Source organism: Ovis aries, chromosome 5, assembly GCF_016772045.2.
Source record: "Ovis aries strain OAR_USU_Benz2616 breed Rambouillet chromosome 5, ARS-UI_Ramb_v3.0, whole genome shotgun sequence".
In the NCBI taxonomy this organism is placed as follows: domain Eukaryota; kingdom Metazoa; phylum Chordata; class Mammalia; order Artiodactyla; family Bovidae; genus Ovis; species Ovis aries.
In genome coordinates this window covers 59,940,486-60,012,574 of record NC_056058.1, presented here as the reverse complement: position 1 = coordinate 60,012,574, position 72,089 = coordinate 59,940,486, and the positions used below count along the sequence as shown (strand labels likewise).

The window sequence follows — 72,089 nt, the reverse complement described above, 5'->3', positions numbered from 1 at the left end:
TTATCTCACAGTTCTGGAGGCTGTAAGTCAAATTCAGCTTATCAGCAGGGTTGGTTCCTTCTGAGGGCTTGAGGGAAGGATCTGTTCTAAGTCTCTCTGTTTGGCTTATAGATAACTTATCTTTTCCTCAATTGTCTTCATTCTATGTGTGTGTGACTCTGTTCAAACTTCTCCTTTTTATATGGATATCAGTTTTATTGGGTTAGGGTCCATCCTAATGACCTTGTATAACAAATTATATTTGCAATGGCCCTGTTTCCAAATAAGGTCACTTACGAATTTCTAGGGTATACAGTTCAGTTTCTAGCATATGAATTCAACATTATTCTTTTCCTGTTAACTTTCCAGTTGTTTCAGTACTATTCATTGGCTAATACATCTTCCTTTCAGCTCTTTTAATGCTGCTTTGGAGAAGGCAATGGCACCCCACTCCAGTACTCTTGCCTGGAAAATCCCATGGATGGAGGAGCCTGGTAGGCTGCAGTCCATGGGGTCGCCAAGAGTCAGACACGACTGAGCGACTTCACTTTCACTTTTCACTTTCATACATTGGAGAAGGAAATGGCAGCCCACTCCAGTGTTCTTGCTTGGAGAATCCCAGGGACGGGGGAGCCTGGTGGGCTGCCGTCTATGGAGTCGCACAGAGTCGGACACAACTGAAGTGACTTAGCAGTAGCAATGCTGCTTTATCATTTACTAAATTACCATTTGTATTAGGTAGGCATTTTATGGTTAACCTCTTTTGTTTTCCTGTCCTGTCTGGCTCTTGTTAGAGGCAGGATTTGACATTGATTCTCCCAAATACTCTGATACAAAACAAAGTGTAGGTATAGTTTTGGATGCTATAGTAGAAATTATAAGACTGATGACTTTAGATTGAACAGGAATATTGCTGTTACAGGGATTAGTATCTTTCAAGGATGTGGCTGTCGATTTCACCCAGGAGGAGTGGCAGCAACTAGACCCTGCTCAGAAGACCCTGTACAGGGATGTGATGCTGGAGAATTATAGCCACCTGGTCTCAATGGGTGAGAGTGACTTCCCTATATAACTCAGAGTTGACCTGTCAAGTACCTTTCCTTACCAGTCACTATAGTTAGGTGGTTCCTGATGTGTATATAATGACTTTGATGATCTTAATACCTTCCCCAATGGAGGTCATTGCTTTCTGAAGGTTAAATGAACTACTGTGTAGACCTCCTTAAACTGCATCTTCTCTTTTGCCTTCTGTGCAGTCTATCCCAGTTCTCTGATTTCTATTTAATAGGGCATCCAGTTTCCAAACCAGATGTCATTTCCAAGTTGGAGCAAGGAGAAGATCCATGGATCATTAAGACAGACATACCAAATTGGATCTGTCCATATGAAGGTCAGGCAGATGGGCGACTAGGTAAGTGAAATATCAGTTTGCTTGTTTTGTTTTTATTTTGGTTGATCGATGCCTGAGGCTTATGTTTCTCTCCTTAGTGAATTTTCTTACTCTTCGTTCCTGTGCTGAAAATTTAGTAGGCATTCAACAAATAATTAATCAATTAAATAGTTGTGAACCTTTATAGGTGATAGCTATTTCTTATTGATTCTATATGTATATCTTTTGTATTAAATGTATATTGTTTTATATATTTAATGCATTTTATGAAAAGGCTTAATAGGCAATAGAAGGAAAATTTCTTCTAAAAACACAGGTTGCATTACAAAATTAAATGTCAAATACTGCGTTTTAAAAGTTCAGAGAAAATTAGAGTCTAAAGAAATGCAACAGAATTTGAAAAGGTATTTTTCAGAGCATGCAGCTGTAGCTGCTTTGAAAGATAAATTGAGTATTGATGATGATGAGAAAGGGAGGTGAAGGCAAAATGTTGGTGGAGGTGGGCAAGAAGAATATATGAACAAAACCTAGAAGATAGGGAAATACGGCTTTTCTGGGAGAACTTTGCTAGTTTTATTTGATAATATATAGAAGGAACAGTGGAATTCAAACTTGGGTTCTTGGCGTGACTCTGATACTAAATCCACAGCATGATCTTGGGTTTTTCTCTTGTTTATATTAGTTGTTAACTAGGAAAGTAGAATGAGAGGAGATAAAATATTTTGTGTACAGAAGAGACCTTGTTTCTTCAGCTAGAGGTGGCAGGATAATACTAGCCAAGTATATAGCAGATGGTTTATAAAATAAATGAATTTGAATGGTGAAAAGCATTTACATTCTGAAAGCAGGAGAAATGGGAAGATTCTAAAACAGTAATCCAAGATTAGAGTGATAATAACTCAGATAGTTTTCTGTCTCCTTCAGGTCTAGTTTTTTCATGAATATTTCTCTTTAACATCTTTGTCTATTCATTCCCCTGATCATAGTGTATGTTTTACTGTCTTCTGAAAAGGCATCTCATCCCTGTTTGGGTTCATCACCTTTATTAGATCAATCATTTTTTATATTCCTCTGTTTTCTGTTAATTATTCTTTATGACGTTTTAATTTTCCTTTCTTTTAGACAGGAAGAGTAACCTTGACAACCCCCAATCATGTATTTTGGGGTCTGTTTCCTTCCATAATAAGATATTGAAAGGAGTCATAAAGGATGGTTCATTATACTCCACTTTAAAAGTCTGTCAAAGTGATGGTCAGTTACAGAGATGTCAGAAAAACAGTCTTTCCAGACAAGTAACAGTCATCAACAACAAAACAATGACTGTAGAGTCAGACTACAAATATGATACACTGAGGAAAATACTTCAAGAGTGCATAGAGTCAGATGCTTCAAGACAAAGACCCTATAACTATGATGCCTTTAAAAAGAACTTGAAATCTAATATTGACCTACCTAGTTGTAACAAGAACAATTCAAGAACAAACCTTGATGAGAGTTTTGGATGTGGAAAATCAATCATCCACAGTGTGGCCAATTCTGACCTTGAGAAGCTTCACAATGGAGTAATTCCCTGTAATGATAATGAGCATGGAAACATTTTCAGCAAGAAACAATCCATTATTCATTATCAGAAAGTTGAAACCAAGGAGAAAACCTGTGTGTGTATTACATGTGGAAAAGCCTTTGCTAAGAAGTCACAGCTCATTGTACATCAACGAATTCATACTGGGAAAAAACCATATGATTGTGGTGCATGTGGGAAAGCCTTCAGTGAGAAGTTTCACCTCATTGTACATCAGAGAACTCATACTGGGGAGAAACCTTATGAATGTTCTGAATGTGGAAAAGCCTTCTCTCAAAAATCATCCCTTATTATACATCAGAGAGTTCATACTGGAGAAAAACCATACGAATGTAGTGAATGTGGAAAAGCCTTCTCCCAGAAATCACCCCTCATTATACATCAGAGAATTCACACTGGAGAGAAACCTTATGAATGTAGAGAATGTGGTAAGGCCTTCTCCCAGAAGTCGCAACTAATTATACATCATCGAGCTCATACTGGAGAGAAGCCCTATGAGTGTACTGAATGTGGGAAAGCCTTCTGTGAGAAGTCCCACCTCATTATACATAAAAGAATTCATACTGGGGAGAAACCCTACAAATGTGCTCAGTGTGAGGAAGCCTTCAGCAGAAAGACAGAACTCATTACACACCAGTTAATTCATACTGGGGAGAAACCTTATGAATGTACTGCTTGTGGGAAGACCTTCTCCCGAAAGTCACAGCTCATTATACATCAGAGAACGCATACTGGAGAGAAACCCTATAAATGCAGTGAATGTGGAAAAGCCTTCTGTCAGAAATCACATCTCATTGGACATCAGAGGATACACACAGGAGAAAAACCTTATGTTTGTACTGAATGTGGGAAAGCCTTCTCTCAAAAGTCTCACCTCCCAGGTCATCAGAGGATTCATACAGGAGAGAAACCATATGTATGTGCTGAATGTGGAAAGGCATTTTCTCAGAAGTCAGATCTTGTTTTACATCGGAGAATTCACACTGGGGAAAGACCCTATCAGTGTGCTGTATGTGGGAAAGCTTTCATCCAGAAATCACAACTCACTGTACATCAGAGAATTCATAGCAGTGGTAAAAATCATAGTGAACTAAAAACACAGACAAGCTTTCAGTATTAGCTCAAGGCTTCATATATAACAGGAACTTGATTAATTTGATAAATTTGTTGACAGCATCTTTATAGAGAAAATTTTACAAGAGAATTCATATCTGTAGTGTGGTGATAACCTAACTCAGCAAACATGATGGAAAATAATTACATAAATGAAGGCCATTTTCACCATAGCATGTAGAGCTTTTAAAGTTATGAATTGAATGGTTAGTAGAACAAATTATGTATATAGAATGTTGTCAAAGTAATATTCCTTATTATGCCCCATAACAATAAACATTGTGAAATTGCTAATATTAACTTGGCATCATTTTGGTCATATACATTAATTCCCTATAAAGGACAGAAAGAAAGCTTGATTTTAAAAAATCAATTCCAAGAAACTGCATTAACAAGGAAAGGCTTGGGAGTTCCCTGATAATAGGACTCAACAATTTCACTGCTGTGGCCCGGGTTCAATTCCTGGTCAGGGAACTAAGATCAAGTTGCACAGTGTGACAAAAAAAAAAAAAAAAAAAAGTGGGGTGAGGGGCTTAGCATGACCCCTAAAGATACATGTAAAATTCATATACAAAGATGGAAGGATAGGTTGATCAAATTCAGCAAAGGTGATAGTTGCACATTTTCCCATTTCAAGCATATCAGTTGATCTGTATCTTTGGAAGGATCCTTTTGAAACTGATGCTTCTTGACCATGTCTCCTATTCCTCTTGAAACATTTACTTTTCCTTACTGAATATTTGGTATAATGGAAAGACTTTGGTACTTAACCACATTGTCTGGGTTTTAATCCTGGCTCAACTACTCAAAAGATTGTATGACTTCAGGCAAGCCTGCTTTACCTATCTGAATATTTTCTCTTACTGGTAAATAGAAGTACAGTGTAGAGCACATTTTCAATTAACATTAGTTCTTTTTATCTTTTGTCCCTCAGTTTCCACTTGATTCCTTCACATTTCATGCCCACCTTATCTGTTTCCTGCATGGCTGAATTATCTGTTATAAAACTGGATGAGAATTTCTGCAGGGGGAGAAGGCATGCCTGACAGAGAGGGATGTGGGAACCTGTGTGGGCTAATTTCTGATCTCATTATGAACACTGAGTTGAGAGCACTGACATCAGATATAACTGACCATTCATATCTTAGATAGAAGGTCTAAGGTTGAGGTCCTCTGAAATTTCCTCTTGAAACATGTCCTAACTGCTCTTATGGAGGCGTGAGAATGACTAGGGATCATGCTGAGAATATAGAGAAATTTGGTGAGGAGGGTGTTTTATATAGTGACAGCTTTGGACCTTATGTAGGTTTGAACAGTTTCACAGTTCCCACCTTATAGACTCCCTGTTTGATTTTTCCACCATCACAACTCCCAAGCAGCCTCATTGATCTGATAGTAGGTATTTCAGATTTAGCACTTCTTGTTTAACCTTTACCAGTTCTTTTTCTCCCCAGCATTTTACTAGAGGAGCTAGCCAGTACAGTTAGGCAAGAAAAAGAAATCATAGGCATATTCAGGTTCTACAGAGACTTAAAGTTATTGAAAAGATTTGAATACAACTAAATAAGAAAAAAAGCCAATTCTATATTATCCTTTCCAGAAAAGAGGAGGGATCCCTGACATACTTTATGACACTACCATTATCTTGATGCTAAAGCCAGAGATATTACAAGAAAATACTTAGTGGCCAGTATTTTTCCTGAACATAGCCATAGCCATTCATAATAGACTATTTGCAAATCAGATCTAGAAATACATATTTTTTAAAAGGTACATCATGGCCAAATAGAGTTTCATTGAAGAATGCAAAGTTGGTCCAGTATACAAAGAAAAGATTTTGGTATACTTCCACATACCAAGAGCCTAGAAAGTATAACTATATGGTCATTTCTATATATAGGGGAAAATTATTTGACAAAAATATATCAATTTAGAATAAAACCCAGTAACAGAATAAAGGCCAGCTTCCTCAAATAGTTGAAGGACATCTATAGAACATCTAAAGTTAGTATATTTAATAGTGAAAGACTGCCTCAAGATTGGGAAAAAGTTAAAGATGTCTGCTCTGCTTTCCCTGGTGAATATTGTACTGGAGATCTTAGCCAGTACAGTAGGGAAAGCAAAAAGGCAGGGGGTGGGGTGGAATAGGGGAGTGGAGTATAATCAGAAAAGGAAAATAAAATTGTCTTTATTTACAAACAACATGGTCTACACAGAAGATTTCAAAAGCTACAAAAATTCTAGGGACTTCCCTGGTGGGCCAGTGCTCCACACACCCAATGCAGGGGGCACAGGTTTGATTCCTGGTTGGGGAACTTAGATCCTGCATGCCTCATGATGTGGCTGAAAAGTAAGTTAAATTTTAAAAATCTACTAGATGTGATAAATGGGCTTCACAAAATATCTAAGTAAACAAGGAGATGCTCTACAGATGGAAAGATTCAATATTGATAAGATATGAACTTTCCTCAAATTGATCTATATATTTATTGCAATCACCCACAGAAAAGATCTCAGCAGGCATTTGTGTAGAATTTGACAACCAGATGAAAATGTAAAAGACCTAGAACAAACAAGATATCTTTGAAAAGAAACAAACTCGTATTACCTTATTTCAAGGCTTATTATAAAGTTAGAGTAATCAAGTACTGTCATAAGTATTGTCATAAGAATGATAGGTCAATGAAATAGTATAATCTAGAAATTAAACCACACGTACAACAGATTTTTAACAATCTTGTCAAAGTAACTCAATGGACGAAAGATAGTCTTTTCAATAGACAATGCTGGAACATTTGGAAATCCATGTGCAAAAACAAAACAAACCCCCTTGATTCCTAGCTCATACTCATGTAAAAGTCAATTTGAAAAAAAATCATGAGCATAAAATACCCATAAAATTCTCTTTATGTTATCTTTGCAGATGAATTCTTGACATACTTCCCCACATTGATTCTTAATATTTTAGGTATCATTTTTGTTTTGTTATTGCCAGCTCTACATCATAATACTTACACACCAGGCACAGCCAGGTTAGTATCATTTCTATTCATGTAGTTATAGTCAGGAATTTCACCTTCCTCTTGTGCTGGTTAAGTCTCACAATGTTTGAGTCCTTACCTGCAGTAGCCCCGGAGGAAGCTATTCAGTCGTTTTGATAAGGACTTTCAGTGGTACAACATATGATGCAAATTGAGGGTTATGCATTCTAATGGCTAGTGCTCTACCTGAATTACAGAGGTTTTAATACGTTTCTGTGATAAGGAAATACTGAATTTCTGACTTGGTGAGGAGATTGAAAATTCATAGAATTCTCTAGGAAATCATTGTTACTGTCCAGCAGCTAGTTTTGTGAATTTAGAGCTGTGAGGGATCTCAGGTAATCCTTGAGATGGTTCACTGGGATCATCTCCAGTCTCCTAAAGGACTGAACTACTTTCTCACCATCATCACCTTGTTGGTAATAGGCAGCACACTCATCATGGCCTGTCTCTTTACCAGTGCATGCCATTGTCACCACAGCCTCCTCTCAGAATCTTCACCAAACTGAAGAAGAGAGCATCGTTATACAAAGGCTGGTATCAATATTTTAAAGCCAGAAAGCTGCTTTAAAGGTCAGCACACATGTTCCATCTTTAAAAGAAAACAGAAAAACTGTCTTTATTCCTTTATACATAAGAGAAAATCGAGATATTAAGAGTAAAAGCAAAACAAAGAGTAACTTGGTTTCCACTCATCAGAAATCATAATTCAAACCCAGATATTCTGATGCCAGAGTCTACACACTTAACCACTGTGTTAGACTGCCCCTCTTTCCACTGTAGACTATTTCTTGAACTATTATTATTTTGTGGGTTTTGATGCCTGCACAAAGATACTCCTATTTAGTCAAACTTAATTATTGAAAAAAAAATCTCCTTTAAAAATCACTTTCAATTGATTTAAAGATTTAATTCTAATTTTTTGTGTTCAGAAATGTGCTCTTCTAGATTCTAGAAATGAGACAGCTTGTTGATAAACATGGAAATCAAATCATGGATTTTTATTTATTTATTTTATTTATTTATTTTTTTAATTTTAAAATCTTTAATTCTTACATGCATTCCGAAACATGACCCCCCCTCCCACCTCCCTCCCCACAACAACTCTCTGGGTCATCCCCATGCACCAGCTCCAAGCATGCTGCACCCTATGTCAGACGTGGACTGGCGATTCAATTCTTACATGATAGTTTACATGTTAGAATTCCCATTCTCCCAAATCATCCCACCCTCTCCCTTAAATCATGGATTTTTAAAAGAGCGCAGAGAATTAGAATCTGAAGAACATAGGTGAAGCCATTGATACTGTATATTCAGTGACCCTCCTAAGCTCTGGGCCTATAAAGTTGAAACATCTAGAAGTATAGTCCCTTAGGAACTGTGTCCTGATTGATGATACTCTGTTGCAGGTGGTACCAACAGATAATGGCTCCAGATTTTGTTGAGATGATCAGGAGGAAATTTAATGCCTCACATTGCTTTGGGATTCCTTATGTAAGGAGATTCTTGGAAAGCTCCCAGATATGGCTGTCTGAAGAGTGTCACATCCACTATTGTACTTGCCAGAGGTAGGCCAAGCCAATCTTTGGAGGGGTCATATGTTCATATAATGGCAAAACATGACCATGTACTTACTGTAAGACTTTTATACTATATATGAAGTAGTATACTACTTGCAGGTAAATTGGGATAAGCTAAAGGTATATAGTACAAATGCTAAAAAAATCAGTAAAGTAAAACATAGTTATAGTTAGTAATCCAAAGGGGATAGAAAGGAATTGGAACAAACATTCACTTGATCCAACAGAAGGCAGAAAAAAAGAAAAAGAACAGATAGGACAAATGGGAAATAAATGGAGATGATAGACTTAATCTAGCAATATAAATTATCACATAACAGTACAAACACACCAATTAAATAAAGGTTGTTATATTGGCTAAAATGACACAGCCTAATGACATGCTGCCTATGAAAAGCACACTTTAGAGGTATGGATAGGTTATTTTTTTCCTGTACAAATATTTGTTTTTAAATTTCTATTTTACATTGGACTATAGTTGATAGCCCACGTCCAAGGTAAGAGAAACCCAAGTAAGACGGTAGATGTTGCAAGAGGGCTTCAGAGGGCAGACACACTGAAACCATGATCACAGAAAACTAGTCAATCTAATCACACTAGGACCACAGCCTTGTCTAACTCAGTGAAACTAAGCCATGACCTGTGGGGCTACCCAAGACGGGCAGGCATGGTGGAGAGGTCTGACACAATGTGGTCCACTGGAGAAGGGAATGGCAAACCACTTCAGTATTCTTGCCATAAGAAGCTCGTGAACATTAGGAAAAGGCAAAAAGATAGGATACCGAAAGAGGAATTCCCCAGGTCAGTAGGTGCCCACTATGCTTTCTGGAGAAAAAACTCCAGAAAGAATGAAGGGATGGAGCCAAAGCAAAAACAATACCCAGTTGTGGATGTGACTGGTGATAGAAGCAAGGTCTGATGCTGTAAAGAGCAATATTGCATAGGAACCTGGAATGCCAGATCCATGAATCAAGGCAAATTGGAAGTAGTCAAACAGGAGATGGCAAGAGTGAATGTCGACATTCTAGGAATCAGTGAACTAAAATGGACTGGAATGGGTGAATTTAACTCAGATGACCAGTATATCTACTACTGCGGGCAGGAATCCCTTAGAAGAAATGGAGTAGCCATCATGGTCAATAAAAGAGTCTGAAACTCAGTACTTGGATGCAGTCTCAAAAACAATCATCTCTGTTCGTTTCCAAAGCAAACCATTCAGTATCCAAGTAATCCAAGTCTATGCCCCAGTGACGCTTAAGAAGCTGAGGTTGAACGGTTCTATGAAGACCTACAAGACCTTTTAGAACTAACACCCCAAAACGATGTCCTTTTCATTATAGGGGACTGGTATGCAAAAGTAGGAAGTCAAGAAACACCTGGAGTAACAGGCAAATTTGGCCTTGGAATACAGAATGAAGCAGGGCAAAGACTAATAGAGTTTTGCTAAGAAAATGCACTGGTCATAGCAAACACCCTCTTCCAACAACACAAGAGAAGACTCTACACATGGACATCACCAGATGGTCAACACCGAAATCAGATTGATTATATTCATTGCAGCCAAAGATGGAGAAGCTCTATACAGTCAACAAAAACAAGACCAGGAGCTGACTGTGGCTCAGATCATGAACTCCTTATTGCCAAATTCAGACTGAAATTGAAGAAAGTAGGGGAAATGACTATACCATTCAGGTATGACCTAAATCAAATCCCTTATGATTATACAGTGGAAGTGAGAAATAGATTTAACGGTCTAGATCTGATAGAGTGCCTGATGAACTATGGATGGAGGTTCGTGACATTGTACAGGAGACAGGGATCAAGACCATCCCCATGGAAAAGAAATGCAAAAAAGCAAAATGGCTGTCTGGGGAGGCCTTCCAAAGAGCTGTGAAAAGAAGAGAAGCGAAAAGCAAAGGAGAAAAGGAAAGATATAAGCATCTGAATGCAGAGTTCCAAAGAATAGCAAGAAGAGATAAGAAAGCCTTCCTCAGTGATCAATGCAAAGAAATAGAGGCAAACAACAGAATGGGAAAGACTAGAGATCCTTCAAGAAAATTAGAGATACCAAGGAAACATTTCATGCAAAGATGGGCTCGTTAAAGGACAGAAATGGTATGGACCTAACAGAAGCAGAAGATATTAAGAAGAGGTGGCAAGAATACACAGAAGAACTGTACAAAAAAATCTTCACGACCAAGATAATCACGATGGTGTGATCACTCACCTAGAGCCAGACATCCTGGAATGTGAAGTCAAGTGGACCTTAGAAAACATCACTACGAACAAAGCTAGTGGAGGTGATGGAATTCGAACTGAGCTGTTTCAAATCCTGAAAGATGATGCTGTGAAAGTGCTGCACTCAATATGCCAGCAAATTTGGAAAACTCAACAGTGGCCACAGAACTGGAAAGGATCAGTTTTCATTCCAATCCCAAAGAAAGGCAATGCCAAAGAATGCTCAAACTACTGCACAATTGCACTCATCTCACAACACGAGTAAAGTAATGCTCAAAATTCTCCAAGCCAGGCTTCAGCAATACGTGAACCATGAACTCCCTGATGTTCAAGCTGGTTTTAGAAAAGGCAGAGGAACCAGAGATCAAGTTGCCAACATCCGCTGGATCATGGAAAAAGCAAGAGAGTTCCAGAAAAGCATCTATTTCTGCTTTATGGACTATGCCAAAGCCTTTGACTGTGTAGATCACAATAAACTGTGGAAAATTCTGAAAGAGATGGAAATACCAGAGCTCCTGACCTGCCTCTTGAGAAACCTATATGCAGGTCAGGAAGCAACAGTTAGAACTGGACATGGAACAACAGACTGGTTCCAAATAGGAAAAGGAGTACGTCAAGGCTGTATATTGTCACCCTGCTTATTTAACTTATATGCAGAGTACATCATGAGAAACACTGGACTGGAAGAAGCACAAGCTGGAATCAAGATTGCCGGGAGAAATATCAATAACCTCAGATATGCAGATGACACCACCCTTATGGCAGAAAGTGAAGAGGAACTAAAGAGCCTCTTGATATAAGTGAAAGAGGAGAGTGAAAAGGTTGGCTTAAAGCTCAACATTCAAAAAACGAAGATCATGGCATCCGGTCCCATCACTTCATGGGAAGTAAATGGGGAAACAGTGGAAACAGTGACAGACTTTATTTTTGGGGGCTCCAAAATCACTGCAGATGGTGATTGCAGCCATGAAATTAAAAGACGCTTACTCCTTGGAAGAAAAGTTATGACCAACCTAGATAGCATATTGAAAAGCAGAGACATTACTTTGCCAACAAAGGTCCATCTAGTCAAGGCTATGGTTTTTCCAGTGGTCATGTATGGATGTGAGAGTTGGACTGTGAAGAAAGCTGAGTACTGAAGAATTGATGCGTTTGAACTGTGTGTTGGAGAATACTCTCGAGAGTCCCTTGGACTGCAAGGAGATCCAACCCGTCCATTCTGAAGATCAGCCCTGGGATTTCTTTGGAGGGAATGATGCTGAAGCTGAAACTCCAGTATTTTGGCCACCTCATGTGAAGAGTTGACTCATTGGAAAAGACTCTGATGCTGGGAGGGATTGGGGGCAGGAGGAGAAGGGGACGACAGAGGATGAGATGGCTGGATGGCATCACGGACTCGATGGACGTGAGTCTGAGTGAACTCCAGGAGTTGGTGATGGACAGGGAGGCCTGGCATGCTGCAATTCATGGGGTCACAAAGAGTCGGACTCAACTGAGCGACTGAACTGAACTGAACCCTCTACTTTCCTCTGATCTTCCACTCACTAAAAAACAGCTAGAGGTTCTGTGTTTCCTGTTGCTCCATTGCCTGTTGCATGGAGAGAGGAAAGGGTAACTTGTGGTCCACTGTGCATTTTAAGGTCACTTAAGTGGAGAGCAATGCTTATTTTCCCAACCTGTGTGTGTATGTGCTTAATCGCTCAGTCATGTCTGACTCTTTGTGACCCCATGGACTGTACCCTGTCAGGCTCCTCTGTCCATGGAATTCTCCAGGCAAAAATACTGGAGTGGGTAGCCATTCCCTTCTCCAGGGCATCTTCCTGACCTGGAGATTAAACCCAGGTCTCCCACATTGAGGGCAGATTCTTTAACCTCTGAGCCTCCAGGGAATCTGTAGCCTACATCAGGAATGTAAGGAGCTCTGGGAGTACAGGTAGAAGCTTTTCTCCACTCAAGTATTCATGGTCATGGAGAATTGCTCCTTACCATTCTAAACTTAGGACTCCCAAACTCCCATTTCCATTTGGGGAGCATGTGAAGTTTGTTGCTTATTATTCCTGGAGGTTCTGTAGGAAATGTTGGCCCCTTTTGATGCCTGTGTAACCCCAGCCATTCCAACCATGGTAGTATACAGTTCAAAATAATGATGGAACAGGGGGAGAGCTAAGTCCACCTCTTGGGCATGGAATTAATGGGTTTTCTCATTTTTCAAAGCTTCTGAATTTTTTAATAAAGGTTGTATTGTAATAAGTATTAAGCAGGGTATCTTCAGAGAGGTAAATGGAGCAACTTGAGATGGTAGTGGGTACCATGCCACCATCACTGGCCCTGCCTAACTCTCATCAGCTTCAAGAAGTTAAGCCAGCTCTCAGAGAGAAAAACTGACTGCTTGCTTTTCTCTAAGCTCCAGTTCTTGGGATACTCTAAATGTCACAAATTCCGCAGAGACAAAGGACACCATTCTCCTTTTAGAATAAATATATTTGAGAATATGAAAAACTAAGCACAATCTCTTCAGTAGTGAGAGAACCAGCTGATTTTCTCTGATTGTATAGAAACATTTGAGAGAAATTTTGCAGGCAACAGAAAGGTAATAGAGAAGGACTTTATGATTGACTAGAAGAAATATCCTTCCCCAGAGACAGATTCTGGAGCAGGTATGAGAATGGTCTGTTGGACCTGGCATCCTTGGTCCAGGCTCCCTGACAAGGTTCAAACACAGTAGCTCATTCTGGAAGCTCACAGTTTTCATGAGTTTTATGATTCTGTGACTTGACTATTGTTTAGAGCATTTAGCAATGTAAGAGTCTACTTGAAGGGGTCGGGCTGTGTTCCTCATCCTTTTTTCCACACTGATGTGGGGATCTTTGTAATCACAGGAAAATATCTCTTTGAACTCAGCCTGGGCCTTGAGTTACTCAGGCAGACTTTCTTTCCTTTATTAGTTCTGTACCTAATCTCAGTTTTTCTTTAGGATCTAGCCAGTGGCTGACTTTTCTTCTGAGTTTCAATATCCCATTTGCACATAGATGCAGTTCTGATTTCTAGTGAATCTGAGCTCTGCACAGAAGTTGACAGTGCCTTGGTTTTGTGCCATGAATCTGTCTTCTATTCAGTGGATAAAACCACTGGAACACATGTCTAGTCCTGTTTTCTTTGAGGTCTCCAATTCTGCGTTGCCTTTTTGCTTTTCTCTAGCTAAGGGTTTCCTATGGTACTTAGGATCTTCTCTCTCTTAAGTTGGTGATAGATTCTTGTCCTGTTTGATCCCCTCCCCAGCCTGAGCCAATGAATAAAACATTAGGGGGATGACTACTTGGCCATCTGGCCCTCTTCACCCACAGGTAAGCATGCAGGAGATGAAATTTTTCTTCTCCTTGATCTGCTTAAGAGTTTCCTCCAAGGGGCTTGCAGCTTTAACTATATAGTCAGCCTTTGAAATATAGATGGCTGAAGAGGGAAAGGTCTCTTCAGAAGTGTGGAGTCAAGTGAGGAGTTAGGGTACATAGGCAAAAGGGGTCTAGTTGTGAAATAGGGTCCAGAATCTGAGTGTTTTTGGGGGGTAGGAAGGAAAAGGGAAGAGGTGATGTGAAAGAAGGTCCATCAGTATTGCTGGATTCAGCGTGAAATGGAACTCTGATGGAAGTTGGGCACCCAGTGTTGATGGTGAAAACAAGGAAACCAAGAAGGTAGTTCAGTCCAGTGGGAAGTTGGAGGCCAGAGAGAGTGATGACTCATGAGTCCCAGAGGAAATAGAGTTAGAACAGCACTTTTCCCAGATCCTTCTGCAACAGAGTCTCTCCTTCTGCGGTTGCTCTCTTACACTCCTCAGGGCAGGATCTTGCTCTGACTGCTCTAAAAAGCCACATCAAAAGAGCTTGTGCAGGTGCCTGTAAGAGACAAGAGGTAAAAATAGCATCCAAGAGCAGAATGGGGACAGGCTGGCCTAGCAGACCTGGCAAATGGCATGTATCTCCACATTTCCTGGTACCCTTATCTCAACCCAAGGTTTCCTTTCACTTTCCATTCTCCATATGTCCCCTTTTTGTGCCATCCCGACTCCTATGGGGTCCTGGAATTTCCAGAAACAAGGCAGGAAGAAGGATATATGGAAAAATAAGAGATTAATTTTTTCCAGAGAGAAAATTGGTGCCTTTAAGGGAAGCTCTCAAGTTAGGAAAATAGCCTATTAGTTGAAAGAAGAGCAAGGGATCTTATAGGAAGCTTTGTAGAATGTTCAACTGAGAAAAGACTATTTCAAAATTTGCAGAGAGCCCCAGGAGTTAAGACATAATGTCAAAAGGTCAATGAGAAAATCATAAGGCAGACATAGGTGCAGTGCTGTGTCATTTACAAAGTGCTTCCATGCACATTGATCCCAGCTAACAATCACAACATTCCTGTGAGGGTGGCAAGCCAGATGCTCTCTCAAGGAATGAGGCTGAATATCATGAAGGTTAACAACTTGTACAAAGTCAGGTCCCAAAATGTTGCCTCCGAAACAACCTATACTGCTTCTGCCAGCTCACACCACCACTCCATGGGCACAACCCACTGCCCAGCTCCACTGAAATTCATGTGGAGGAGAGAGAAGTGTTTAGAAGTGTGTCAGTTTCTGGTTTCCTGTCAATGTGCTCTCCTCAGGGGGCTATCCTTTTTGAGGGCTGGCCTTAGGAACTGATGTCCCAACAATTGTGGGCCTGAGATCTCATGAAAGGAGCAAAAAGGATATCCCCTGGAGAGGCCTGGGTTGAATAGCAAAACCTTAGCTTTTTAAGTTCCCACTTTCTCCTCCTGCCACTGAGTTGATGTGAAAAACAAGGGGAAAAATGAAGAAGGGGATCCATTTCTTATACTTCCAATTCTAAGCAAGCAGCAGAAATTCATTAATGAGTACAGTGACATTCTATATTGATAAAATTGAAATTTGTACTGTTTCCATATTGAAAGGAGGAGAAAGAGATCTTATAAGAAGCTTGGTAGAATGTTCAACTGAGAAAGACTATTTTAAAATTTTCCCTGAGAGCCCCAGGAATTAAGACTTAATGTCGAAAGGTTAGTGAATAAAGGCAGACATAGGTACAGTGCATATTTGCATACATAAGGCAGACACAGGTGTGCATTTTCAACTGATTCTTCTATGTCAAACTCAAAGAATGACTTACTGCCTTTGGTCCTCAGTTGATATTTCAGATAGTAGTCTACTGTAAAGAGGCACAGAAACTCACATTTTCTGGAATGTGTATGCTCCATTCTGTAGGATTCTGCTTCATGAGTAGAATCTGTATTAGAGGCTTTTAGAGGCTCAACATTCCTCTCTTGAGTCAGCCCCAAAACAAGGGAGAGGCTTGGCCAGGTAACACTTATAATAGGAAGGCAGCTGTTAAATAAACATTGAAGGCCTGTTCTCTTCAGATGCCCTGAACTCTCTTTAGGAACCAATCCATGGTCCATGAATCACGGTTAGCACGTCTAAGCAGATGGTCTGTAAACTTTGGTTAGAAACCCTAGTCACCACTATATCTGTTATCCACCAACCAGTCTTGTTAGTCAAATTGTATATATTAATCTGTCCTGAGAACTCCCATTCTTGTTATCTCTCCATTCCAATAATTTATTTAGAATAGTGGGAATAGGAAAAGAGAAAATGAGTCAAGTCAGTCTGTATTGTGGACTGAGCCTGCTGCTGCTGCTGCTGCTTAGTCGCTTCCATCGTGTCCAACTCTGTGCGACCCCATAGATGGCAGCCCACCAGGCTCCCCAGTCCCTGGGATTCTCCAGGCAAGAACACTGGAGTGGGTTGCCATTTCCTTCTCTAATGCATGAAAGTGAAAAGTGAAAGTGAAGTCTCTCAGTCGTGTCCTACTCCTAGCGACCCCCTGGACTGCAGCCTACCAGGCTCCTCCGTCCATGGGATTTTCCAGGCAAGAGTACTGGAGTGGGTTGCCATTGCCTTCTCCAGTGGACTGAGCCTAGAGTTCCCTTACCTGACAAATGTCTATTTTTTTTTTCAAACACTGATAATTATGTACACCACTGGATGCAGTATCAAGGCAGAAAGGAGACCCCAACTTTGTGCAAAAGTGAAGGATGGAACCGGTTGCACCAGGACTCAATAATTGCAGGAGCAACCAGCCAAAGTTTTCTATCACTTAAAATGCACTTCTACCTCAGGAAGCTGAACACAGAGAATACCTACTCTGGTCTGGACTTCCAGACCTGCTTCACAGAGCTACAGAACAATCACAAAGGGTTCTGGAGTGTGGGAGAAGGGAAAATGAGGAAGGTGAACCGCATCCTCATCTTCTGCTACCTGGCCTAGCAGGTCTCATCATGACCCCCTATGTCATCCTGGCTTTTCCATTTACTGCCAACAAGTTTTCAGCATATTATATATATTATATTGATTTATATAAATTTCTTGTAAATAAATATATAATTGGTTGCTTTTGCCAGGAACACTTTTATGCCTTTCATGTGTACTTACTCATGTAATTCTCAATTACAATTCTATGATTTAAATACTATTATTGTCCCCTTGTTAAATAAAAGGAAACTAGGGAGCATATAATGTATGTTATTTGCCAAGGCTACACTGATAGCAAATAGCAGAGCCAGCATCCAAGCTAGGAACTTTGGCTCCAGTCACATTCTTTACCACCAAACTGTGTCATGTAAAATACCATGGTCATATGGGTCAACAGTCCAAATCAATACAATCGTATGATCACTTATCTCCATTTAGCACTTTGCATAGCAATTTCAAATGTACTCCTGATACCTTTCACTTGTGGCTCAGAACAGTGTGCAAAGGCATGAGACTCTGAGAGGAGGGACTTGCCTAGGGTCGCAAATGTTAAAGCGCAGAGACAGATTTGAATCCACAACAAATTAGGGTGTATTGCTTTCTTCTGCATTTCTCAGAAGACCCAGAGGAAACTGAGGCCAGGAGAGGTTAAATGAGTAGCAGTGTCCTATCTCCAGCTGGTCCGGCTTGTTACTCTACATGTGGTTATTGCTATACTTGTACAAAGTCCTAGTTAGTCCTTTTCTCTGTATTGAATATTTGGTGGAAACTTGACCCTTCAGACTCCCTGGGGGGAGTCAGGATTCTTGACAGCACTCATGCAGGTGATAGGAGAGTTCTTTTCTTAGACCAGACAGGTGCTATGCAAAAAATAAGAAGAGAATTAGGGAGATGAATGAGGCAGAGGGTGAGCAGGGCAGAGTCTGTCTGTGAATCAGGAGATTTGGTAGCAGTGACTTGTGAACCCGTTACCTGTCCTTAGAGCCCACAGTAACATTTGGAGAAGAGTTATGGGCTTAAGTGTTTCCATCAGCACAGCTGGGTTCAAATCATAGCTCTGCAAGTCACTGTATTCACTGTGTACCCTGAATAGATCATTCAGTCTTTCAGGGTCCAGCTTTCTTTATTTGTAAAATAGTGTTGACAGTGTGACTACTCCCAAAATGACAGTTTTATTAAATAAGGTCAACTGTTATTTACCTTATAAGTGGCATAAAAGTTGCCATCAATACATTTAATTTCTCTTCCCTTATATCCTGTCTTTCTTCATACTCCCCTCTTGATACTGATCTAGGGTAAGTATTAATGAGATATTACTTCTTTGCAAAAGAGAAATGAGAAATAGTGTTTTTTTCCCTAAGACCAGTTTATTTGTTTATGACTCAAAAAAAAGCTGTACACATTTAATATATACAACTGGATGAGTTTGGAGATAATAGAAATGCTTTCTTTGAGTGGCTTTGTAGTGTTGGGTTGTTTTATCAATCTTGCATGACTGGCAATAAGAGCTAACTTAGGTGTATTCAACAGAGAGAAAAGAACATTGGATATATAGGCAGAATGACTGTGAAAGAGAATAAAAATGTGTTATGTACTGATGAACAAGTTTAGGAATGACAGAAACCTTGTTGGTGGAAATAATGCAAACAAGAAGTCGGAGTAATTTCTTTATATTACTAAAAAAAAAAGAAAAGAAAACTGTCCATATAGAATTCTTGGCCCATTAGAAATATATTTTAAAAACAAAGGTTAAATGAAAATGTCTTCAGAACTACAAAAGCTAAAATAATTTATCACCAACAGGCATGCACTGCAAGAGAGTTTAAAGAAAGTCCTGAAAGCAGAATATACAATGACAAATGTGGAGCAGTAGGGTAAAAGATAGTATTTGGAGGGTAGCCACAAGAGTGGGAAGCCGAAGGTGAATTGAGACAAAGATCATTGAAACTGAGCAGAAAGGTAAGGATTCAGATTCATTTTCAACAACACTGATATTAGTAATGCTGGCATTATTCATATCAAATACTACTGAATGCTGGCTCTGATGCCAGATACTATGCAGAAAGATTAACATTTATTATTTAAGACTGTAAAATTAATATTTGCATTATTTCCATCAGCAAGTTTTCTGTCATTCCTAAACTAGCCCAGTATACCCATTTCACCCAAAGTAAGCTAATGTTAGAAAGAAGGATAGTGTTAAACTTCATATCTAGGCTTTACAGTTAAACAGACTTGTCATCAAATCCCAGTTCATTTATTTTCTATCTTTATGACTTTGGGTAAATTATGTCATGTCTCTCAATTTCAGTGTCTTCATTTGTAAAATCACGTGCAATGTGGGAGACCTGGGTTCACTACCTGGATTGGGAAGATCCCCTGGAGAAGGGAAAGACTACCCACTCCAGTATTCTGGCCTGGAGAATTCCATGGACTGCATAGTCTTACAAAGAGTCAGGCATGAGTGAGCTACTTTCACTATCAGTAGTTGTAAAATGGGGATAATATTAATTTTATAGACATTATGAAGACTTAAATAATAAGTGTTAATCTCTTGGTGGCTGCGGGCCGGCTCGCTAAGCGCAGGCGGCTGCGGGCCGGCTCGCTAAGCGCGGCCAAGAGGAGCTACCCCACGTCCGAAGTCAGGGGCAGCGGCCTAGAGTGCCAGGCTGTGACGGCGCAGGAATGGCCGAGAGGGGCTGCCCTGCGTCCCAGGTCAGTGGCGGCGGCCGAGAGGAGCTACCTGGCCTCCGAGGCCAGTGGTGGCCGGGAGGAGACACCCCGAGTCTGAGATCAGGGGCGGCCAGGAGAAGCCACCTCGTGCCCGAGGCCAGGGGTGGTGACCTTGAGGAGCCACCCGGAGCCGGAGGCCAGGGGCCGCAGCTGGGAGGAGCCACCCACACCCGAGGCCAGGGCCGGTGGCTGGGAGGAGCAACGCCAAGAGTGGTGGCTGCACAGGCACAGGAGGGCCTAGAGGAGCTATCCCTCTTTGAAGGTCAGGAATGGTGGCAGTAAGGAGAAACCCCCCATTCCAGGTAAGGAACAGTGGCTGTGCTTTGCTGGAGCAGCCGTGAAGAGATACCGCACGCCCAAGGTAAGAGAAACCCAAGTAAGATGGTAGGTGTTGCAAGATGGCATCAGAGGGCAGACACACTGAAACCATACTCACAGAAAACTAGTCAATCTAATCACACTAGGACCACAGCCTTGTCTAACTGAATGAAACCAAGCCATGCCTGTGGGGCAACCCAAGATGGGCGGGTCATGGTGGAGAGGCCTGACAGAATGTGGTTCACTGGAGAAGGGAATGGCAAGCCACTTCAGTATTCTTGCCTTGAGAACCCCATAAACAGTAGGAAGAGGCAAAATGATAGGATACCAAAAGAGAAACTCCCCAGGTCATTAGGTGCCCAATATGCTACTGGAGATCAGTGGAGAAATAACTCCAGAAAGAGTGAAGGAGGATGAAAGGGATGGAGCCAAAGCAAAAGTAATACCCAGTTGTGGGTGTGACTGGTGATAGAAGCAAGATTCGATGCCATAAAGAGCAATATTGCATAGGAACCTGGAATGTCAGGTCCGAATCAAGGCAAATTGGAAGTGGTCAAACAAGAGATGGCAAAGGTGAACGTCAACATTCTAGGAATCAGCGAACGAAAATGGACTGGAATTTAACTCAGATGACCATTACATCTACTACTGCGGACAAGAATCCCTTAGAAGAAATGGAGTAGCCATCATGGTCAACAAGAGTCCAAAATGCAGTACTTGGATGCAGTCTGAAAAACGACAGAATAATCTCTGTTTGTCTCCAAGGCAAACCATTCAGTATCACAGTTTTCCAAGTCTATGCCCCAGTCAGTAACGCTGAAGAAACTGAAGTTGAACGGTTTTATGAAGACCTACAAGACCTTTTAGAACTAACACCCAAAAAAGATGTCCTTTTCATTATAGGGGACTGGTATGCAATAGTAGGAAGTCAAGAAACACCTGGAGTAACAGGCAAATTTGGCCTTGGAATGCGGAATGAAGCAGGGCAAAGACTAATAGAGTTTTGCCAAGAAAATGCACTGGTCATAGCTAACACCCTCTTCCAACAACACAAGAGAAGACTCTACACATGGACATCATCAGATGGTCAACACCGAAATCAGATTGATTATATTCTTTGCAGCCAAAGATGGAGAAGCTCTATACAGTCAACAAAAACAAGACCGGGAGCTGACTGTGGCTCAGATCATGAACTCCTTATTGCTAAATTCAGACTTAAATTGAAGAAGGCAGGGAAAACCGCTAGACCGTTCAGGTATGACCTAAATCAAATCCCTTATAATTATACAGTGGAAGTGAGAAATAGATTTAAGGGCCTAGATCAGATAGATAGAGTGCCTGATGAACTATGAAGTGAGATTTGTGACATTGTACAGGAGATAGGGATCAAGACCATCCCCATGGAAAAGAAATGCAAAAAAGCAAAATGGCTGTTTGGGGAGGCCTTACAAATGACTGTGAAAAGAAGAGAGGCGAAAAGCAAAGGAGAAAAGGAAAGATAACAAGCATCTGAATGCAGAGTTCCAAAGAATAGCAAGAAGAGATAAGAAAGCCTTCTTCAGTGATCAATGCAAAGAAATAGAGGCAAACAACAGAATGGGAAAGACTAGAGATCTCTTCAAGAAAATGAGGGATACCAAGGGAACATTTCATGCAAAGATGGGCTCGATAAAGGACAGAAATGGTATGGACCTAACAGACACAGAAGATATTAAGACGAGGTGGCAAGAATACACAGAAGAACTATACAAAAAAGATCTTCACGAGCCAGATAATCATGATGATGTGATCACTAATCTAGAGCCAGGCATCTTGGAATGTGAAGTCAAGTGGGCCTTAGAAAGCATCACTACGAACAAAGCTAGTGGAGGTGATGGAATTCCAGTTGAGCTATTTCAAATCCTGAAAGATGATGCTGTGAAAGTGCTGCACTCAATATGCCAGCAAATTTGGAAAACTCAGCAGTGGCCACAGAACTGGAAAAGATCAGTTTTCATTCCAATCCCAAAGAAAGGCAATGCCAAAGAATGCTCAAACTACTGCACAATTGCACTCATCTCACACGCTAATAAAGTAATGCTCAAAATTCTCCAAGCCAGGCTTCAGCAATAGGTGAACCGTGAACTCCCTGATGTTCAAGCTGGTTTTAGAAAAGGCAGAGGAATCAGAGATCAAATTGCCAACATCCTATGGATCATGGAAAAAGCAAGAGAGTTCCAGAAAAACATCTATTTCTGCTTTATGGACTATGCCAAAGCCTTTGACTGTGTGGATCACAATAAACTGTGGAAAATTCTGAAAGAGATGGGAATACCAGACCACCTAACCTGCCTCTTGAGAAACCTATATGCAGGTCAGGAAGCAACAGTTAGCACTGGACATGGAACAACAAGACTGGTTCCAAATAGGAAAAGGAGTACGTCAAGGCTGTATATTGTCACCCTGCTTATTTAACTTATATGCAGAGTACATCATGAGAAACACTGGACTGGAAGAAACACAAGCTGGAATCAAGATTGCTGGGAGAAATATCAATAACCTCAGATATGCAGATGACACCACCCTTGTGGCAGAAAGTGAAGAGGAACTAAAGAGCCTTTTGATGAAAGTGAAAGAGGAGAGTCAAAAAGTTGGCTTCAAGTTCAACATTCAGAAAACTCAGATCATGGCATCCAGCCCCATCACTTCATGGGAAATAGATGGGGAAACAGTGGAAACAGTGTCAGACTTTAATTTTTTGGGCTCCTAAATCACTGCAGTTGGTGACTGCAGCCGTGAAATTAAAAGACGCTTACTTCTTGGAAGAAAAGTTATGACCAACCTAGATAGTATATTCAAAAGCAGAGACGTTACCGACTAAGGTCCATCTAGTCAAGGCTATGGTTTTTCCTGTGGTCATGTATGGATGTGAGAGTTGGACTGTGAAGAAGGCTGAGCGCCGAAGAATTGATGCTTTTGAACTGTGGTGTTGGGGAAGACTCTTGAGGGTCCCTTGGACTGCAAGGAGATCCAACCAGTCCATTCTGAAGGAGATCAGTCCTGGGTGTTCTTTGGAAGGAATGATGCTAAAGCTGAAGCTCCAGTACTTTGGACACCTCATGCGAAGAGTTGACTCATTGGAAAAGACTCTGATGCTGGGAGGGATTGGGGGCAGGACGAGAAGGGGACGACCCAGGATGAGATGGCTGGATGGCATCACGGACTCGATGGTGGTGAGTCTGAGTGAACTCTGGGAGTTGGTGATGGACAGGGAGGCCTGGTGTGCTGCGATTCATGGGGTCGCAAAGAGTCGGACATGACTGAGCAACTGAACTGAACTGAACTGAATCTCTTTGCATAGTGCCTGGCATCAGAGCCAGCATTCAGTAGTATTTGATATTATTAATAGTACTAGCATTACTAATATCAGTGTTGTTAAAAGTAAAACTGAATCCTTATCTTTCTGCTCAGTTTCAATGATCTTTGTCTCAATTCACCTTCAGCTTCCCACTCTTGTGGCTACCCTCCAAATACTATCTTTTACCCTACTGCTCCACATTTGTTATTTTATATTCTGACATCATATTTGTTGAATACATCTTCCTAACTTTGCACATGTCACAGTAACCTACTTTCATCATACTTGCTCTTCAATTTAAGTTCTAAGACATTATTTCTACCTTATCTAGCAGATGGCCTACTTCATTTCTTCCAGAAAAAAATAGAGGTGTTCATGAATTCCAGAAAAAAATAGAGGTGTTCATGAATGGAATTCATTCACGTTGCATCTTCTAACACACAAAATTGTCTGCAAACTAATCATTTTATTTTTCTCTCCAATCTCAGAATTATCCAAGGGTAATTATTGTATCTCTTCCCAAATTTTTTTCAAAGGTGGTCAAAAACTCCTTTCTACAACTTTGCTTTCTATTGACTAGTCATTTCAATACATCATATCACCATACTCTGTTTCATGGCAATTACATATCTCTCTTTTTGTGTCACATGTAAGAATCTATTTTCCAAATCTGATATGGTGACTGCAGCCATGAAATTAAAAGATGCTTACTCCTTGGAAGAAAAGTTATGACTAACCCAGATAGCATATTGAAAAGCAGAGACATTACTTTGCCAACAAAGGTCCGTTTAGTCAAGGCTACGGTTTTTCCAGTGGTCACGTGTGGATGCGAGAGTTGGACTGTGAAGAAAGCTGAGTGCCAAAGAATTGATGTTTTTGAACTGTGGTGTTGGAGAAGACTCTTGAGAGTCCCTTGGATTGCAAGGAGAGCCAACCAGTCCATTCTAAAGGAGATCAGCCCTGGGATTTCTTTGGAAGGAATGATGCTAAAGCTGAAACTCCAGTACTTTGGCCACCTCATGTGAAGAGTTAACTCATTGGAAAAGAGTCTGATGCTTGGAGGGATTGGGGGCAGGAGGAGAAGGGGACGACAGAGGATGAGATGGCTGGATGGCATCACTGACTCAATGGACATGAGTTTGAGTGAACTCCAGGAGATGGTGATGGACAGGGAAGCCTGGCGTGCTGCGATTCATGGGGTCTCAAAGAGTTGGACACGACTGAGTGACTGAACCGAACTGAACTGAACCTTAAATTAATGCAACCCTGAGAAGAGTCTTTCAGTGTGATTGCATATTCATTCCATTATCACTCTTTTCGATCCCACCACTCTTCGGTCTTCCTTTTTCCTCTCCGGTCATTTCCTCTCAGTTCCCCTATAAATTATTCTTCCTTCCTTCATCTGTCCCAGAAGGGTTATTTAGCATTGCTAGGCTCTGACTTTCAGTCCTTTTCTGTCAAGGGGCAGCCTTAGTCCAAGATCAGAGAGTAGGCCAATGTGTTCACGCTTCTGTCCCTCCCCCACTTCCCACATCCCTTCTGGTCTTGGGAAGTAGTAGCTCTCCCCTGTTGCTAGCAGAGGATGCTTCACTGCCAGGGATGTCTGTCTTGGGTCAGCTGTGTCAGTCAGTTTCAATTAGGTTATGTTGCAGATAAACACCTCCCCCAAAATCTTAGGGACTTGCAACAAAGAGTTTATTTCTGATTCCTTTTACATACCTAGAGTGCATCAGGTCCAGGATTCAGGTTGATGGGTTATCTGGGATATTGCTCATCTTAGAGAGAAGGAAAAAAAAGAGAAAGTGGTAAAAGATGATTCTTAAAGACCTTCTTCAAAGGAGCACATAATTCACATCCTTTAGCTGAAATAAGTCATATGTTCAGATCTTAAATGTATGGTACAAAAGTCTAATTATCCCTCAGTGAGAGACTTCATGTGGCAGACAGACTTGAAGACAGTCCCGGTTTATACCAACACCTATATGGTCATCCTTTCTGCAATTCGCTTGAGTGTGGTCACAGGATCTGTGACTTGCCTCTAACATAGACTATGGCAAAGGTGACAGGGAGTCGCTTCTGTTATTATGTGACAAAGGTGAAAATCTCATACTAGGAGATGTTCTTCCTTATTAATTTTGATGAGGTACTCTGCTCATGTTGAGAGCTGCACTGTGGAGAGAGTGTCACATGACAGGGAACTGAGGGTCTACCTAACAGCCAACAAGGAAGAAAACTGGTGAAAAAATCAATTGGAAGTACAAGTAAGCTTGGAAGTACATCCTTATCTAGTTGAACATTCAATGAACTCCAGCCTTGACTGACAACTTCATTACAATCTATGAGAAACACTGAAGCAAAGGACCCAGTTAAATTGTTCCTGGACTTCTGAGCTACAAAATCTATGAAATAGCACACCTTTTGAAATAGCACATGATTTTTTTTAATCATGACCTTTGGGTAATTTTTAATGTAATAATGGTCATAATATAGCAATGTTCAAAGGCTCTGATAAGATAGAAAATATTTATGAAAAATAATTAAATTTGCCTGGTCCGCTTGTATGGCCACAAGTATTACCTCCTGTAACTTAGCATAAAAAATATCCTCACCCCCTCCCAAAAGGAGGCAACCAAAATTTCCATCATTTTGGCCTAAGACTGAAAGTTCAAGATTTCATCATAGTTTCTGTGTAAGTTTCAGATATACCTTCTCTTAATTCAGAGACCTGTGAACTAAAAATTACAACTTACCTGCCTCCCAAATCCAGCATTCAGTGAAAGAACGGAGACAGAACAACCACAGTGAACATTCCCCATTTTGAAAGAGAAAGACTGGTTGGCTGTGGTTGTCTCTTACACTGATAGCTACTAATGGACAACTCCTAGAGTTTGCCTCATTTAGTCCCCTCCTCTTGAATTTAAACTGGTCTTGTGACTTGTTTAAATAGTAGAATACTACAGAAGTACATTTGGACTAACTCCTGTCCTAAACCTTAAGAAGTCCTAACAGCTTCCAGTTTGTGTACTTCCAGTTTGGTGCCAGGGCCCAGGGTCCAGCCACCATAAGGAAGATGTATGATTATCCTGAAACTACAATACTTTTAAGGAAACCTGCGTGAGCCACCTGGAGAGGCCACATGGAGGAGAAGCAGAGTGCACCAAATGACGGCCTCACCTGAGATTCCAGCCAACAGCATAGACCAACTGCCACCATTGGGGACATTCCAAATCAGTTGAACCTCCAGTGAGCCACTGTGGATGTTCCAGACAGTTGAGCCTTATGATGACTGTAGCCACAGTTCACACCATACAGAGAAAAACTATTCAGGTGAGCCCAGCTAATCCACAGAGTCATGAGCAGCAATAAATGGTGGTTGCTGATTGCAGCCAGTGAGCAAGGCAGGTACACTGTCCCTGAGTACCTGGCCTAGTGGTTGTGTCGTATGTGTACAGGGGCCCTAAGATGGGAGGCCCCAAAGCAGCAGCAGAAGTGGTGGTGGTCACAGCACTAAGAGAGTACAGGGGGCACAGCTTTCAAATGGGACAGCACAGGACCTGGATGGTAGGCTGTTTGCTTCCAGACCTCATCCCTAAGTGTTTGCAATGATTAACTCTTGGTGCTGAGCACTGGGACAGGTACTGCAGATGCCCATCCTGTAAATTTTGTCAGTAAATTATTATAAAATAACATTGCCAGTCTAGGTTCGATGCAGGATACAGGATGCTTGAGGCTGGTGCACTGGGATGACCCAGAGAGATGGTATGGGGAGGGAGAAGGGAAGGGGGGTTCAAAGAAAAGAAAAAAGAAATAACATCATATACATGGACATTGCAATAAAACATATCAGAATATATGTATTATTCTGTAATGTATCATATGAATATATGTATCATATGTATATATGATACATACATATGAATATATGTATCATAATTAGTATTATTCTGGTTTTGGAAATTGCTGAGTCATTACAAGCAGGTACCCATAGGCTTAAAGATAGAAATTAAATTTAAAGATCACACAGTTTAACAGAAAAAAGCACTTTTTTAATATGAAACTTTGCATAAACCAGTTATTCAGAAGGCACCTTGAAAATTAATTTCTCCTTGTAGTTCATTAAATTGCCATTGCATAACCTTTCAATTGGAGAAGGCAATGGCGCCCCACTCCAGTACTCTTGCCTGGAAACTCCCATGGATGGAGGAGCCTGGTGGGCTGCAGTCCATGAGGTCGCTAAGAGTCGGATATGACTGAGCAACTTCACTTTCACTTTTCACTTTCATGTATTGGAGAAGGAAATGGCAACCCACTCCAGTGTTCTTGCCTGAAGAATCCCAGGGACTGGGGAGCCTGGTAGGCTGCCGTCTATGGGGTCGCGCAGAGTCGGACACGACTGACAACTGATGTGACGTAACCTTTCAATTCAGACAAGAAACTCACTTGTATAAAGAGTTAAATCTTTCCAGAAAAAGTGTTATGTCAGACTTAACAGCTCTACATGAACTATAGTTTATCCTTCAAAATAGTTTATCAAAAATATGTTCTAGGGTTGTCCCGCCAAAAAAATACTCATCACAGCTCCAGTAACAGTTCCAGTAGCAGAAAGGTTCTTTTCAAAGTTAGATACTTTAAAAAATTAGGTACAATCTTACATTTACTAAAACTACCTCATATTGCTTTCAGTTATATCCATGTGAAAGTAAAGTTGCTAAAGCTATAAATTGTGATGACCTAATAAATTTGCAGAAAGATAAGCCAAAAAAATCAATGATCAATCAAGAAGTCACAAGAGTATAGTATTTTATTCATTATTTTATATAAATTATAATGTCTAAATAGTTTTTACAACTTAAAAATTTATGTTCTTATGTATCAGTATTACCTCTATTATAGTTTCTAAGTAATAAACATTTTAAAGGTAAAATCTTTATATTTTAGTATTTTCAGTAATCTTTTCTTTGAGTTTTGAACAAGGGTACCTGTTACCATTTTGCAGTGGAACCTGAGTATGCAATATATCACACACACCTATTTACTCAATTATTTTTATTTTGTAATAAAATTTTTCATTTATAGAGCATATATATTTTAGTATTCTTTCAGTAGATTTATATGTTGATGCATTTTATAAAATTGCATACCTTTAAGAAAATCCTAAAATTTGATATTGTGCCTAGAGCACACTGCAGTTGTATATCAGCTCTTCTTGAAGAAACATGAACAGTAATTCGTATTATCTGAAGGAAAATAACAAGAATTCTTACTACCCTGGGTTTTTTTTTTTTAATTTAATTAGAGGATAATTTTTTTACAATATTGTATTGATTTCTGCCATACAACAATGTGAATCAGCCATAAGTATACATATATCTCCTCCCTCTTGAACGTCCCTCCCATCTCCCACCCCATCCCACCCCTCTGGGTTATCGGAGAGCACCAGGTTGAACCCCCTGTGTTATACAGCAATTTTCTACTATCTGTTTTACATATGGTAGGGTGTATGTTTCAGTGCTATGCTCTCAATTCGTCCCACCCTCTCTTTCCCCTGCTGTGTCCACAAGTCTGTTCTCTTAAGTGAGGTGAAAGTTGCTCAGTAGTGTCCGACTCTTTGCGACCCCATGGACTATACAGTCCATGGGATTCTCCAGGCCATAGTACTGGAGGCTTTCCCTTCTCCAAGGGATCTTCCCAACCCAGGGATTGAACCGAGGCCTCCTGCATTGCAGGCTGATTCTTTACCAGTTGAGCCACAGGGGAAACCCAAGAATACTGGAGTGGGTAGCCTATCCCTTCTCCAGCGGATCTTCCCAACCCAGGAATCAAACCAGGGTCTCCTTCATTGCAGGTGGATTCTTTACCAACTGAGCTATCAGGGAAGCTCTGTGTTCTCTTTATCTACTTCTCTATTCCTGTCTGGCAAGTAGTTTCATCAGTACCATTTTTCTAGATTCCTGATATATGTGTTAATATGTTTTTCTCTGTCTTCCTTCCCTCTATATAACAGGCTCTAGGTGCATCCACCTCACTAGAACTGACTCAAATATGTCCCTTTTCTGGCTGAGTAATATTCCACTGTGTGCATGTACCACATCGTCTTTATCTTCCTCTGTCAGTGGGCGTCTGTGTGGCTTCCATGTTCTGGCTGTTTTAAACCGTGGTGCAGTGATCACTGGGTACATGTGTTTTTTAAAATTATGGTTTTCTCAGGGTATATGGCCCAGTAGTGGGATTGCTGGATCATAGGGTAGTTTTATGCTCGATTTTGCAAGGAATCTCCATACTATTCTCCATAGTGGTGGTATTAATTTACATTCCACCAACACTGCAAGAGGGTTCCCTTTCTACATTTCCTCTCCAGTAGTTATTGTTACCCTGGTTTTGATCCTAGTACTATAAGTCACTCTCTCATTGCTGTTCTTGGAGATGTCCCCCAAGTTTAGAACAGTTCTGTCAATTCTGCTGAATTACTTGAATAAGAATTTCTTCATTCTGTGTTGGGGAAAAGGATTTAGGTAGCTGCAGCTATTAAGTGTATTGAAAGTGAAAGTGAAAGTGTTACTCAGTGGTGTCTGACTCTTTGCAACTCCACGGACTATAGCCCACCTGGCTCCTCTGTCCATGGAATTCTCCAGGCAAGAATACTGGAGTAGGGGCCATGTTCTTCTCCAGGGGATCTTCCTGACCCAGGAATTGAACCCAGGTCTCCCACATTGCAGGCAGATTCTTTACCATTCGAGCTACTTGGGAAGCCCATTAAGTGTATTAAATGTTACTTAATATTGCATATTCTGTAGGGGCAGAGAAGATGACCTAGGATTGCCTATGGCTGAAAAGGTGGTTGTTAGAGAAAAGGTTGGCCTGAGAGCTTAGAGATAATATCGTAAGAGTTAGTGAACATTAGTTGAGATTGTCAGAAATGAGATGGATTCTGTGATAAAATAGCAACTATGTAAAGACTAAATCATCCAGTAATTTTGATAGGTTAATTTATAACTTCTTATAACTCCTTTGTGTTCATGCTGTCTTCCCCCATTATTAGCCAGAAATCTCTGTGAATCAGACCTGCTGATGCTGGCCTCTGAATATAGTGGCTGTTGTGATACTGGCAGCCATATCCCAGGGAGTGGGATCATGAGAGGATTTGTTTGACATTTCATTCAATTGATAGAGTCTCTAGAGAAAAGTCTAGATAAGTTCTTAAGTTGTCATTGCCATTATTAAGATACCAGACTGAATGCTTTGAGAAACAAACATCAAAGCTCTCAAAAATTATAGTAAGCATGTGACTTGAGGTTAAAGACTGGCAAGAAAAATTAAATAACAGTATAAGTTACCTATTTGACAACTCTTTCTTCTATATTTTAATTAATTTTTAATATGTTTTGCTTTATTTTGAAAGTATATGGGATAAACATTTTAAATGCATTTCTCTAAAATGCTTATTTACTCACTGTAATTATATGTGTTATTATAGATATATATGATTCATCCTAGTTGAATGATTTCCTTTGTCCCAAATGTTCTTTCTTATGCTGAATCCCCTTAGATTTTAAGTTCAAAATCTGAATAGTGTTGCATGATATTGACACATAAGTTCGATCTCTATGGAAAACTAAGCCAAGTATCATGGGCTCCATGATAAAATATCTAGTTCATAAGCAAGAACCAAATTAATCATAGTCCCAGATTCATTTAGAACACCAAACAAGACAGTATGTATTGTGCATATACTCTGTAGATTTTGTTGAGTGTTGAGTATATAGGATTTCCTGAAATGAGCATGAGAGAAACAGAAGTTTCATAACTGCTGGATGTTTTTTGGCCCAATCTAATTGGAATGATGAAACTGTTATCATTGAGTCTGGGATAACTGTTGGAGAAACAGGTTTTGGAGGGAAAATATAATGGTTTCATATATAATGTTCATCTTTTTATCTATGGGCTTGCCTCATGGCTCAGAGAGTACAGAATCTGCCTGCAGTGCAGGAGACCCAGGTTCAGTCCTTGGGTTGGGAAGATCCCCTGGAGAAGGCAATGGCAACCCAGTTTAGTATTCTTGCCTGAACAATTCCATGGACAGAGGAGGCTAGCAGGCTACAGTCCATGGGGTTGCAAAGAGCTGGAAACAATGAAGTGACTAACACTTGCACTTTCACACTTTTTTTATTGATACGTAAGAGTTTCTTAATGGTAGGCAAATACAGCTTTCACTTGATACAAGTTGTAACTTTTATTGTTTTATGAGCTATTTTTAACATAACTAATTATAAATATTGTTAAATTTTAAATTTTTGATCATTATTATATCTTTTATATTGACTGTTTCTTTTATATCATGCTTTTATATTCCTTTCACAGATTAAAAAATTTTTTCTCTTCATTTCCTTTAGTATATTTTAATCTTACTTATATAATATATAAAATTTTTATATATGTTTGAGCTTTTTGTGTTCTTTTGAGAAGATAGTATATATAATCCAAGTCTGAAAATTTGGATATCGAGGGCCATTGGCACATCTGTGCATCTCTGCATGCTTCCTCTAATTTGTCTCCATTGTTCATAATTTTCTGCCTCATTGAAGTCTGCTGTAATGCATATATTGAAACATGCTTGAATTTCATAGGATGCAAACTGATTGTATCATTTCTATTTCTAATTTGCTCTAAATTAGATCATTCCATCTTTCATGCTTTCTGCCTTTAGCCTTTTTCCCTGATTGCATTGCATGCCTTTTTGGTCCTCAGTATGGATCAGAAACGGAGAGCTGGGAAATGTATGAAAAGAAGTTTGAAACTGTGAAGAATTATGAGTCCAGAGGATAGTTCAGAAAGGTGAGAATCAGAAACATTCTCATTGGAGCCCAACATCCATTTTCATGCATGCTCAGAAGCTTATCATTGTCTTTGACCAGGCAACCTAAAAGAAGCCAAGTTTCACAGTATGGAACGTGTACAGTATGGTGTCTCTGGAGTGCATCTGGGAGTGACCTGGCGTATGCTGACTCAACCCCCTGCTACTCTCGGCACTGCAGTTCATTTTATGCAGATCCCTGCAAAATGAAAAGAATTAACAGCAGCTCTGTAACCCTCAATGTAAATTTCCTAGCACAAAGATAACCAAAGAAGTTCTCATCTGAGAGTGTTTTTTATCTGAGTTTTTGCATTGCTTATTGTGAAGAAATTTGAAATTTACTGATTATAGAGCAAAACTTAGAGAACAGAAGTTAGTCTTATAGGTTCCTTCTCTGCATGACTGATGGAATGCATAAAAATAAGAAGCTCTAGACTTAAATGCATTGGAGAAGGAAATGGCAACCCACTCCAGTGTTCTTGCCTGGAGAATCCCAGGGATGGGGGAGCCTGGTGGGCTGCCGTCCATGGGGTCGCACAGAGTCGGACACGACTGAAGCAACTTAGCAGCAGCAGCAGACTTAAATGGCTCCCTAGAACTGACTTGTATAGCACATGTCCTTCATGCACAGTGAACACTGATCTCTAACTCTGAAACCAGAATACATCCTAGAACAAAAATCTGTTTTTTGGAGGTGTATATGGTAGTTTGGACCCTTTCAGAGATAGATGTTATGCTTGCTATTTGCTTGTATCCTTAATTAATGATTAGTAAAATTTGCCATTAAGGTGCATAATTTCTCTGCTTTGACAATTTGACTTCTGTTACAGTATAATGACTTTTGATTAGAACTATATCATTCAACCAACTTCTGGGTGCTTCTGAAATTACTATAAATTCTTACTCAGCTTCTCATTATTATCTTCTTTTCTTTCATATTTTCATTATCTCAATTCTTAAAAATTATTTATTCTTGCCTTTTTCTTCTATATTTGATTCCTTAGGATAATCATTTATTTTGAAGAAAATTTTTCAGTGTTGCTCCCCTAATGACTCAGACAGTAAAGAATTCACCTGCAATGTGGAAGACGTGAGTTTGATCCCTGGATTGGGAAGATCCCCTGGAGGAGGGCATGGCAACCCACTCTAGCATTCTTGCCTGGAGAATCCCCATGGACAGAGGAGCCTGGTGGGCTACAGTCCATGGAGTCACAAAAAGTCAGACTTGACTGGGTGACTAAGCACTCTACAGGAGATGGGCCGTCCTTCCATTTAGTCCATCATATTCAGAACATTGAAAGTAGAATCAAATCACTTTCTGATTTCTTAATTGAGCTGCTCGTCCCTTTCTCATTTCACAGGAACAGGAAGTTCCTCACATGTTCTCATCAAGAACAGTGTTGCCAGAGTTGTCCATCTGGTTTGTAAAGATGCAAGATAGTCTCAGAACCTGAAGCAAGCTGGAGAGACCTCCAAAGACGTAATTTAAAGCCACACTCTGAAAATAACAGAGCAAATGGGAAAGGCCTGTTCTCCACTGAGTTTTCAGTCCTGGTAACTGAACTAAAAAAGACTGTGGCCTCTTCCAGCCTCAACACCAGGCTCAACCAGAAAAATGAAATAAATATTTCTCATTCAGGTTAGTTTGTCTATAATTATATCTCATTGCCTGGAAAAATGTTTTCAGACTGAGTGCACACTGCTGAGTTTCTAATTGGAAGAGAAATGATATCGAGTTCCTATACTGTATTTTTTAGGCAATTTTCCCTAAAATTGTTATTTCCTTCTTTCTGCTAGCTTTGGGTTTAGGTTGTTTCCCCAGTTATTTAAGAGATAAAGTTAGGTTGTTGACTTAAAATCTTCCCTCTTGTTAAATGTAAGCATTTGCAGCTCTAAACGTTTCTGTGCTGTTCACTCATTCACTCGTGTTGCCTTAACCCTGTGAGTTTGGGATGAGGGGATCACACTACTGCAACAGGTTTCTGTGATCACCACACTCATACGGCCCCCTGGGGAGAGATCAGCAGTTCCTGGTGACATACTAGAAGTGCCCTCCACGACAAGGCCTGGCTTGTAGCTCTTTCTATAGAAACATTTTTTAGTGTATTTCACAAATGCCTGCCATGGATGTGCTGGCTCCACTTCCTCCTGGGTACATGAAGGCTGCTCTAGCCAGATCTGAGATTAACTATCCTATGTCTGCATCCCCAGTTGCTCTCATGTTTATAGCACCTGTGGTGGTTGCATGGTGAGTGTTGTCATTGCTAATGCTACCCCTGTTGTTAGGCCCCACCAGTTTCTGGATTGCAAGAATATGCTTCTCTGGAGTAAAAGATAAATTCAGTAGGCCTGGGTTGTCTAAAACCTGCATGTTCCAAAGAAGGGTTTGACCCTTGCCAGGCTCCCAGGAGTTAACCTCTGAGTTTTTGGAATCTACTGACTGATAAAAACTCATTTTTTACATGGGGCTTTGGTACACTTAACAGCAGTTTGACATCTGAGAGACTAATAACTAAGGTCAGCCATGTCACTCCTTTTCTAAATGACTGATCCTGAATAAAAACTGGATACCTGGCTCAGATGAACTTTGTGGGCTGGTAATACTTTGTGCATGTTGTCTCTCATTGTTGCTAGGGGAATTAAATGTCTGTATCAGTCCACGGGGAGAGGACAAAATCTGCATCTGATGGTTCTTCTAGATTCTTCCTTTTCCTTGGCTTTTTTTTTTTTTTTTTTCTGCATTATGTGGCATATGGGATCTTAGTTCCCAAAACAGGGATCAAACCTATCTTCCCTGAGCTGGGAGTTGTTGTTATTGTCCAGTCTCTTAAGTCGTGTTCAACTCTTTGTGACCCCATGGACTGTAGCATGCTAGGTTTCCCGGTCCTTCACCATCTCCCAGAGTTTGCTCCAATTCATAAGCATGAATTCTTATTCATGGAAGCATGGAGTCTTAACCAGTGGACTGCCAGGTAAGCCCCCTTATCTAATTTTAATCTGTATCTTTTTTTCTCTTTTTAAAATTCATTGATAGTAATTCATTGATAGTATTAGTTTCAGGTGTACAGCATAGTGATTCAAAGTTTTTATAGCTTATATTTCATTTAAAATTATTATAAAATATTGGATATATTCCTGAAAGGTTGCTGCTGCAAGCCGTGTGTTATGCTGGGATTCGTATCCTATCCCCAGAGGAGAGGATTTCGATCTAGGGTCAGAGACAAGGCTTGACTACTTGGGGCTTTTCGTGTAAAGTTTTATTAAAGTATAACAGAGATGGGGAAAGCTTCTGACACAGACAGAAAAGAGACAGAAAGAATGCCCCTTTGCTAGTTTTTAGCAAGGTGTTTTATGTCTGTTAGAAAGCTATTAATCAGGTAAGAAAGACACCTCAAGGCTGAGGGAGTTTTACCAGGCCCCTCTCCCACAATATGCATTTTTGAGATAGGATGGCAAGAGGTGTGTCATCCCCCGGCCATAAAACAATTGACATAAATGCTGGTTTATTGAGCCATTATCAGCCTAAGGTTTGAGAAAAGAAAAAAAGTCAGTCTTAGGCAGAACCATTTTGAAGAAAGGCAGATTCCGAAGCAAATACATAGTTTCATTACACAGCTTAAGAAAAACATTTCCATTAAAAAAACAATAACAACAACAAATGCATTGGTTAGCTCAAGGAAGAACCAGGTGTCCTCAACACAGAATTAAAAGCCTCTTTTAAATTTGTGTAGAGAAGTGAAAAGAAAACCGTCTGCCACTTGGGGACCTCTGGCCTTCCTACCTGTTACCCTCTCATTCCGTATGCTCTAGCATATACTCCTGTATATATTCCTGTGGCTTGTTTATTTTGTACATAGTTTGTACCTCTGTATCTCCTACCTCCCTACTATTTTTTTTTTCTATATCTGTGAGTCTGTTTCTGTTTCATTATAGTCATCTTTTTATTTTTTAGATTCCATATATAAATGATAAGATACAGTATGTCTTTCTCTGACTTAGTTCACTAAGCATAATACCCACTAGGTCCATTTCATTCTTTTTTTTTTCCTTTTTTGAGGTCAGATGGCATGTGGAATCTTAGTTTCCTGACCAGGGAGTAAACCTGTGCCCCCTGCATTAGAAGCATGAAGTCTTAACCACTGGACTGCCAGAGAAATCCCCCCAAATTTCATTCTTTTTATGCCTGAATAATATTCCATTTGTGTGTGTGTGTGTGTGTGTATATACACACCACATCTTCTTTATCTGTTGAGGGACTGATCATCTGTTGCTGACTATGGTAATTCCTGTTGCTATGAACATTAGGATGCATGTATCTTTTTGAATTAGTGTTGTTTTTTACAGATATGTACCATGGAATGAAATTGCTGGATCTTTATTGCAGTTCTGTTTTTAGTTTTTTGAGGGGTCTCTATCTTGTTTTTCACAATGGCTGTACCAATTTACATTCCTACGAACAGTTTTTTCGTAGGAAAAAAGGTTTTTCTCCACATTCTCACCAACATTTATTATTTGTGGTATCTTTGATAATAACCATTCTGACAGATGTGAAGGGATACTTCTTATTATTTGATCTGCATTTCTCTTATTAGTAACGTTGAGCATCTTTTCACATGTCTATTGGCCATCTGAAAGTCTCCTTTGGAAGAATGCCTATCAGCTCCTCTGACCATTTTTAAATAGCATTGTTTGCTTTTTGTTGTGAGACAGTATGAGTTCTTTATATATTTTGGGTATTAACCCCTTATAAGGTATATGATTTGCAAATATTTTCTCCCATTTGGTAGGCTGTCTTTTCATTCTGTCAATGGTTTTCTTTGCTATGCAGATCCCATTTGTTTATTTTTGCTTTTGTTTTCTTTACCTTAGGAGACAGATTTTTTAAAAATATTGCTACAATTTATGTCAAAGAGTGTTCTGTTTTCTTCTTGGAGTTTTATGGTTTTCAGTCTTACATTTAGCTCTTTAATCCATTTGGAGTTTATTTTTGTGTATGGTGTGAGAAAATGTTCTGATTTCATTCTTTTATATGTAACTGTCTAAATTTCCCAGACTGCTTATTGAAGAGTGAGTGTATCTTTTCCCCTTTTCTATTCTTGCCTCTTTTGTCATAGATTAATTGACTGAAAACGTGTGGGTTTATTTCTAGCTCTCTACTCTATTCCATTGATCTTTGTGTCTGGTTTTGTGCCAGCACCATACTGTTTTCATAACAGAACAGGAAGAGCACAGCCCTTGGCAGGTAGCATGCTGCTGCTGCTGCTGCTGCTGCTGCTGCTAAGTCACTTCAGTCGTGTCCGACTCTGTGCTACCCCATTGACGGCAGCCCACCAGGCTTCCCCGTCCCTGGGATTCTCCAGGCAAGAACACTGGAGTCGGTTGTCATTTCCTTCTCTAGTGCATGAAAGTGAAAAGTGAAAGTGAAGTCGCTCAGTCGTGTCCGACTCTAGCGACCCCATGGACTGCAGCCTACCAGGCTCCTCCATCCATGGGATTTTCCAGAAAAAAGTACTGGAGTCGGGTGCCATTGCCTTCTCCGGGCAGGAAGCACTGCTATGCCTAATTACTCCACATCCTGTTACTAGGCAACTAGGTCTTGCCCAGCCATTGGTCGATGCCTCAGTGGGCCCCACCCACAAGCAGCCAACTGTCAATGAGTGACCGTTAGTTGTCCTGCTCAGCTATTGTTCAGCACTGCAGTGGGCCCTGCCCAGTGGTAACTGTCTGTGAGGGACCACTGGGGAAATGATTCAGCCAAGGGGTGGCAGTGTGGTGGTCATCAGGTGGAAAGTGAGGTAAGAGGCAGATTCAGGCCTTCTGGAAGCCCTCCAGCTTACCTAGCCTTGGACCAGTGAGTGAACTAGAGGCTCTGGGGAACAAACTAGAGACTACATCCTGCAGGACTCCAGAGCCTCTCACTAAGGCCCTCCCCTAGCTTTGGCCCAGGCCTTGAGGCAGCGGTGAGCCTCTCCCCTGTCCCTGTCTCTACAACCTAATAGCAGTGGCTCTCTGTATGGGCTTCAGTCTGTGAGCCCTAGTCTCTTGCTTTGGGCAGCCTGAGAAAACTAAGAGCTAGTAGGGTTGGGTGCCTGGCTCCCTCAGGGATGACAGCTGGGCAGGATGTGGGAACCTGTCCCTGAAGGAGCTGCCAGCTGAGATCTGTCTCCTCTGAGACAGGACTGGGTGGGACCTTGGAGGGTAAAAGTCACACCTTGGGACTTTGCCCTTTCTGCTCAGGAGAGAGAATTAACAGTCATCGGGTAGAAATTTACAGGAACATCGTTAGCTGACCATGACCAGACCTCAGGATCAGAGAATCTGACATGGAGAAGTCGGCAGCAACCAGCCACGCCCATCCCTCACCTTTTGCTTTTAAAGGGACTGCTGAAAGCTTTCAGTAACTTTGGGGTTCTTAGGGCATGAGCCACCCATTTCCTTGTATGAATCTGTAATAAACCTTTCTCTGTTCCAAACTCTAATGTTTACTGTTGATGGGCCTCACTGTGTGTCAGGCACATGGGCTTGTGAATTTGGTAACATTTTGATTACTGTAGCTTTGTGGTATAGTCTGAAGTCAGAAAGCAGATTCCTATCAGGCACAGGCTCAGGCTCCTTCACAAAATTTACCTTAAAAATTTTCTTCAGAATTCAAATAATTTTAAGAACATTATCTCTAAAATATTCTTAATATTATTTATATTAATATATAGTATATGATAATATAGTATATATTTAAGGTATATATATTATATAGTTTATATATTATAGGATATATTTTATGTTATACTATATTGACATTATAATATGTATTATCTAATACGTTACTTTGATATTTACCTTCTTTTAATGTGCAAAATATCTTCCCTAAGGGAGGCGACCAGAATTCCTATGATTTGGCTTAGTCTCGAAGTTCAGCATTGCATGATAGTTTCTGCGTAAGTTTCACATCTGCGTCTCTTAATCCAGAGACTAAACTCACACATAACGTCCAATGAAGAAAGAGGGACAGGATAACCACTGTGAACATTTCAGTTTGAAAATAGGAATATTGGGAAGCTGTGGTAATCTCTACATCAGTGACCAGGAATGAATGAATGACTCCTGGAGGTCTCCTCATTTGGTCCCCTCCTCTTGAATCTGATGGCTTGCTTTAATAGAATAGAATGTGACATAAGTGCTATTTATTATATTACTCCTGTCCTGAGACTTAAAAGGACATGACTGCTTCTAATTTTGTATTCTTAGGGTTCAGGCACCATAGAAGAAGTCTGATTATCCTGAGACTACCAGACTTTTAAGAAAGCCCAAGGGAGCCTCTTGAAGATGACGTATGAAGGAAGATCAAAGTGCTCTGATTGACAGCCCCACAAGAAATCCCAGCCTTTAGGCAGCTCCAACTGCCACCATCTGGGACATTCCAAATCAGTTGAGCCTTCAGTGAGCCCTCTTGGACATTCCAGACCAGTTGAGCCTCCAGATGACTGTAGCCACAGCTCATACCACATAAGGAAGGAACTACCCAGGTGAGCTCAGCAAATCCAGACTCTTGAGCCATGATGATAATTGTTGCTGATTGAAGCCACTAATTTGAAGGTGACTTGTTTCATAGAAACAGATAATTGAAATAGAAACACTCAGAGATCTGCTCAGAGCAATTCTTCTCTTTGTAGATCCTGTGAAAGTTTCGAAGCTGTGGGTGGGGATGTTTTCTTTAAGCCTGAGATGCCTTAATCTCTGATGGCCGCAAGGGAAGGACCTTTTCTGAATGATAGTGGCAAGGAGAGACCTTTTCTGAATACCCCGTTTCTAACAAGTATAGCTTCTGAAAATACAGGGCACATTCTCTCAGGCTAACTGTAGCATCACAGGGCTTAAAGAAAATCACCCTTTAAAGCTTTACAATCAAACATAGCATCCTTTGGATAACATTGCTCTCACTTTCTGTAAGCTTATATTATTACCTATCTGTATTCTTCTCCCGTTCCACATAAGAGATTGCTAAATCCTCTGTACAGCAGTCAGCAAACTGAATTCATAAGTCTAAGCAGAAAGCATGTTGCTCTTTCCAACTCCCAGCAGGTCTCTCTAGATCGCAGCGCTCTACCACCTATGCACTCTAGTGCTCATGGCAGCCTTGACTGGCCCAAATATCTCTGCACCTCAGCGTCCTGCATGGCAGCTTCCATGAACACTTGGCCAGATTTTCTTCTCAGCTCTCAGGCAAGCCTACAGCTGCAGTTTCTTTTTAGCCTTTGAGAGATGTGGCATGCTGGATCCCAGAAAGACTCTTGGGTCTTAGTTCAAGATCTCTGGGAAGCAGATTGGAGATGAACATATGAGTGCAGCTTTATTAGGAAGAAAGTGGAGAAAGCGCAAGGTGAACTGTGAGGCAGTGATGAGAGAGACTTTGATCCCACAAGGAGCTCTGGAGCTGGATTGGCCTTGCAAAGGGATTTCAGATTGAAGCAAGTGCCTGGAACTTTGTGTGAGCCGTATTCCCTCAGCTCCTGACTACCAGTGGGCAGTTACACAACAGCTGTAATGAGATGTGTGTGGGAAACAGAAGATAAGTGGTCCTCCATGTGCAGTGTTATAAAGAGTAGCCTGAACACTAGCTAGGATGATTTTGTCACAAACTCTATGGTATAAACCTTCAGCTTTTTATGGCTTGAACATTTTCCCATTTGGCAATGAATCTTTTGGGCAACACTGAGCCAGAAAACCTGAAAAGTTTACATTTAATAAAATATTAGATTATTAAATTGTGTTTCTTTTAAAGAGAGTTGATCGTGTGTGTGCTCCTTAGAGGAAGTATTTCCACCTACCTTAAGAGTAGTAGTGATATCACTAACCCCATGAAAATTAGCTGAAGAAGCTTCAGTGTTTTTTTAAAAAGTAAGTATCCTAAGAAGACTCTAGCCAAAGACGATACATTTACATATAAGACAGCAGAAGGGGGTTTTAATGTCGGTTTGTGACACATGTCCTTTTATTTTAGTCACTGCTTTTCTAAAGCAGCTTTGTTCATTTTTCCTTCAAGTTGTCTTGTGCACCATTCTAATGTCACTGTTTCGTTTCACTGGAAGAATTTTGCCAAGAGTTTGAATGAGGCCAGTTCTTATCAATGTCTTTAGCTGCATCAACCAGAAAATTAGTTAATTTTAATAACAATTTGTTTCTTTTATTCAGTTCACACAGTAAAAAAAAAAAATTTGGAATCTCATTTTGTTGAATATGAGACAAGTTACATAATTGAAAGTATAAATTTAGTGCAAAAGTTTAACATTGACTATGAAATTGCAGTTGATTCTAGAGCAGTGCAGAGGTTAGGGGCGCTGACCACCCTGCCCCTTGCCGTAGAAAATCCATGTTTAATTTTTGATCCCTCAGAACTTAATTTGAAGTAGTCTACTGTTATATAAATCTACACAATATATAACACATTATATAATATATATTGCATTCATGACATACCTTTTTCTTAATTTTTTCAATATTTCTGATCTGTGCAGTTCATCTACAAGTTTTTCAAATTGTTGCAGACCTCCAAAAATATTTTCCAATATTTTTGTTGAAAAAATCTGTGTATAAGTGGACCAGCACAGTTGAACCTGTGTTGTTCAAGGATCAACTGTATTTTTGTTTTGTTTTGTTGTATTTTTGGCCGAGCTACATGCCTTGTGGGATCCCAGATCCCCAACTAGGGACTGAAATCAGGTCCTTGCAGCAAGATCGCAGAGTCCTAACCACTGGACACACAAAATTCATGTTTTCATTCTAACAAGCTGCTATACTCCACCAAAACGAGACTCCAATAGTCCAAAGAAAGGTTTTAATGTTTTTACATTCATAGCGGAGTTAAACTGTGTGTACCATAGCTGATGTTAAATATATTAAAAAAATAATTATTTCTTCATGGTTGTACACATTTTCAGTTGGTTCCTCAAGATGTTTGGACTTGAAAGAACTAATTTGGAAGTGAAAGTGTTTTGCAACATTTTTGCTGGATATAGAATTTTAGATAGAAAAATTTCCATTTTAACCCTATCAAATTGTCTCTCTGCTAACCTTCATTGTTTGTGACAGTAAGTTTGCAGTGATTCTTACCTTTGTTCTTCTGTGTGTGATTTCTCTTTTTCCTTTGGTTACTTTAGAATTTTTTATCTCATGTATAGAATTTTATTACAGTTTTCAACTTGTTTTAAATATTTTCAACAATTCTTTTTTCTTTTTCCTCTTCTAAGACTCCAGTTCCATGTACTGCTTGATATATGTCACATGTTCTAAGACTCTTGTCATTCAGTAAATTTGTTTTAAAATCTTTTATTTTGTGTGATGCCTGCTATTACACCTACAATTTCACTGTTTTGGGTTTTTTTTTTCTCCTTAGAGTTAAATCTGCTTTTAGTTCCATTTGGTGACATAATTTCAGATATTACATTTTCCATATCTAGAAGTTCCATTTCATTCTTCTTTATATTGTCCATTCATCTCATTATGTTTATTTTTTAAATACCTGAACATACATGTAAATGCCTTGTCCACTCACTCTGTTTTGCTTTTTCTTCTTCATCTCCTGTGGTTACCAGTCACATTTGCCTATTTCTTCCCATTTCTACTTATTTCAGTTGTATGCTGGATGTGTGATTTTTACATTATTGAGTGACAGATTTTGTTTTATTCCTTTAAAGAGTTTTGGGCACACTTCTCTAAGAACGGCAGGGTTTCTGTTGATTCCCACTTTTTGTGCAGGTGCTTGGAAATCACCAGGTAGGAAACGGGTGATTTTAGGGCTTGGTTTGCTTGTTTCCCTTCCTCACTGATCACAGTCCTGTATTACCTATTGCCCATTATCTGAAAATAGCTGTTTCAGAAATTTTATTCAGTTCACTCACTTAGGATGGGAGAACTTTTTGTGAGGCTGTTAGATGGAAGTAAAAGTATATTAGATGACCTTCCTTTTCAAAATGTGTGTAATTTTGGATCCCTGCTTTGTTATGCTTATTGATAGGAAACTGATTTTCTCCATTTTCAGAAAGCATCATCCTTCAGAGAACAGGAAACCCTTTGAAATTCTGGCATATACAATGAGTGAAGAGAGGTTTTCTGATGGTAATCAGTACTGGGAGATGAAGCTCCCAAGAAAGTCCACTAGACCTCTGTTTGGACTTGGGTCACTGGGAAGAAAGGGATGTATGTGCTTAGTTGACCACAGTTTCTTGTTCACTGAGCCTCAAGAACAATCTGTTTGAAATTCTTTCTCAGCATTCCCTCCTTTCCTTCAGGCAGTTGTGTCACTATGGAGACAGTCTGGCCTGTAATGTGACAGAGTGAACCCACACTTACAGTTTTAATTTACAGTTTTAACTTACACCTTCCTCCCAGTCTCTTCCATATTTCTCCCTTAAGATCCTAGACAGTGGAATGGATCTTCTCTCACTGATGACCCTGCAGTTGCAACTGATTTCAGTTGCAATTTCTGCTGCGAATTTCAGTTTTATTATCTGGACAACCAGTATATCATGACCCAGGCTATGAAGCTTCCGTGTGCTGATTCCTGGATCTTGTGGTCTCATAGTGCTGCTTATACCTGGATAAAAATTCCCTGAAACAAAACACAACTGCATTTCCTACCATTCACCCTCGGAGGGGAATGATAATCATGTAAGTTTTTCACAGTTATTTCAAAAGCCTGTGGTATTTGGCACGGAAAAGATACTCAGTAAAGTTATATTCTGGAACAGTTTATGTAATCACAGATACAAATTCCTATTGTTGCCGGTAAGCCAAAACTCACATAGTCATGACTTTAATCATCTATTTTGAAAATATTTAAAGTAATATAGAAGTATGGATTCCACAACTTTATTAAAATCAGCATCCCTCTTCTATTATTTGTATCACAAAACTTCTTGGTGACACCAATTTTTCACTCTTACACCTATTTTTCGTTGTAACAGCAATGTTTTTTCCTCTTATCCATGCTGCCCTGCCATTTCAGTCTCCCTGTCCATCTCTCTCCCCCTGTCCATCTCTGTCTGACCCTCAGTCTGCCTGCATGTTACATCCCAGCATGTTACATCCCCATCATGTTACATCAAACAACAACAACTTTGTGTCTGCCTGGTGGTTTATTTTGGCTCTGGGGGCTGAGGGGGTCTTCTCAAGAGTATGCCCTGTCAGGCTTCTGTTCTTATCTTCTCTGAGAATGTGGTTAGGGGCAGAGGAATTAGTACCAAATGAACAATGTGGATATAGGTAGGTGATCGCTATGAGTAGTTTGTAAATTAGGAACTTCAGTTTTGATTTCCAGTGGATGATGTTTCAAGCTACTAAAATAAAATCATTTTCTGTAGAAATCCAAACACTTTTCCCACTGAAGCCCAGTCAACTATTAATATAAAATATTTTAAAGTGGTTTCATCCTATAAGACAAAAATTTGGACCAGGTCCCAGCTAATGAAGTGTCTTGACCTTTCATTACATACTCTGTAGAGTATTATTATTACGTTATTGCCTTACTTGTTTCAAATATAGCTTTATTTAAACAATACTGAAATTTGAGGAAATGGGGAAGGACAGCCATTCTTGAACACGTTTTTTTGTTGTTTTTGCTTGTTGTTGTTGTTTTTAATTTCTCAATTCCTTTCAGTCTACTTGTAATAGACTTCCTGTTACGTTATTGTATTAGTGACCTGCTGAATTATATGACCAAAGTGGGAATGCAAACATACGTTTCATTAAACCTACAAAATGAAGTCACAAGTTTGTGCAATAATTCTTCAAAAAGTATTTCCCTAAGGACTTCAAGGTAGATTGAAAACTTTTGTTCTGACACTTAGTGCTCTTTGTCAACTCATCACCTAATTACCTTTGTGGTGCAAGTTTCCCTCCCCAATAGCGGTATGCCTTTGACCTCCAATCATCTACACAAATCTGCTTCTGGGCAGTTGCTTGTTTCATATTCCTCCAGCTGAAGTAGTTCATCTCTCTCACGTTGTTTCTAAAAAAAAAGAGATAATGATTGCTTTATTCTTATTTTCATTCCCCTTTTTTCTACAATGAATGTTCATTGTTTGTATTTAAACATTTTTCACATTATATATGAGTCATTGTTTGACTCATATATAATTTGAAGACCTGGTTCTAGTACTGAGTAGAAGGTGAAATGTTCGCTAAAATGTGCCCTTAGAGTGTGGAAAAGCATCTGACGGGCTGAGAGGACCCAGACAGTCCCTCACCGCATTGTTTGCGCTTACCTCCCCTCTGATGTCTCTCAGCTTAGAGACAACAAGCGAACAGCAGTGGAGTTGTTCCATTCCATCTCCAAAGCTCTGAACATTTTGGAATATTATTTAAATACTATGTATATTCAAGAAAATCCAGGCCCAGCAGAAGAGAGAGATACTGAGTTTGTTCACCTCTTTTCTATCTATACAAAACAAGGGATTACCACACATTTTGAGGGGTGTACGTGTGTGTGTGTGTGTGTGTGTGTGTGTGTGATGGAAGTTCTACCACTTGTGGTGAAAATGACCCAGTATTCTGAAGTAGCATCTGGGAATAGGCAGGATAAGATCCACTCTGATACTGATATGGTTGGCCCTACCCAACTCATGATAGAAGCCACTTTGTCTCTACTCAATAATCCCAAAATCAGTTGTTTTAATTTTAATCGTGAAGAAATCTTAGAATTCAAGGGGCTTTTGTTTGTTGGTTTGGTTGGTTAGTTTGGCTTGATTGCTTTTCCTATACAGGTTTTCTAATTAGTTATACCTGTAGGCTAAGAGCTAGGATCAGAATCACTGTTGCCAAGAAGACACTAAACAAATCTGTTAGCTTCCCTCTATCTCAGTTTTATCAACTGTAAATGAGGATGATGGTACTTAACCTTTCTCATAGCATTAGCAGAGAAATCTGTAAAAATCAGAAAAATGTCTGGCAAAAGGGACTAAGATAAACGTTTCAAACTGGCAGTGTGTTAGCTTCCTAGGGCTATACATGCATATATTTTCCAGTGGGATCACACACCACAAATAGAGCAATCTCTTGTTATCTGTACTCTCATTATAAGTGTTTTTGCTACAATGACTTTCAGACATTGAAGACTGTGAAGGAGTGAGCCCTGATGGAGAAAAGTACTTACAGAGGGAACTGAATTTTAAAAGTCCTTGAGTTGAGGTCATGTCTCATTTCCAAAGGGAAAACCTTGTAGTAATTCCACAGACTTCCAGTGGAAACATTTAAATTGTACTGTAACAGTCCAGGCAAGAGGACAGACAGTGTGCTGCAGCTGTATTTCAGCTGTGCTTAAGGAATGATAACAGTGACTTGGCAGTATTTGAAGGAAATGTGACAGGAATAAGCCGTAACTAACCCCCTGCTTTTATTGCCAGTGCTCCAGCTACACTGGCCTCCTTACTGTTCGTGACAATACATGCTCTACCCTTAAGACTTGGAACATGTTTGTCATATAGTAAATGTCTTAGTCCATTCAGGTTGCTTTAACAAAAATACCATAGACTGCTTAAAAACAAATTTATCCTCACAGTTCTAGAGGCTGAGAAGTCCAGGATCAAAACACTGGCCAGTTCAGGGTCTCATGAGAGTCCTTTTCTTGAATCATAGACAGTGGTCTTCTCACTGTGTCCTCTTAGTGCAGAAAGGGTGAGGGAGCTCTCTGGGGTATCGTTTACAAGGGCACTAATTCCATTCATAAGGACTCCAATCTTACGACCTAGTTGCCTCACAACAGCCCCACCTCTAAATACCATCATTTTGGGTGCTAGTTTTCAACATAAGCATTTTGAAGGGATACAAACCTTTCATCTTTAGCTGTGTGTGTCCAATAATAATTGGCTAAATGATTTGAATAAATAAAATCTCTCACTTGTGAGTGTGAGAACATGGAGATTTTGGTAGCTGAAGTTAAGTGTGCCTTAACATAAATTTTGTCAGAGCAGAGAACTTGACCTGGGGTTCCATATAGCTATGGAGGCAGTGCTTGGGAGAAAGGATGACCTGAGAGCTCAGCAATAGTAATCTGAGAGTCTGAACCATCTGTTGAGATTGAGAGGATAGAGATGGAATCTATAAGAATGCAGCTGTGAAAGGACTAAATCACCCACTGATTATGGCAGGTTGATTCACCTAGGTAATGACTTATTTGTGTTCATGATACCGTCCCTCTTTGTCGGCCAGGAAGCTCCATGAATCAGACCTGCTGTTGCTGACCTGAGAGGAGGCTCTTGTGACATTGACACCCTTGTCATCGGGGAGTGGGATTATAAGAGCATTAGTCTGGCAACTGATTCATAGTGCAAAATCTATGGAGGAAAGTCCAGATAAATTTTTAAGTTGCATTTGTCCCAAGAGTAAGACAAGTTTTTTGGGGATCTTGAAAGTAGAATTCCAGAATGTATGGTTTTTTCTTAAGCCAAGTATCATGACTCATCAATAAAAATATCTTTTTTTCATAGATAAGAGCTAAATGAATCAAAATACAGAGTAATTTCTGCTTTTAAGTTATTATAAAAATTTTGGTTATCATCTAGAAATATGGTTCTCAAACTTAATTGCTTATTGTAATTATACTAGGCGTCACACTGGAGTTATGTAAGTGTGGACTTGGAATACATGAACGTTTTCTAAGCTTGAACTAATGCAAAAGAAGCTTGAACAATTTTAATTTGGAGCAGTTTTCTGGAAGTAGCAAGAATCCAAAAAGTTTCAAGTGTTCTGATTCCTGCTTTCTTGGGCTCAGTTAGGATTCTCTTAGACAATTTTGGTTGTTTTTGTATTTCTTTGCAGAGCTCCTTTTTCCCAGGGAATTTCTTGGTGAATCTGCTCTGACAGTTCAACATCTGTGGCAGTGTAATGACTTAATCGGAACTGTCCTCAACAAGCCTCTGAGATTACTATAAATCCTAACACTCAACTTCTTCTTATTACTTGACTTCTTTCCTTGACTATTTGTTAATACCTCATTCCTTCAAGATTTCTTATTCCTTTTCAGCTACCTTTGATCTCAGGGTAATCATTCATTCTGAGAAAATCGTTTACAGAATCTTCTTCTTACCTAAGTTACACAAGAGATGGACAATCATTCTTTTTGGTTAGATGTCTAAAACCTAGGATCCAAACAATTTTTGGATGTTGCTTACTTAATTGAGCTCCCTGTCCCTTTCACATTTTACAGGATTAGGAAGTTCCCTACATTTCTCATCAAGAACAGTGATGCCAGAGTAGTCCATCTGGTGTGTCCGGCTGCAGGCTGGTACCTAGAACCTGAAGCAAGCTGGGGAGATCCCTAAGGACAGAATTTAAAGCCACACTCTGAAAATACCAGAGCAGGTGGAAACAGCATGTTCTTCACTGAGTCTTTAGTTCTGCTTAACTGTGACCTCTTTGGTCCTCAACCCCAGACTCAACCGGAAGAAGGAAATGACTATTTCTATTGGCAGGTTAGTTTCTATATTATTACATCTCATTGCCTTGAGTGGTGTTTTAACAGCTGTGTTTCTTGTGTAATGTTGAATTTCTAATAGCACAGAAAATGACTGAGTCCCTGCACCATACTTTTTAGGCAACCTCCTAATACTACATTGAATTATTCTATTTAAAGGCTTACTTGGACTAGGGTTGTTAGCATATCTTTGCTACTGAGTGTGAGGTGTGATATTAAATTCAAAATATTTTTTCTTGAGGTTGGGTTTCTTAGCAGAGTCTGATTTTAAATAATGAGTATAGTCATTGTTAACAGCAAATTGTTGACTGGCAACACAGTGAAGTCGCAGCTTTCTGTCATCCCTACACAAGTTCCTCTTTTATTCATAATACTTATACAGTGACACAGTAAGCAGTTAAATTATATTAAAATCGTGGAAATGATTGTTTTGTCTGTAAGATACCAGGGAGGTGATTTAATTATTTTACTGGTTGATTTAAAAATGGTTAAGGGCGTGTATAGCATGATCAGATTAGCACTAGGCCACCCCCTCTAGTGTAGACAGGGGCTACAGTAAAGAATTTAAGTGTTATCCAAAACTAAAAGACAGAGAAATGGTGCTCTGCTTTAAAGCATGAACTAGATATCAGGCTCTTTTGAGAAATTGAGTCTGTACTGACAGACAGTGCTACTTATCCTCACTGATGTCTCTATTTTCCTTCTTGACAGAAATAATAATATGGATAATTTCGAGTATTATTTTAACTGTGTTCTGGTATTTCCATGGTTTTCTTCACTGCAGTGCAAGGAAGATCTAAACGTAAGTAGGCTGGGACAATGTGATGACTGTCATTGAGTCTGTCTATTGTTGGGGCCTGGTGAAGTAAGGAGGTGACTTGGAAGAGTAAATGACTGTCTAAAAGAGCTTTGTATGTATTTAATAGAGACTGAAGGCTTGGAAAGCAGGAATATGAAGGGTCATTTCCTGGTAACACTACTTTGGTTAGGAATCTTGGTTTTATTTTGGCTGAATTACTTATTATTCTCAATCTTTCTGTTGTAAAAAAGACGTTATTTGCCCAATACAATAGATTCCCATGTGGACTTTAAACTTTAGCCTCCCTTAGTCTGCCTTCAGTTAAGAATAATGTAGGGGCCCTTTCCCTTAATTCTGCCACCCTGAGTAGCCTGGTTCCCGTAATGGAGCAGATGAGACATCCACCAGTGAAGTATGGGACACCACTCGGTACACTACAGCAAAAGACTGACAAGCTATCACAAGAAGTTAAGTAGAAAGAAACCCAAAGTGTAGATACAACCCACTTTCAAATAAGGGGATAACTTAGAGATAATCTAAACTTTCTCAAATGTTCTCCTGAAGAAAACTTTCCCCAGTGTTAACTTGAGTGAATACCTGATTAAATAAAGTTAAAATTTCTTACTTTAAAAGTAATCCCACTGCTGGGCATACACACCGAGGAAACCAGAATTGAAAGAGACACGTGTACCCCAATGCTCATCGCAGCACTGTTTATAATAGCCAGGACATGGAAGCAACCTAGATGTCCATCAGCAGATGAATGGATAAGAAAGCTGTGGTACATATACACAATGGAGTATTACTCAGCCATTAAAAAGAATACATTTGAATTAGTTCTAATGAGGTGGATAAGACTGGAGCCTATTATACAGAGTGAAGTAAGCCAGAAAGAAAAACGCCAATACAGTATACTAACGCATATATATGGAATTTAGAAAGATGGTAACGATAACCCTGTATGTGAGACAGCAAAAGAGACACAGATGTATAGAACAGGCTTTTGGACTCTGTGGGAGAGGGAGAGGGTGGGATGATTTGGGAGAATGGCAATGAAACATGTATAATATCATATATGAAACAAATCTACAGGTTCAATGCATGATACTGGATGCTTGAGGCTGGTGCACTGAGACAACCCAGAGGGATGGCATGGGGAGGGAGGGGGGGAGGGGGGGTTCAGGATGGGGAACACGTGTATACCTGTGGTGGATTCATGTTGATGTATGGCAAAACCAATACAATATTGTAAAGTAAGTAACCTCCAATTAAAATAAATATTTATATTAAAAAATAATCATTAAAAAATAAATAAAACTAATCAGAGATATGAAATACAATATGAATTATGAATCTCTAAAAGCATTTAATTTCATGAATGAATATTTCAGAAAATACTAAGTTAAAAATATATAAATGTCCATATTTTAAAAGTAAATATATAATGTGAAAAAATACTTAAGATGGAATGAATTAGTTTTCTTCTTATATCCATGGATGATATTTATTTTCCATGTATTTCTGATCCTCCCAGTTAGGCGCTATAAAGAATCAATGGTACTCTGAAAAAAGTTTAGAAAAAACAGTCTGATAATTTTCTTCCCTGGTAATACTTTCTATGCATATCAATCAGACAAAAGGTGAGGATCCCTCTTTAAGGAGAACTGTAACAGGAGCCCCCAGATGTTAAGAATCCTAACAATTTCTTATTCCAGCAAAATTCCTGGAGCATATGAAGCACTTGATTTATGCTATATTGAATTACATGTTGAAGCCAATCACTCATTTTCCATGTAGAGAAACTGAGGTCTAAAGACATTCACTGATGAATTTAGTCCTGTTAACAGAACTGAGATTGGGATTCTAAACACCCAGCTTCCAGTCTTGCAGTCCTTTAACTCTGCCATGATGTCTGTCTCAAGCAAGGACAATTTTGAGTTGAAATACAATGTCAATATTTGTGTTCAACACCAGCTGCCAGTTGGGACTGTTCTTTCCATGATCTAAGTAAATCTATGTCCATAATGCTGCTGCATTTTCCTAATTTCAGTGCCTCCTAAATCTACCTGCTATAGACCCATACATTTCACAGTGCTGACTTTGTGCAGAGTGACAACTAGAAAATAGATGAAGTCATCCTCAACAGTCACCCAGGAGGACACGACTTGGCATTGCCACTCATCACCCATTGAGGACTTCATATATTTAATTTGTCCAATTTGGCTGAATAGTTCATATTAAGCAAAACTTAATAGAATAGTGATAGGGTAAAGATCAATGCAGTTTCCCTATCACACTTCTATAGGGAGGAAAAATGTTCGGCAATAAAATGACTCAAAACTCTTTAATCTGGAATTGATCCTTTTTTACCCAAGGCGTAGTTTCTGTTGCATCTTTCTGAAGTTTGATTTCTGGGTAGTTCGGAGCAAACCTCTCTCTGGCATTGCCCAAGTTCTTTCTCTTCAATTTTGGAAAACATGAACATTTTCCATGGCGTGGGCTTGCCTGGCCTCAAGGATGAATGTGCTTAGAGAGCACCAGTTGGATTAGAACATTTATTCTTCCCTCCTCAAGACTCTTCTTTTATCTAACACATCTCCAAAATTGTCCAACCTTTGTTACTTTGGAATTGACACTTGGAAAATTTCTTTATTCCCAATTTTTCTCTGCATTTTTCCATATGGCCTTCATATTTTATTCAAAAGGTTTGTTTTTATAGTCCAGCTCATAAAAACCATATTGAACAATTTTTAAAGTACTTTCCCCCTCCCTCCCTCCCTCCTTTGCTTCCTTCCCTACCTCCTCTCACCTTCTCTCATCCGCAACCAAGTTGGTATGAAAAAGCCAATTTTCCCTTTAACCACATATTCAATTGAATGCACATCACATGTAGTTTATCATCTAATCATCTCTTTGCCATAGACAATGTTACCATTTTGATACCTAGATTCACAATCTTATAACTTTTAAGACATAATCAAAATTAAATTTTTCTATGGAACTTACTGAGACCACTTCCAGGAATTCAGAGTATGCTTCCCTTTGCTAATTGTAGTAGCAGAGAGCTAGTAATTACTCATACTTGTGTGCTAAGATTTTTTCCTGTCTCTTCATTCTCTGTGTCTTCTGAATTTCTATGTTCTACTTGAAACATCTTCATCACAGTTGACCTTGCTCTGAAAATCTATAATTCCCATCTTTTTACTCTTCATCAACCTCTCTAATATGCTTATTTTTAACTAGAGTAAAATTACAGATATTTCAGTACTTTGAGTTTCTACCACGATTCAGCTATCTGAAACAGTAAATTTTGGCAGAATATTTTTGTCATAGTCTTTGGCCTCTCTGTTTTTCACATTGCATAGTCTTATTACCAATAACAGTTTATATGTCTGACACTGGTAGAAATATGACTCAAACTTCTGGATACTCTCTGATCTCCATTCAAATCCTGTCTCTCAATTGTTGAAAAATATGGATTCTTTTCCTTTCTCTTAAAATTATCTTTACTGTTTTTTGTGCTAGAAGTATATGAAAGTTAAAGTCTCCTGGGGATTAGAGTTGATATTGTCAGGTTTCCATCAGTGCAATAATAAATTCCACTTGAACAGACCATCATATATTTGATTTATCAGAACAGTGGAGACCACTACTGTGGTCAAAACTTCATCCACATTGAGTCCAGTTTGTAATACAGGTTCTTCTCTTTCTCTTTCCCTTCCTGAGTTCTTTTACTGAGCTTCTCTTCCCCCTGTGTGATACTGATTCCTGCCATCCATATCAAATCCTCTCCTTAGATGAATCAACTCTCTTGGGGAAGTGAGTGAAAACATGGTTTCGTAGCTTTGGTGCTCTCCAGACAGGCTCCGAGAAGCTTGGCCCTAGAGTAATAAATCATTCCAGTTTGCCTGGGACTAGCCTGGTTTCAGTAATGAAAGTCATATCTCAGGAAACCTTTACTTGATATGAAAATCTCCAGTTTTCTATAATGGGTACAGAAGGTTGGAGGAAAACAAAACCAATGCAACAGCCCCCAAAATAGGTTTGAAAGCAACAAACTTTTTAATATCAGATGAATACAGCATAGATTATCTACCTTTTTTAGTCACTGTCACTGTTTTTTTTCCCCCAATTACTGATATTGGCAACCATGATTTGCAGTTCACAGTGATGAATCAGGAGAAGGCAATGGCACCCCACTCCAGTACTCTTGCCTGGAAAATCCCATGGACGGAGGAGCCTGGTGGGCTGCAGTCCATGGGGTCGCTAGAGTCGGACATGACTGAGCAACTTCCCTTTCACTTTTCACTCTCATGCATTGGAGAAGGAAATGGCAACCCACTCCAGTGTTCTTGCCTGGAGAATCCCAGGGACGGGGGAGCCTGGTGGGCTGCCGTCTATGGGGTCACACAGAGTCAGACACGACTGAAGTGACTTAGCAGCAGCAGCAGCAGTGATGAATCATATTGCTGCATCAGTCTGAGTGATATGATTTGTGTGCATGTAAATGCATTGTAATCATGAGCATTACCCATCCGTCTCTGACTTTGTCAGTTAACTGTTGTGCATTGTATTGAGATAGTGCTAAAGTTCTTTGAAAGAATATTGGCTGGCATTTCTCAAGTTTGACAGTGAAAACTCAGAGCTCTAAGAAGCTCAATGAACCCAAAGCATGAGAATCATGAAGAAAACTGCACAAAATCACACCTTAATTAAATTACTTAAATCTAATGATAAAAGGAAAATCTGAAGTCCAGAAACAGAAAAAAGATGTGTTATTCTGTAATAAGAATTACAGCAGACTTATCAGTGGAAAAAAAAATGCATGTCAGAGGAGAGTAAGGGTAACTTCTTTTAAGTATTAAAAAATAATTTTTTAAGCTGTCTACAGTCTACCAACCAGAAATAAATTTCATGCACAAATGTAAAATACTTACTCATCCCTGCAAAAGGTTAAAGAATTAATTGCCAACAGAGCCTCACTGCAAATGTCAAAGGAAAGCCTGTAATCTCAAGGAAATAGAACATGTGGAAATCTGAATTTGTAGAAGAAATGAAATTCATTGAATATAAATCTAGAACAAATACAGGACTTTTTTCCCCTTACAACTTAAATCTCTTCAGGAGATAATTGACTATTTAAAGCTAAAAAAATGACATATTTGTAGTTTTATGACGTATACAGAAATGAGTGAGAAGAATAGTACTTACACAAGAATGAGGTAAATGGAAGTGTATTCTTATATGATCCTCAAAGTGCCATGAAGTTTAATATTGCTTGAAGGTGGTCTGTATTTTAAAAGTATACTATAAATAGTTATCTAAGAATTCATCATAATGTAAAGCAAAATTATAACATAATTCAGTTCAGTTCAGTCACTCAGTCGTTTCCAACTCTTTGTGACCCCATGAACCATGGCATGCCAGGCCTCCCTGTCCATCACCAACTCCTGGAGTTCACCCAAACTCATGTCCATTGAGTCGGTGATGCCATCCAACCATCTCATCTTCTGTCGTCCCCTTCTCCTGCCCTCAGTCTTTCCCAGCATCAGGGTCTTTTCAAATGAGTCAGCTATTTGCATCAGGTGGCCAAAGTATTGGAGTTTCAGCTTCAACATCATGAGTCCTTCTAATGAACACCCAGGACTGATCTCCTTTAGGATGGACTGGTTAGATCTCCTTGCAGTCCAAGGGACTCTCAAAGAGTCTTCTTCAACACCACAGTTCAAAAGCATCAATTCTTTGGCTCTCAGCTTTCTTTATAGTCCAACTCTCACATCTATATATGACCACTGGAAAAACCACAGCCTTGACTAGACGGAACTTTGTTGACAAAGTGATGTCTCTGCTTTTTAATATACTGTCTAGATTGGTTATAACTTTCCTTCTAAGGAGTAAGCATCTTTTAATTTCATGGCTGCAATCACCATCTGCAATGATTTTTGGAGCCCAGAAAAATAAAGTCATCCACTGTTTCCCCATCTATTTCCCATGAAGTGATGGGGCCAGATTAAACATAATTAAAAATAGTCTAATAGGAAAAATAATGCAGAGAGATAAGCAAGTTCAAAACAAATAGAAAGGTGTTGCACACAAGCGTATCAATAGTAACATTACACATAAATGGTCCAAAGTGAAGTGAAAGTTGCTCTGTCATGTCCAGCTCTTTGTGACCCCATGGACTTTTTATTCTCTAGGCCAGAATACTGGAGTGGGTAGCCTTTCCCTTCCCCAGGGATCGAACCCAGGTCTCCCACATTGCAGGCAGATTCTTTACCAGCTGAGCCACAGCAAAGTCAGAAGACCCAACTAAATGTCAGACTGTCAAATTAGATTAAAAAACCAAACAAGACACAACAATATGTTGTCTATAAGAAACGCAATAAAAATGCAAATGTTGCTGAAAAGTAAAGATAGAAAATAATATATAGCATGCAAACACTAATCCAGAGAAATGGAAAGTGACTATATTAATAGCAATCAAATTAGATTTCAGAGTATAGAATCTATTTACAGGGATGGAGGACCATATAGAAATGATAAAGGGTCAATTTTACAAGAAGATAAGACAGTTCTAATTCTCTGTGCACCAAATAGCAAAGTTTCAAAATACATGAAGCAAAAAACCTATAGGTCTGTGCGAAGAAATTGGCGCATCTACAGCATATACTCGGGAATGTCAGTAACAGTGTCTCGGTGATTGACAGGACAAGTAGAGAGAAAGTCATTAAGGACACGGTAGACTTAAGCATGACTCTCAACCAACTTCACCTAACTGACAGTTATAGGGCATGCCACAAATAGCAGAGTACAAATACAACTATTTCTCAAGTGCCTATAGACCATTTACAAAGTATCATTTACTTTATGAGCCATAAAATTAAGAAAGATTTCAGCAAAATATAAGGTATGTATCTTATTCATCTCCTTGTTAGCATGAAACTACTGTGGGAAAAAAAAAATCATTAGTGTGGGATCCTTAATGGAATCCTGGAAGAAAAAAGGACTTTTGTGGCAAAACTGATGAAAAACAAATGAAAGTTTTAGTTTAGTTAGTAATATTGTTAACAATGTTAATTTCCTTGTTATGATCATTGTACTACAGTATTAAGATATTAACATTAGGGGAGGCTAGGTGAGGAGTATATGGAAACTCTCCACTATTTTTGCAACTTTACTGTAGGTCAAAATAAGATTTTTTAAAATGTAAGTCAGGTTTTGCCTATTAGTAAACTGCTGCCATAGTTAAGGTAGTAAGAAAGACTTAGGTTACAGACCTAGGTTATCACTTATTACCTATGTAACTCTGGGTAAGTTACTCAAGTCCTCTGAACCTTTGTTATTTTAATTTGTTGAACAGATGTTGATACCTTAATTATAAAATTGTTATGAGAATTAGGTATGTAGGTTATGGGTCAAGTACAGCGCCTGGCACATAGGAGGCAGCCGCAGACTGTTTTTCTTCCCACTGCACAGCTGAGTGGACCTGTGTGCTATGCCCCTACTCTTTTCGAGCCCATAGTCCAGACAGAAAAACATTCTGATCATTTCAGCTTTACTGTACATGATTTCCTATCCGAGGACACTCCTCATTCTACTTTGTACCGGTTGTGATTCAGCATTAATGATTCTCATGAGCAGGCAAGGAGAGTAACAGAAAAGATGACAGTACGCTCCACTATACAGCGAACTCCTTGAGAAGAGGATTCGTGTTTTTCTCTTCCCTAGATTCACCACCCAGACCTGAGTACAGGGCTTTTCACAATTATATTGAAGTTAGTGGAAAGTAAGAAACGAAGGGAAATCTGACCACACACCCAGTGAATGAGGCTGTGGCCAATGGCTTTTTGTTTTTGTTTGGTTTCCCATTGAAGGAGGATCTGTGTCCCCTACATCCTGGGCTGCTGCAGCCTTTTCCCTTCTTTTTCACCCCTAGTGGTTCCGTGCCAGGCAAAGGGCCAGCAGAAGGATGATGTTAAGAGTTGATTTGTCTTCTTCCAGTCATATGGTAATAGAAAATTTTATCAGTTCAGTCATTTTCCTTTCTTTTCCTCTAGGCTTCAGCATGGTTTGGGAGACCTTCTGGCTTCCATCCTGTTAATCATGCAGCTTTCAGTCTACAAGCTTGAGATGAGGGATCCCACCACTGGAACTTGAGCTGTTCTGATACAGGCTTGCTGGTGGTATCTTCTCCTGTGCTGCCTTCTGGGGAGAGACTGGTACCTCCTGCCGACATGCTGAATTGCCCTCTGAGGGCAAGGAGGTGCTCACAGGCCTTGCTACCTCATAGGTGGGTACATGTTGGAAGCACCTGCCCTGGCCGTGCTGGCTCTGCTTCCTCCTGGATTCATGAAGGCTGCTCCTGCCAGTGCTGGGCTGATCTGCCCTGAGTGTGAAGACTTGGTGGATGCCACGTCATAGCACCTGCCACGGCTGCTGTCACTGCTGCCTTCCCTGCCCCTGCTGCCATCCTTCTGCCAAGTATTGCAGGTTGTGTGATGGCAAGAGTACGTGCTCCTGTAAGACTGCTAGGAGGACTCTCGGGTTCCTCGCTCCCCATTAAGCATAACCAGAAGAGATGACTTTAAATAGCTCAGAGATGATGTGAAGTCAACCTGATGCTGACCTGATCTTGATGTTCTTCTCCGTAGATATTCATGACCTGTGCTGAGGGGGAAGAAACAAATAGAGAAGGAAATGAGTGAAAGGCCTCTCCCTCTCCCTTGAATAACTCAGGGGCTTATAATCAAAAGAATTTTTGATGTCAAGTCCAATCCCTTTAACCCCCTGTCATATGGTAGTGATTCATGTTTTGCTTGAACAGTTCAAGAGTTAAAAAGAGCACAAGTGACTGTCCTCATACTGCTTTATTTTTGTACACTTTTTGTTTGTACAGATGCAGAATAGATTCCAAAGGCAGTGCATGTTTTCACATGAGCCTCACAGCACCAACTGCTTTGTAGCAGCAAAGCACCATGGTTCCATTTTCTGCCGAATCTTAGGTAGACTCTTCTTGCCCTCTGCTTCTGCTGTTGCTACTGCTGCTAAGTCGCTTCAGTCGTGTCTGACTCTGTGCGACCCCATAGATGGCAGCCCACCAGGCTCCTCTGTCCATGGGATTTTCCAGGCAAGAGTACTGGAGTGGGGTGCCATTGCCTTCTCCAGTCCTCTGCCTCAAAGGCAGCTAAATCCACTCTGTCCCAGCTGGGATGGCCTGAGCACTGCTAGAGCTCTTCCCTGATAGTCTCGGGAGGTTGTTCCAATAAATGGAAAGATCTCCAGCACTTAAAGAGCAACACACCTGAAAGTAAAAAGAGCAACTGGTGGCAACTTTCAGATGGAGACGTTGCCTGTGAATTGATTGCCTGTGGAGATCCATGCCTGTGGATTGATATCTTAAATTCAAACAGTACTGTTAACCGTTGGCCTAGCCACATTCTACTCACTCTGTTCAAAGAGGGACCAAGTCCTGTGCATTCTACTTCACTTCTCACATCCACCTCTTTTTCTTGACAGGCCAAGCCCTAATTTGGATTAAGTACATTAAGTACATCACTGATCTCATCATATTAGTCGCTCAGCCATGTCCGACTCTTTGTGACCTCATGGACTGTAGCCCATCAGGCTCCTCTGTCCATAGAATGGCCCCCTGCCATCTGCTAAAATAAGTACATGCAAATCCCTACCTCCATCCCTCCCTCTGGCGTGCAAGGCCCATTGAACATCCCCAATCACCCTCTCTGGTGTTACTTTCCACAATCCCCCTTACACTCTCAGTCGAAGGTCTCTTCCTCCACAAGGGCTTGGTGAACCTCTGGGGCCATGTCATATCTCTCCTTCCTTTGAATCCATGCCATATTTGGGAGTCCTGCCACAGACACACCTAACAGCTTCAGTTCCACATTGGAGTGTGCATCACTGTCTTTGTTGTGCTCTGTGATTCTTAAAGGGAGGGACTGAAATGCCTAGACTCACCTGGTCAGCTCTAAGGTCTTTGTAGGCTTAAGCCATTTGAACCATGTAATGCAGCAACATAGATTTGTTGCTTAAGGCTATCTTTTGTGAAGACAGCTGAAAAGACGAATTATCTCTTGTCCCAGTTTCCTTATCAACCTCATAAGGATCTGTTTCCATAGCACCTACAAGCACAGTGTCTGGTAAATGCGGTGAACCCACACACAGTGCCCTTTGAGACAAAGGGGTCGTCTAGGCAGACCTGCCCCCCCCCCCCCCCCGCCAAGTCTGGCTAGTAGATTCCAGGCTGAGGCAGCCAGCAGCGTGATGATCACACAGCTTGGTGAAAGAAACGCAGCCTGGATTGTGTACTGTCGCCCTCACCTCTGAGCCAGGTGAGGCAGGCGCCCTGGTGCCGCGAGCTACCTGCAGAAGTGTGTGGGACAGCCTTACTGACTCTCAAACCTCAGACTTGAATTCCCCCACCCTTCCCTACCCCCAGGCCTACTCACGTTCCCTTGCTCATCAATCTGAGCAGCTTAGCTTTCCTTGTAGGCCAGAGGTCAGCCAACCATGGGCTGTATCCAACCTGCTACTTGTTTTGGGAATAAAGTTTTACTGGAAAACAACTTTCTTTTACACGTTTTCTATGGCTGTTTCTGTGCCACTGTGGCAGAGTTGAGTGACTGTAACAGAGACCATAGGGTTTCACGAGACTAAAATGTTATCTTGCCTTTTACAGAAAAAGTTTGCCTACCATGTCCTAAACCTCTGTGTGTCTGGAACTTAGTTCACCCGAAGCACCTCCAACTCTCATGTATTTTATTACTGAGAGACTGCTTGTAGTTGGTCTCTGCTCTTCTGTCCAAACAGCCTGAGCAAGGGCATGTGTTCCTTAGGGCTTCCAGGGCTCGCCTCCCTGGTGTGAAATCCATCTTCGCTCCTTAGTAGCCTGTAGCCTTGGGAACCTCACTTTACTCAGGCATGAGAGAGGCGGTAGAAGATGTGCAGTGTATGAGTTAATATAGTCAGTTCCAGCAGGGACAGATCCAGTAGGATGTTAAGTAGACGGGAGTGGATTTCAGCACCTTCCTTTGTAAGAAGTGCATGGAGAATTTGGCGTTGGGTATCCCGAGTATGTGTGGATTTTCTCCACAGGCAAAGGAAGGTGGAACTTACTGTTTTCAGCTCTTCCCTGTCTGGATCCAGTTCCATTACTGCCACATTTTGGACTCACCACCTTGGGGCTCCCAAGTGCTTTCCTGTGCACACACCTCACCCTAATCCCCTTTTAGCCTCAAACCCCTAGAGGGTGGGACAGCCCAGAGCAACTGAGGATGGGACAGGGTCAATGATTGTTGACCACTTAGCCTATCATGCCAGAGATGATCGAGCCCGTGGATGCAGATTGGCCCCCACGCAGGGTGTGGAACCATGGTGGGCAGTCTGGAGGGCCATCCTCTAGGCTGATACACCAGTTCCCTGCAGCCTCTGCTGTGTGCTGCAACATGAGCAGCTGACAACAATACTGCAACTGTTTGGCTCTCTCAGAAGCCTCCACCTCAGCCTAAGCCACTGTGCCTGGCCGCTTTTAATCCTCTCTTGTCCACTGTGAACTGTCACCATCTCACACCCATGTGTCCTTGGCCCCCAACAACCTCCCTCCCCCAAAACATAGTGCCGCCCTGCTATAGACCCTGTGACCCTCTGGGGGGATATGGGAGCCTAAGTCTAGTCTTTCAAGGTTCTGGAAGGAGGAAGATTACTGAACTCACAAGGTGTGCTGCATTCAACATTTGGATCCACCACAAGGAGTAGGCTTATTGCCAGTCACAGGTCAGTGATAGTGAAGTGAACACAGATCTGGGGGCCTCAGGAAGAATACCATGGGGCCATGGGTCAGGAAGCAAAAGTTGTGCAAGAGATGCTAGAATTTACCACATAGACTGGAGGATGTGCTGAGGATGGAGTCAGCAGGCAATCAAGCCACAGAAGGCATTTTAAGGCCAGAGGGTACCAGAGGAGTTTATAGCAGGGCTGTGACAAATGACGTTTAGGATTTAGGAAAAGGGTTCCAGTAGCTTCTTGAAAAATGGCTTTAAGAGGAACGTCTGTGGAATCTGACCAGTTATTAATATGAGGCTCCGCAACAGTCTAGGCAAGATATAGTGATCTGATTTAAGACAGTAAGTGTTGAGAGAAAAGAAGAGGTACCAAATTCAAGAATCATAAAGGGATTAAATCAACAAGACATGGTGATGAATTAGGTGGGGTGGTGAGAGCATGGATCTTGGGGCTTAGAAGAAAGTGGGGACTAAAGAGGACCTTTCTTCTTTGGTACAGGAGGAAAAGATGGTTTAGACAGAAATGATTTGGAGAAGCCAGGAGAAGACATTTGCCTAATGCCCTCCATTTGCTCTAGACCCAAGAATTCTTTTTATTTTTAATTGGGGAATAATTATTTTGCAGTATGGTGCTGGCTTCTTCCATATAACAATGTGAATCAGCCATGACTATCCATATGTCCCCTCCCTGTTGAACTTCCTCCCACCCCAGCCCCACCCCACCCCTCCAGGCTGTCGCAGAGTGGTGCCGAGTTGAACTCTCTGTGTTATACAGCAACTTCCTTTAGCTGTCTCTTCTACATATGGTGACATAGCTGTTTCAGTGCTACTCTCTCAATTTGTGCCACCCTCTCCTTCCCTCACTGTGTCCAAAGTCTGTTCTCTATGGTTGCATCTCTATTCCTGCCCTGCAGATAGGTTCATCCGTACCTTGTTCCTAGATTCCAAATATAAGCATTAATATATGACACTTGTTTTTCTCTTTTGACTCACTTCACCCTGTATAATAGGCTCTAGGTTCGTCCACCTCACTAGAACTGACCCAAATGTGTTCCTTTTATGGCTGTATAATATTCCTTTGTATATATGTACCACAACTTCTTTATCCATTCATCTGTCAGTGGACATCTACATTGCTTCCATGTGCTAGCTATTGTAAATATTGCTTCAGTGAACATTGGGGGGGGGGTACATGTCAGACCCAAGAATTCTTAACCTGAGGTCCATAAGGCCCTTGGCAGTCTATGAATGGAATTCAAGGAGTCCATAAAGTTGGTGGGGAACACTTACATTTTTATCTTCTCTTTCTGGTATAAATGTAAATTATTTATTTTAAAAAGCACTTACATAATGCTTAGTATATTCTAGTTGCTGTTCTGTATCCTTAAACACATTCTTTAATCTTCATAACAAATATGTTAGTAACTACTGCTGTCTCTCTTTTACATTAGAGGGAAACATGTTATTCATCTATTGCTACATAGCAAATTGTTAAAAAACATACCAACTTTGGACAACACACATCTATCATCTCACAGTTTTAGGGCTCGGGAATTTGGGCATGCCCTCAGCCTCTCACAGGGCTGCAGTCAAGGTGTTAGCCAGTTCCAAGGACTCGTCTGAAGACTTGACTGGGAAGGGATCTGCTTCCAAACTCACATAAGTTGTTGTTGAATCCAGTTCCTCAAGGGCTGTTGTGTTGTGGGCCTCTGTTCCTTGCTGGCTATTGGCTGGTTGCCACTCTCACTTATTTGTGGGCCTCTTCAGCATGTCAGCTTTCTCCATCAAACTCAGAAAAACAGAAAGTTTGCCAGCAATATAAGAGCCATAAAATTCTGGGACCTAGTGAAAGTATTATCTCCTCATCATTGCTTCTGTTGGTTAGACACAAGTTACTCAAAAGGATGGGATTGTGTGAGACTGTGACTAGGAGGAGGCAGCGATCTCTGGGGGCTGCTTTAGAACCTATCTCCTGCAGGAACCAGGCCCAGAGGGAACAGTTGCTTACCCAAGACTACACAGGTAAGGGGCAGCCAGGATTCCAAACTGAAGAAGGCAACTCGAGAGTCTGTGTTCCCACTGAACGGCACTCCTTCTTATGATGTAAATTGGATGTACCAGTGTGTGTGTTGAATTTTCTGTGAGGTCACACTAGAAATTGTGGATTAATGTTTCCTGAGAGGAGGAGAGAGTGGATAGGATATTAACTCAGGTATGGAATCTGCAACTTTTTCCTCCTAGTCACTGGTTGCCTTTTCATTTTGGTGATGGTTTCCTTTTCTATGCAGAAGCTTTTTAGTTTGATGTAGCTCCACTTGTTTACTTTTGCTCTTCTTGCATTTGCTTTGGCTGTCAAATCCAAAAAATCATGGCCAAGGCCAGTGTCAAGGAGCTTCCTGTCTATGTTCTCTCCTAGGAGTTTCATGGTTTCAGGTTTTACATTGAAATCTTTCATCCTTTGGAGTTAATTTTTGTGCATGGTGTAAGATAGTGGTCCAGCTTCACTCTTTTGTGTGTGGCTGTCCAGTTCTGCCAACAGTATTTACTGAAGAGACTGTCCTTTCCCCTTCTTTACCACTAGGGCTTCCCAGGCGGTGCTAGTGGTAAAGAACCTGCCTGCCAGTGCAGGAAACGTATGAGACATGGGTTTGATCCCTGGGTTGGGAAGATCCCCTGTAGAAGGGTATGGAAACCCACTCCAATATTCTTGCCTGGAGAATCCCATAGACAGAGGAGCCTGGTAGGCTACAGTCCATGGAGCCGCAGAGTCAGACATGACTGAAGCAACTTAGCACTCATGCACATCCTTTCCCCACTGTGTATTCTTGCCTCTTTTGATGTAAATTAATTCACCTTACACGTGTGGTTTATTTTCTAGGCTCTCTTTTCTGCTCCATTGATCTGTGTCTGTTTTTACACCAGTACTGTACTACTCTGATCATTGTAGCTTCGTAATACAGGATCATGATGCCACCAGCTTTATTGTTCCTTCTCAAGATTGCTTTGGCTATTCTTGGTCTTTCATGGTTCCATCCATGGGGAGATGAGGCTCCTTGGTGAGCCAGATCTGGAACCTCTCACCCTGGTGCAAAGCTCTGGCCTTTTCATTCAGGGCTCTGGCAGAAGCAGGACAGACTGTGTGAAATAAGACCTGAACTCCTTGCTGTGCCCTCATTCCCCAGCCCTCCCTGGAGATCTCCTTAAAAGTTGTCTGAGGGGCAGGGGAAATACAGCAGTGAAGAAGGGACGGAGATGCAAGAGTGGTGCATGGAGAAAACATGGAGCAGACGGGAAAACAGAGGAGACCCAACAGAGTGAATTGGGAGGGTAGGGCACAGTGCAAGAAACCGTATCTCAGGTCTGAGCAGCATTGCTCAAAGCCCTACATGTGACATCCAGTGGAACCCGCCATCTCTAAAGCTGACTTTAGTCTGAGCAACCCTAACTTCAGTCTGTCCAGCCAAGTGGGTTGTAGAGAGTTGTGTAAAGTTTCCATCAGTTTATCAGCATATCTTTGTCAAGCTGCTTCTTTTTTTTTTTTAATTCACATTTGGTTTATACATGACAGTCACTGTGCCCTGTCTTCAACATTGAATACGTCCAACTCATCTATACCTACAGCCCTCACAGTGAGGTTACCCAAGTCAAGCCGTAGGGACACATTCCGATCTAAGCCATAAAAAGCTTAATTTCATGTTAAATCAGGATAAGCCAGTGCTCTAGAGAAAACACATAAACTGCCAAGTCCTCTCTTTTCCCACGTTGGTCATCCTGGTGCCTTGCAGGAGCGTGTTTCCAGCTGTTAAGGTTAGGAATTCTCCCACACTGTGGCCAAGACGAGTCCATTCCGGCTACAGGAATTTCCAGACAGGACAGAGAGGATGACATCAGCTGCCTCAACAATTGACTTGGTTGGGGTTAGAAGCAGGGATTCAAACACCATGGAAACTCAGAGTCACAGAACCAGCAGACTTAAGCTAGGCAACAGAGTTCACCTGATAGAATGCCTTGCTTTTGCTTCAGAACAGAAGGACATCTTTTCCTGATCAAGGGTGTATTTTATCTCCTTTATAATACTGGTTTAGTGAAAATAAGTGCATTGTCACACAGCGCAAAAATACGCCACTATTCAATGGCTGCTGCTATTTAAGCTGAAACAATTGTTATATATTCCTAGTGAACTGAACTTTTTACAATTCTAAAGTGTCTTTTCATAAGTCTCAGTTCAGTTCAGTCGCTCATAGTCATGTCTGACTCTTTGCGACCCCATGAATCACAGCATGCCAGGCCTCCCTGTCCATCACCAACTCCTGGAGTTCACTCACGTCCATCGAGTCCGTGATGCCATCCAGCCATCTCATCCTCTGTCGTCCCCTTCTCCTCCTGCCCCCAATCCCTCCCAGCATCAGGGTCTTTTCCAATGAGTCAACTCTTCGCATGAGGTGGCCAAAGTACTGGAGTTTGAGCTTTAGCATCATTCCCTCCAAAGAAATCCCAGGGCTGATCTCCTTCAGAATGGACAGGTTGGATCTCCTTGCAGTCCAAGGGACTCTCAACAGTCTTCTCCGACACCACAGTTCAAAAGCATCAATTCTTCGGTGCTCAGCCTTCTTCACAGTCCAAGTCTCACATCCATACATGACTACTGGAAAAACCATAGCCTTCACTAGACGGACCTTTGTTGGAAAAGTAATATCTCTGCTTTTGAATATGCTATCTAGGTTGGTCTTAACTTTCCTTCCAAGGAGTAAGCGTCTTTTAATTTCATGGCTGCAGTCACCACTGCAGTGATTTTGGAGCCCAAAAAAATAAAGTCTGACACTGTTTCCACTGTTTCCCCATCTACTTCCCATGAAGTGATGGAACCAGATGCCATGATCTTCATTTTCTGAATGTTGAGCTTTAAGCCAACTTTTTTGCTCTCCTCTTTCACTTTCATCAAGAGGCTTTTTAGCTCTTCTTCACTTTCTGCCGTAAGGGTGGTATCATCTGCATATCTGAGGTTATTGATATTTCTCCCGGCAATCTTGATTCCAGCTTGTGTTTCTTCCAGTCCAGCGTTTCTCATGATGTACTCTGCATATAAGTTACATAAGCAAGGTGACAATATTCAGCCTTGACGTACTCCTTTTCCTTCTTTATACTATAAAGCCTACTCTGACTAATTTTAGCACAGTACCCAAGTTTTCCTTTTGTCAGACTTTATATGGGGCTTTCTTCCTGCAACTGAAATACCTTTTTAGTTTGCTTTGTATTTATGTTACTTCCCTGGTGGCCCTGCTTGCAATGCAGAATACCTGGGTTTGATCCCTGGGTTGGGAAGGTCCCCTGGAGAAGGCATGGCAACCTACTCCAGTATTCTTAACCTGGAGAATCCCCATGGACAGAGGTGCTGGTGGGCTATAGTCCATGGGGTTGCAAAGAGTCAGACACGACTGAGTGACTAAGTGCATGTTTATGTTACATATCACGTGAGGAACATGTAGTTCAGTATTCCATTTAGTCTAATAGTCTTTGCTTCTAATTAGTATAGTTTGTTTACACTCAATGGAATTAATGTTTATTTTGGTTTAGTTCCATCATTTCAGTATTTGTTTCCTATTTCACTTATCTATTATGTAGTTGCACTTAATTTTTTAGCATAAAGCCATAATACAGCTTTGGAGGAGGACATAGCAACCCACTCCAGTATTCTTGCCTGGAGAATCCCATGGACAGAGGGGCCTGGCGGGCTACAGTCCATGGCGTCACAAAGAGTTGGGCATGACTGAAGTTATTTAGCATGCATAATACAGCATTGTGGATAAAAGCACTGGCTCTGGAGTCAGGCAGCTTGGGAGCATTTCCTAGTGCCACTGCTTGGGAGATGTGGCCCTAACCATGTTTCTGAACCTCTCTAATCTTCATTTTCTTAGCAGGAAAAGATGGTGGTGGGGGTGGGGGGAGAGTTAATAGCAATTATCATAATTATCTGATGGGGTTGGGAGAGTCAGCTTTTTAAAATCACAGGTAGGAAATTCTCTGGCAGTCCAGTGGTTGGGCCTCTGCACTTTCACTGCTAAGGGTCTGGGTTCAATGCCTGGCTGGGCAGCTAAGATCCCACAAAGCCGCACAGCCTGACCAAAAAATAATTAATTAAATCACATGCTAAAAAACACTTAATAGTAATGTTTATAAAATATACTTTCCATTAATCTTACCTATTATTTTATTAAACAGTAGACTTAATTCCTAAAGCTAATACATTGCCATAGCTACTCTGACATAGAAAGTAGGAGCTGCATTTGCTCTCCTCTGCCACCTTCCATAACAATGTTTTCTGATCATTTAGGTTGACCTTTGTATTTCTTTTCCTTAAGGAAAAACTAGCTCTTAAACATTTTATCAAATTGTCGTGCTTGACTTCTTGTTGTCTTTTATGTTATCCCCTTGGATTCATGTGCTGTCGATGCCCTGTCCCAAATCTCCTGGGCCCACCTGAGTTCAGTAGTAGCAGCAAGAGATATTTGCCCTGGCAGCTTTCCACATTGGGAGCCTGGAGCTCTCTTCTCTGCCTGGGCACTTTCTCAAGCACCACAGGAACTTTCTCAGCTGCTGGAAGGAGCAACCGATGTGCAGGGAGTAACAATCAGTGGATAAAATCTCAGCATCCTTGTCCTTGTTAGTGTTATTCTGAGACATATTTCTCACACTCGTTCAGAGAGTTCCAGTTTTCCACAATAGTAACCTGCTCTTTAGCCTTATTTTCACCCTAGTCTCACTTTCCCAGTTTCCTCACTGGTGTTTCCTAGGATTATCTTGCAGATAAATATTGCATTCAGTCTGCAGCCATTGAGATGATCATATTTTTTCTCCTTCTGTGTCTTACCTTGTGGTGGTTTTCAACAATTTATTTTCAAATATTAATCAGTATTGCATTCTGAAAATAAACTTAATAATAAACTTAACAGTTGTAACACAGAGATTGATAGATAAGTTGATTCATTTTATTAATGTAGACTAGACTGTTTTGCTCAGTCATGACCAACTCTTTGTGATCCCATGGACCGTACAGTCCAGGAATTGTCCAGGCCAGAATACTCCAGTGGGTTGTCATTTCTTTCTCCAGGGGATCTTCCCAACTCAGGGATTGAACCCAGGTCTCCCACATTGCACACAGATTCTTTACCAGCTGAGTCACCAGGGAAGCCCAAGAATACTGGAGTGGGTAGCCTATTCCTTCTCCAATGGATCTTTCTGACCCAGGAAACAAACCGGGGTCTCCTATGTTGCAGGTGGATTCTTTACCAGCTGACCTACCAGGGAAGGCCTGGTATCCTATTATTTTCATTTCCTATAATGTTTTATCAAGTTGGGCATCAAAGTTACATTGCCTTTACAAAATGTGGTGAAGAGTAGCCATGTTTTTCTATTCTCTAGAAAAGTTTGTGGTAGATTTTTGCTTTCTTCCATTATAAATGTTTAGAAGAATTTCTCTTGAAAATCATCTGAACTTGTAGCTTTCTTCATGGGATGATTTTTAATCTTTTATTCAGTTGTTTTAATAGATAGACCTGTTCAGATTTTCTATTTTTTCATGAATTGGTTTTAGCAAGTCATGTTTTCTAGGAATTAATACATTTCATCTAAGTTGGCAAATTTATTGTCAAATTGATTCACAATATCTTCATATAAATTTTGTAATCCTTGTAGAATATTTTTCTTTTTTCTAGCCCTTTTAAGGGTTTATTTGGAAAAGGCAATGGCACCCCACTCCAGTACTCTTGCCTGGAAAATCCCATGGATGGAGGAGCCTGGTAGGCTGCAGTCCATGGGGTCGCGAAGAGTCGGACACGACTGAGCGACTTCACTTTCACTTTTCACTTTCATGCATTGGAGAAGGAAATGGCAACCCACTCCAGTACTCTTGTCTAGAGAATCCCAGGGATGGGGGAGCCTGGTGGGCTGCTGTCTATGGGGTCGCACAGAGTCAGACACAACTGAGCGACTTCACTTTATAAGGATTTATTAATTTAAAAAAAAATTTGTGTTATAGCAGTGGTATGCTGCACATGAGAGGAAGCAAACTTAGCTATTGTTCCCTATTTAACCATAAATGCAGTTATTTTAAAACGTCTCATTTACTCCTGAGTCAGGACAGAAGGGGCTTCCCTGGTGGCTAAAGAACCTGCCTGCCAATGCAGGAGATGCAGGTTTGATCCTTGGGTGGGGAAGATCCCCTGGAGAAGGAAATGACAACCCACTCCAGTATTCCTGCCTGGAGAATCCCATGGACAGAGGACCGGGTGGGCTACAGTCCATGGGATTGCAAAGAGTTGGACACGACTGAGCACAGCACAACAGCATTCCAAATTCCTATGCAGTATTGTTCTTTAAAGACATGACTTAGCAACTAAACAGCAACAGGGCAGAAAGGCATGACTATATCACCAGCACTGTGATATGTCTAGTGCATATTTGATAGTTAATTTTTTAAAAACCGATTACATGTTGATGGGGTAGAGAAGAAAAAAACTCCCACAGAATTTGGGCTATTTTCAAACATGTGCTTTACCAGCCCTCTGCCTGACTTATAAAGATGTTCATTATTTTATAGTAAAGTATTACTTTATTTTATAAAGAACCCTTCAAATCAATAAGTAAAGGTGAACAGGCGCAAAAAAAAACCAAAAAAACAAAAAACCCAGCAGAAAATAAACCCAAAAACATTCAACATAAATAGTATTTAGAAACTACAAACTTATGGAAGAGGATGGTCTACCCATATACAATTGAATATACTTGAATAGGCAAAGAAACAACTTGAAGATTTTATGTAGATCTGGGTCCAGGGAAGAATATTCCCTTATAAAATGATGGCATGTTGGCACAATATTTCTGGGAAGAACGATAGGAAAATGCATATCAAAAGTGAAATGAATCAGAAGGAGAAAGATAGATACCGTATTCTAACACATACATACGGAATCTGGAAAAATGGTACTTAAAATTTTATTTACAGGGCAACAATGGAGACAGACATAGAGAATAGCCTTATGGACATGGGGAGAGGGGAGGGGAGGGTGAGATGCATGGAAAGAGTAACACCAAAACTTACATTACCATATGTAAAATGAATAGCCAACGGGAATTTGCTGTATGGCTTAGGAAATTCAAACAGGGGCTCTGTATCATCCTAGAAGAGTGGGATGGGGAGGGAGATGGGAGGGAGTTTCAAAAGGGAGGGGATATATGTATACTTATGGCTGATTCATGTTGAGGTTTGACAGAAAACAAAATTATGTAAAGCAATTATCCTTCAATAAAAAAATAATAATTTTAAAAAAGTTTAAAAATTAAACAGTACCCTTTGATGCAGCATTTCCTTTCTAAGAAAATTGTTGCAGAGAAATTATCAGATAACTGGATAGGGATATAGATGCAAAAATTTATTACTTATGGAAATAAAATATAAAAACAAAACAGGCCTTTTTCAGGAGGGAATATTACAGAGACAATGCACTGAAGGAAAAAGATCAACAAGTTAAGGAAATTTTTATATTTTAATTATTGATGGATATTAATGGATTTTCTTCCAGCGACTCAGAAACAAAATAATAAAAATAATAATTGCTATGATCACCAGGTGGCAGCATGGCTCTTTTTTAAAAATGGAGCATTTTGCCATTGGTTCCAGGTTGTCCCTCCAGAAGTTCCAGCTTTCTTAGTCAACCAAGATCCATGTCTGACTTACAGAAATTCCCTTTATAGCATCATGCACTATGGTAAACTCCAGCACATTAGAACACCTACTGAAACTCCTCACTGAGATGTTAGGGAAGTCCATACTTTAAAGTTCTTCTTAAAATGAAAATATACCCCCAGTGACCCAAGTCAGCTCTAACCACATAGAGCATGACTGCTCTCCCCTCCAGAATTTGGAAACATTTAAAGATAGCTAGCTCTGTTTTCCAGCATTTAATACTATCTTTTCCAGGTGGAAAAGTCCCCAGTTTTCTGCTTTTCTCTTTTTATTGCTTTAGTCTTCGTGTTGTATTCATCCTGCTGTCGTTTCCACTTTTTCCAGGCAATCATGTAGCCAGCTGGTGCTTAGAGTATGTGTTTTTGGAATCCCGGCACCAATGCTTCCTACTTGTATGTGCTTGGGCACCTTACTTAAGCACTCTGTCTTTCGGATTTTTCAACCATGAATTAGGAAAATAATAGAACCTATGACCTCAAAGGTTAGTGGGAAGGATTAAATAGGACAATTGTGAAAAGTAGATAGCACAAGGTGTGGCACATATGAAATGCTCAATTTGTGTTAGCTCGAACTGAACTTCTGTTTTCTAAAAATAATACTCATGGAAATCTAATGAGAATGTCAGTAAATGGCCTAGCATAGCATATGGTGCTCAAGGGCTTCCCAGGTGGCACTGGTGGTAAAGAACCCATTAGGAGATGTAAGAGACTCGGGTTCGATTCCTGAGTGGGGAAGACTCCCTGCAGAAGGGCGTGGCAACCCACTCCAGTATTCTCGTCGGAAGAATCCCATGGACAGAGGAGCTTGGCGGGCTAC

General features: G+C 40.5%; 1 protein-coding gene and 1 long non-coding RNA gene across 5 annotated transcripts in view; both read left to right on the top strand.

The window, feature by feature from the left end:
* The window catches only part of ZNF300 (zinc finger protein 300), a 9,392-nt gene extending 5,028 nt beyond the window's left edge, over positions 1-4,364 (top strand). For all 4 annotated transcript variants that reach the window (XM_012178812.5, XM_042250993.2, XM_060415924.1 and 1 more), the window contains exons 4-6: positions 902-1,028; positions 1,268-1,390; positions 2,492-4,364. In XM_012178812.5, coding sequence (XP_012034202.1) covers positions 902-1,028; positions 1,268-1,390; positions 2,492-4,071 — 1,830 coding nt within the window. In that variant the 3' untranslated portion in view covers positions 4,072-4,364. The remainder of the gene's footprint in view (positions 1-901; positions 1,029-1,267; positions 1,391-2,491) is intronic.
* A 27,875-nt stretch (positions 4,365-32,239) lies between these two features.
* LOC121819724 (uncharacterized) lies at positions 32,240-60,316 on the top strand. The gene is made up of 8 exons (XR_006060066.2): positions 32,240-32,450; positions 32,531-32,711; positions 33,474-33,559; positions 33,831-34,108; positions 39,715-39,992; positions 48,668-48,932; positions 49,646-49,736; positions 57,791-60,316. It is a non-coding gene; the product is annotated as an uncharacterized LOC121819724 (long non-coding RNA).
* The last annotated feature ends 11,773 nt before the right edge of the window (positions 60,317-72,089 follow it).